Below are 72089 nucleotides of genomic sequence, written 5' to 3' on the forward strand. Positions count from 1 at the left end.
AACCTTGACACGATATCTAGCATTTTATGTATCCCAATTGAGACTTTTGAACATTTCATTTTTGACGTTATATTTATTGATTCCAAAATAGATTATAATATTTGACTTTTTGAACATTACATTGACTTGGAATATCGGGTTGTCACATCATCCCCCCGTTAGAGGGAATTTCGTCCCGAAATTAATTCTACATTAAGCATTTATGGACTAGGGAAGAGATGCGGGTATTTTTGGTTCATTTGATCTTCGCGCTCCCAGGTATATTCAGGTCCTCGCTTGGCATTCCAACGGACCTTCACAATGGGTATGTGACTTTGTTTTGTTCTTTTAATTTCCCGATCCATGATTTCTATAGGATCTTCTACGAAGCGGAGACTCTCATTGATTTCAATTTCGTCCAGAGGGATGACGAGAGTCTCATCGGACAGGCATTTCTTTAGGTTTGACACGTGAAAGGTAGGATGAACGTGATTGAGTTCCTGGGGTAATCGTAGCTTGTATGCCACCGGGCCAATCCTGGCGAGGATTTCGAATGGTCCGATATACCTTGGATTTAGCTTCCCACGTTTTCCAAAATGTATTAATCCCTTCCAAGGTGATACTTTCAGAAGTACTTGATCCCCAACTTGGAACTCCAAAGGTTTACGTCTCTTATCCGCGTAGCTCTTTTGTCGGTCTTGCGAAGCCTTCATTCTTTCTCGAATTTGGACGATCTTCTCGGTTGTTTCCCTTATGATCTCCGGGCCAGTGAGTGTGCTGTTAGGAACTTGTCCTGTTGCTAGTTGCGTATCGCCCACCTCAGCCCAGCACAGGGGTGACCTGCACTTACGGCCATAGAGGGCTTCGAACGGAGCGACTTTGATGCTAGTGTGATAACTATTATTGTATGAGAATTCGATAAGGGGTAAATGAGCATCCCAAGCTTTACCAAAGTCTATCACACAAGCTCTTAGCATGTCCTCTAATGTCTGAATGGTCCTTTCACTCTGCCCGTCGGTCTGTGGGTGGTAGGCTGTACTCATGTCTAGCCTAGTTCCCAAAGCTTTCTGTAGGGACTGCCAGAACCGTGACGTGAACCGACTATCTCTATCGGAGATAATGGATATCGGTACCCCGTGAAGTCGCACCACTTCTTTAATGTAGATCCTTGTTAGCTTCTCCATTTTGTCTGTCTCTTTTGTTGGTAGGAAGTGTGCAGATTTGGTTAATCTGTCGACGTTTACCTAAATGGTGTCAAGTCCACCAGTTGTCTTGGGTAACTTGGTAATAAAATCCATCTTAATCCGCTCCCACGTCCACTCGGGTATCTCTGGCTGCTGAAGTAGTCCCGAGGGCTTTTGATATTCCACCTTAACCTTGGCGCAAGTAAGGCACTTGTCCACAAAGGTAGCTATTTCGACTTTCATGTTCGGCCACCAATACAGCTTCTTGAGGTCTAAATACATCTTGTTTGAGCCGGGATGCACTGAGTAACGAGTGTTATGAGCTTCGTTCATGACAACGTCCCTGAATCCACCAAATTTTGGTGTCCAGATCCGTTTCATGAGACAACGAACTCCGTCATCCCTGACTTCAAGATTTTTGCCCATTCCTCTCAATGCTTCACCTGCCACGTTCTCTGGTTTTAAGGCTTCTTCCTGTGCTCCTTTGATTTGCGCGGATAGGTGTGAATGGATGGTCATGGTTAACGTCTTTACTCGACGGCTCGAGTATTCCTTTCTGCTCAGGGCGTCTGCAACCACGTTGGCTTTTCCGGGGTGATATCGAATCTCGCATTCGTAATCATTTAGTAATTCCACCCATCGTCTTTGCCGCATGTTGAGTTCTTTTTGATTGAGGATATGCTGAAGGCTTTTGTGGTCATTGAAGATAGTGCACTTAGTGCCGTAGTGTAACATCCGAAAAATACCAGCTAAAAATTTCATTTTTAAATTAGGTTAATACATAAAAACATCGTTACAAAACATTCATAATATTAATTTATGTCTGAAAACCGGTAACAACATAGTAAAATATTCAGAGTACATCCCAGAAAATCCATAGTGCGGAAACAAGAGTGTGTGTGATATGCCGCTACCGCGCCAGCTCCTTTCCCTTAGCTGAAGAGATACCTGAAAACAAATCTATAAAACGTAAGCACGAAGCTTAGTGAGTTCCCCCATAATGCCACATACCATGCAATCATATAATGAGTAACTAAGGGATACGGGCCTCGCCCACACCCATAGAGATACGGGCCTCGCCCACACTCTGCTATCCATGGAGATACGGGCCTCGCCCACACTCCGCTACTAAATCATAACATACAAGTATCACACAGACAACAAGTATAAGTAATTCTATCATACTGGCATATAACACAATCAAACTCAGCTATGAGATACGGGCTCCGCCCACACTCTGATACTAACATATCGTCTATACGGGCCGACCTTGGTGCCTTAGACCCGTCCCTACTGGAAGGAAACTCACCTCGAGAGTAGCTGCCGAAAACCTGCTCAGACTACGCCTGGCTGCCGCACCGGTAAAATCCCCCGGCTATAAATCCGTAAACATGGATTAGGTACTCATAAATACCCCTAAGGTCAAATGACTGGTCAAAGTCAACTCCTTGGTCAAAGTCAACCTTCTGATTGACTGGACTCGCCGAGTCCATATGGCGACTCGCCGAGTCCTTCTGTGTCTAGCCCGACTCTGACTCATCGGGTCCCTGTTCCCACTCACTGAGTCAGCCTGACTTGCTAGACGGGGACAACTAACAAACCCGCGACTGGACTCGCCGAGTCCAAGGGGGAGCTCGCCGAGTCCGACGAACAGATCTCACAAATCGCTCCAATCTTCCATCCGAACATCAACCTTGGAGGTTTGGAGATTCTGGGACTATAGCTACACGTTAAATTGCTAATTCCACGTGCGACTACGGAGGGTTGGACCTCCTACACTTAAACCCTTCTTATCCTAGTGACTGATCATATGACTCGCCGAGTTGGAAGAACAACTCGTCGAGTTCAAGGCTATAATCAAGGGACTCGCCGAGTTTGAAGAACGACTCGCCGAGTACCAGACAATCTTCATAGGACTCGCCGAGTTGTTTATCCAACTCACCGAGTCTAAGGCCATCTTCATGGAACTCACCGAGTGCACTTTGGCACTCGCCGAGTACCCTTCGACTCTTCACCCATTCTGGCCAAATCTGAGACATGCAATGGTTCCAAACCATAAATCTAAGCTCCTAGGGCATAAACACACGGAGTTTGGGAGGTTTAAGGTCTTGAAATCCACATATAAGGGACAAAAAGGGAATCTGTTATACTAAAGATTAAGAAGGAGCTTTCTTACCTGGTTAGGAGCTTCTCCCATGGTAGATTTCGGATCTACCACACTTCCTTGCACCCTCCAACTTCCTCCTTCTTCTCTTAAGCTTCAAACTTCCTTCACTAAGCCAAAATCACTCACAAGGATCAAAATGGGCTAGGGTTTCGCTCTCCAGTTCTTCTGGAAGAGAATGGGACGAAATGGGTGTTTTAGAATGGGTAAAATAGGGTGCAATGTTTGAAAATAGAGTTTCATCCAGAGAGGTGGACTCGCCGAGTCCATGCATCGACTCGTCGAGTTCACCACTCAAATCCCGTGTCCACCCTGCTGCTACTCGGCGAGTCGGGACGCAGACTCGCCAAGTTCGTGGCAAAAAAATAAGATAAAAAGTTAAATAAAATCATACCATGAACCCGGTGTTACAAATCTCCCCCACTTATTTTAGACTTCGTCCTCGAAGTCTGCCGCTCCCTTTCGGAACAGCTCCGGATAATGCTCCATCATCTCATCCACGGGCTCCCAAGTCCATTCCGAGCCCTTCCGATGCTGCCATTGCACCTTCACCAGCTCCACCCTTTTGTTCCTCAGTTCCTTCAACTTCTGGTCTAGGATAGCCACAGGCCGCTCGATATAATTCAGGCTGTCATCAATCTGGATGTCCTCCAAAGGTACCACTGCTGAATCGTCCACCAGGCACTTCCGCAGCTGGGAGACGTGGAAAGTGCTGTGGATCTGACTGAGTTCGGCTGGCAGGTCCAGCCGATATGCCACCTTGCCCACTCGGGCTGCAACCCTAAACGGTCCAATATACCTGGGACCCAACTTGCCCCGTTTCCTGAATCGGATGACGCCCTTCCACGGCGACACTTTCAGGAGAACCATATCCCCGACCTGGAACTCCAGGTCTGATCGGCGCTTATCGGCATAACTCTTCTGCCGACTCTGAGCAGTCTGAAGCCTGCTCCGGACCTGCTGAATCTTCTCTGTCGTCTTGAGCACTACTTCGGTGCTCCCCATGACTCTCTGTCCAACCTCGCCCCAACATATCGGGGTCCTGCACTTCCTCCCGTACAACATCTCGAAGGGAGAGCGGTCAATACTCGCGTGATAGCTGTTGTTATATGAAAACTCGGCTAAAGGAAGATAGGTATCCCAGCTACCACCGAAGTCTAAAACACACGCCCGCAGCATATCCTCTAGAGTCTGGATTGTCCGCTCGCTCTGGCCATCCGTCTGCGGGTGAAAGGCTGTACTAAAATGCAGACGAGTACCCAGCTCATCATGAAACTTCTTCCAGAACCTGGAAATGAATCGCACATCCCTATCCGAAATCACTGAAACTGGCACCCCGTGCCGTGCCACCACCTCTCTGACGTAGATATCGGCCAATTTCTCGGCCGAGATGCTCTCCTGAATCGGGATAAAGTGGGCGCTCTTGGTCAATCGATCGGCGATGACCCATATCGAATTCACTCCCCGCGCGGTCCTGGGAAGCTTGGTGATGAAATCCATCGTGATGTCTTCCCATTTCCACAGCGGGATATCCAACGGCTGCATCTTGCCATGCGGTCTCTGGTATTCGTCCTTGACCTTCCTGCAGGTCAGACACCGCTCAACGTACCATGCTACATCCCGCTTCATGCAGGGCCACCAATAGTCCAGACGAAGATCCCTATACATCTTCGTTGCCCCTGGATGAATGGAGAATCAGGATTTGTGCGCCTCCTCCATCAGAACCTGGCGCACGCCTCCGAGATATGGAACCCACACCCTGCGGTGTAATGTCAATAATCCTCTGCTGTCATAGTCGAAGGAGGAAACCTGTCCCACAATCCGCTCACTCTTCCGATGTTCCTCCTTCATAGCCTCCTGCTGAGCCTCCCGGATCTGCTCCAAAAGCGGAGTCACCACTGTCATCCGCATGCAAATATCCCTGATCGGCGCCGCCTTGCGGCTAAGCGCATCGGCCACCACGTTGGCCTTCCCCGGGTGATAAAGGATTTCACAATCGTAATCCTTTACCACATCAAGCCACCGACGCTGCCTCATATTCAGATTTGGCTGGTCCATGAGGTACCTCAAACTCTTGTGGTCCGTGTAAATCGTACAGCGAACCCCATAGAGGTAATGACGCTAAATCTTGAGGGCGAACACAACAGCCCCCAACTCCAAATCATGCGTCGGGTAGTTCGCCTCGTGAGGCTTCAGCTGCCTCGACGCGTAGGCGATGACATGCCCTCTCTGCATCAATACCGCGCCCAAACCTGAGATGGACGCATCGCAGTATACAAAAAATCCTCCATGCCCCCTGGAAAGGCTAAGATTGGCGCCTCGCACAATCTTTGTCTCAGTGTCTCGAATGCTGCCTGCTGCTCAGGCCCCCAACGAAAGACCACAGCCTTCCTCGTTAACCTGGTCAGGGGTAATGCTATCTTGGAGAAATCATGGATGAATCTCCGATAGTAGCCAGCTAATCCCAGGAAACTCCGAATCTCAGATGGAGATTTCGGAACCTCCCATCTCATCACGGCCTCCACCTTCGCCGGATCCACCGAAATCCCGTTCTGGTTGACAAGGTGCCTAAGAAACTGCACCTCGCGCAACCAGAACTCACACTTGGAGAACTTAGCATACAAGTTCTCCCTTCTGAAGGTCTCCAAAACCTCCCTCAAATGCTCCTCATGCTGCTCTCGCGTCTTAGAGTAAACCAATATATCATCAATAAATGCTATCACCGACCGGTCTAACATCGGTCTACACACGCGGTTCATGAGGTCCATGAACGCGGCAGGAGCATTGGTGAGCCTGAAAGGCATCACCACGAACTCATAGTGGCCATAACGTGTCCGAAATGCCGTCTTCTGCACATCCTCCTCTCTGACCCTCACCTGGTGATACCCTGAACGCAAATCTATCTTGGAGAACCAAGATGCTCCCTGAAGCTGGTCAAAGAGGTCGTCAATCCTCGGGAGTGGGTAGCGGTTCTTCACCGTTACCTTATTCAGCTCCCTATAGTCGATACACATCCGATGCGACCCGTCCTTCTTCTTCACAAACAGAATCGGGGCTCCCCAGGGTGAACTGCTCGGTCTAATGAAACCCTCGTCTAACAGCTCCTGAAGCTGTGTAGACAACTCCTGCATCTCAGGAGGAGCCAACCGATACGGTGCCTTGGCTATCGGAGCCGCACCAGGGACTAGGTCGATCCTGAACTCCACCTGTCGCTCTGGAGGTATCCCAGGCAGCTCCTCGGGGAATACATCCATGAACTCTCGTACTACGGGCACATCGCCCACCGTCGCCTTACCCGCCTCCCGGGTGTCATGACATATGCGACATATCCTGCGCAACCCTGCTGAAGGTAACGCCTTGCCCTCACTGCCGAACAGAAGGTTGGCCCTCGCTGTGATCTCTCACCCTGAATTACTAACTCTCCCCCACTTGGGGCTCTGACTCGTACTAACTGTTGCGCGCAATCTATCACTGCCCCATTGGGACTCAGCCAATCCATACCAAAAATGACCTTGTTTCCCTGCAATGGAATGGGAACTAGGTCAACCAAATACCGCTCTTCGAACAACCTTAACACACAATCTCGGAAGACCTCTGATGCTCGCACCGACCGGTCGTCCGCATTCTCGACCTCTAAAGGGCAATCCAACATGCCCGAGGACTCAGGAAACTTCTTGCTAAGTGCAAGAGAAACAAAGGATCGGGTAGCCCCCGAATCAAACAACACCTGGACTGGAATACCGTTCACATGGAACGATCCTAAACGTATATACACAGAGCACATATCAATATCATAAATCTCACATAAATAGGTCAGAGGGAAAGAATCATACCCGTCACCACATCGGGTGCAGCGCGTGCCTCCTCGGCTGTCAGCTGAAATGCCCGGCTCCTCACCACCGGAGCCTCTGCTTTGCCCTGCCGGCCATCTGTAATCCGCAGGGTCGCTGGAGCTGGCGCCTGTACTGGCGCTGCTGCTGTCAACTGGGGGCATTTGGCCCTCTTGTGACCCCTCTGGTTGCAGTGGAAACACAGCAACTCAGATTTCTGAATAACCGGAGCAGGGGCAGTACAATCCCTGCTGAAGTGTCCCATCTTGCCGCACCTGTAGCAGCCTGTCGATCCTAATCTACACGCTCCCTCGTGCGACCTGCCGCACTTCCTACAGCGGCCCGGTCCTGAATGGCCTTTCGGCCTACCATCTGATCCCTTGGGCTTCTTTCCCGAAGCCCCTATCGTCTGTCCCTCCTCTGCCTTCCTCTTCCGGATGTGCTCCAGGTCTATCTCCCTCTCCCTCGCCCTAGCAATCATAGAATCCAGGGTAGGGCAAGCTGAAAAACTGACATGCTCCCGAATGTCGGCTCGCAGCATGTCATGGTAGCGGGTCCTCCTCATATCCTCATCACCTGCATACTGGGGCACCATTAATGCCCTCTCCCGGAACTTGGTAGTGATCTCCGCCACTGTCTCTGTCGTTTGCCTCATATCCAAGAACTCCCGTGCCAACTGTTGGAGCTCCACTGCAGGCGCGAACTCCGCCCTGAATCGTGTCACAAAGTCCGGCCATGTCATAGCCTCAATGGCCGCGGCTCCCAAAGAGTCACAAACCGACTCCCACCAATCTCTAGCTCTGTCACGTAGACACCTTGCTGCAAATCGTACCTTCGACCCTTCGGGGCAGAAGCTGATCTGCTGTGCAGACTCCAGGTCTGCAATCCATCGTCTGGCAGCAATGGGGTCCTTCGCCCCATGGAAATCTGATGCACCACTGCCCCTGAAGTCCTTAAAGGACAGTGTGCATGGTCCTGACTGGCTAGCCGCCATATCACTCCTGAACGCCCTGAGACGATCCTCCATCAACTCTACAATACCCTCCTTGATCGACCCGAAGATGATGGGAGTCGACTCAAGGATGCCCCTGGTAATCTCTGACGCAATGAACTCGCGTAGACCCTCATCAACTGGTTCGGACCCTGAACCCGAACCCGATCCTGATCCTGAGCCTCCCGCTCCCTGTCGTGTGGTCACCATGCTGCAAAACATAGCATAACCACCATCATACTATATTCCACTAACGAGGCTCACATTCATATCACAAGTCCCCGGTCTCGTCTAGGCCCTTTTTGAATCGAGTACGGATCCTCCGCTTTCAGTAGTACAGGCCCATACTACCTTCCACGTCTATCCGTACTTTCCTCAAGAATTGCCTCAACTCAACCAAGTCCTTTATACTAATACTGCGGTTCTCGTGCTACTCTCGCCCTAGGCTTGCCCTAAGTAATCACCATCCCACTCTCTGCCATCAGCTGCACAAGAAGTCCCTGCTTTCTTTCCCTAACTAGCTCGCGAATACTATTACATATTACTCAGACTAGATAATTCTTCGAATGAAAGGTCCTACCCTACAACGGTTGGACTCAAACAAGAGCTGCGAAATAGGGCTAGACCCAACCTTCTGAAATTATTTAATCCTTGCAATATGTAACTTAGCATATTCGTTCACTAGTTAGTGAAAGACGACTAGAACTCCTAATAGCACAAAGCAAGCAGCATTCGGGCATTGAGTACACATAATTGAGTATATACTACTCTGGCTATCATACTGACTGATCTGTACTAGCATGCAATTCTCAAAAAGCCGAAACACATAAAGCAGGCACATAAGGCATCATTCCTAGATCCTTAGTCCTATTCTAGCATGTTGTTCTACTGAAACTGAAACTGATAATCATAACGTAAACTTGTATGGGTACTTTGGGGAAAACTTACTTGAGCTCGGCCGGTCGCGCACATCACACACCTTTTTCTTTTTAGAAACCCTTTTACTTAGTCTTTAGAAAATCATTTTTTTTATAAAAACCTTTTAATCCCTCGATTTGAGTCCAGACACCCCCCGAAGGTTTGTCCGAATCCCTCAAACCAGGGCTCTGATACCAACTTGTAACATCCGAAAAATACCAGCTAAAAATTTCATTTTTAAATTAGGTTAATACATAAAAACATCGTTACAAAACATTCATAATATTAATTTATATCTGAAAACCGGTAACATCATAGTAAAATATACAGAGTACATCCCAGAAAATCCATAGTGCGGAAACAAGAGTGTGTGTGATATGCCGCTACCGCGCCAGCTCCTTTCCCTTAGCTGAAGAGATACCTGAAAACAAATCTATAAAACGTAAGCACGAAGCTTAGTGAGTTCCCCCATAATGCCACATACCATGCAATCATATAATGAGTAACTAAGGGATACGGGCCTCGCCCACACCCATAGAGATACGGGCCTCGCCCACACTCTGCTATCCATGGAGATACGGGCCTCGCCCACACTCCGCTACTAAATCATAACATACAAGTATCACACAGACAACAAGTATAAGCAATTCTATCATACTGGCATATAACACAATCAAACTCAGCTATGAGATACGGGCTCCGCCCACACTCTGATACTAACATATCGTCTATACGGGCCGGCCTTGGTGCCTTAGACCCGTCCCTACTGGAAGGAAACTCACCTCGAGAGTAGCTGCCGAAAACCTGCTCAGACTACGCCTGGCTGCCGCACCGGTAATCCCCCCCGGCTATAAATCCGTAAACATGGATTAGGTACTCATAAATACCCCTAAGGTCAAATGACTGGTCAAAATCAACTCCTTGGTCAAAGTCAACCTTCTGATTGACTGGACTCGCCGAGTCCATATGGCGACTCGCCGAGTCCTTCTGTGTCTAGCCCGACTCTGACTCATCGGGTCCCTGTTCCCACTCACTGAGTCAGCCTGACTTGCTAGACGGGGACAACTAACAAACCCGCGACTGGACTCGCCGAGTCCAAGGGGGAGCTCGCCGAGTCCGACGAACAGATCTCACAAATCGCTCCAATCTTCCATCCGAACATCAACCTTGGAGGTTTGGAGATTCTGGGACTATAGCTACACGTTAAATTGCTAATTCCACGTGCGACTACGGAGGGTTGGACCTCCTACACTTAAACCCTTCTTATCCTAGTGACTGATCATATGACTCGTCGAGTTGGAAGAACAAATCGTCGAGTTCAAGGCTATATTCAAGGGACTCGCCGAGTTTGAAGAACGACTCGCCGAGTACCAGACAATCTTCATAGGACTCGCCGAGTTGTTTATCCAACTCGCCGAGTCTAAGGCCATCTTCATGGAACTCGCCGAGTGCACTTTGGCACTCGTCGAGTACCCTTCGACTCTTCACCCATTCTGGCCAAATCTGAGACATACAATGGTTCCAAACCATAAATCTAAGCTCCTAGGGCATAAACACACGGAGTTTGGGAGGTTTAAGGTCTTGAAATCCACATATAAGGGACACAAAGGGAATCTGTTATACTAAAGATTAAGAAGGAGCTTTCTTACCTGGTTAGGAGCTTCTCCTAGGGTAGATTTCGGATCTACCACACTTCCTTGCACCCTCCAACTTCCTCCTTCTTCTCTTAAGCTTCAAACTTCCTTCACCAAGCCAAAATCACTCACAAGGATCAAAATAGGCTAGGGTTTCGCTCTCCAGTTCTTCTGGAAGAGAATGGGACGAAATGGGTGTTTTAGAATGGGTAAAATAGGGTGCAATGTCTGAAAATAGAGTTTCATCCAGACAGGTGGACTCGCCGAGTCCATGCATCGACTCGCCGAGTTCACCGCTCAAATCCCGTGTCCACCTTGCTGCTACTCGGCGAATCGGGACGCAGACTCGCCGAGTTCGTGGCAAAAAAATAAGATAAAAACTTAAATAAAATCATACCATGAACCCGGTGTTACACGTAGAGGTAATGTCTCCAGATTTTTAGGGCAAAAACTACTGCTCCTAGTTCGAGATTGTGCCTCGTGTAGTTTACCTTGTGTGTCTTCAGCTGTCTTGAAGCATATGCAATGACCTTTCCCCGTTGCATTAACACACATCCTAGACCTTGGTTTGATGCATCGCAATAAACTACAAAGTCCTTTGTTCCATCTGGCAAGGACAAGATTGGAGCACTGCATAGGGTTCTTTTCATCGTTTGGAACGCAACCTCTTGCTTATCCCCCCAGACAAAGGTCACTCCTTTTTGAGTCAAGGTGGTCAGTGGTTTCGCGATTTTGGAGAAGTTTGGAATCAATCTTCGGTAGTAACCGGCGAGTCCTAAAAACTGTCGGATCTCTGTGGGTGTTCTTGGTGCTGCCCAGGTTTCGATTGCCTTGATCTTTGAAGGGTCCACATGAATTCCTTTCTTGCTGACCACATGTCCGAGGAAATTCACTTCTCGAATGCAGAATTCGCACTTTGAGAATTTTGCGTACAATTTCTCCGCTCTCAGCGTCTCCAGGACTTGACGTAAATGTTGGCTGTGTTCTTCCTCACTTCGTTAGTGTTCTCTGTTTGTCCGTTAGCCATTTATACGGTGAAGGTGTCTTTTAGTGTTTGTGGTTTTTGTTTAAGCAAGCATTTAAATTGATGGCTCACGAAGCTTTTCTCCACGCCACTATCGAAAAGAATGCATGCGTATGTATTGTTGAGGAGAAACGTACCGGTGACCACAGTTGGGTCTGCAACTGCTTCCTCTTGACCTATCGCTAGCACTCTGCCCAGTTCACCAGGGTTGGGGTTTCTTGCATTCGGGCAGTTACGCTTGAAGTGTCCTGCCTCTCCACATCCATAGCAGGTCCGGCTAGCTCCGATGTTGGCAGCTTGTGTGTTCTGTGGTACTGGAGCTCTACAAAACCGGGCTGTGTGCCCCTTTTTGTTACAGTTGGTGCAGTGCATTTCTCGGCATGCGCCGTTGTGGTGAAAGCTGCACTTGTTGCACTTGGGTAGGTTCCCGGCGTATTGCCTTATCGGAGTTGGGTTGGCAGTGGTTGTGGCAGCGTGCACCACAACCACTTGTTGCTTTTTGGCAGGGTCTTGAGCAGGTTGACCCTTCTTCTGGTTCCAGAACTTTCTTTTGTTGTTCCTCCCTTTTGCTTGTTCAGTGGTGGTTGCCACGGTGCCATGGCTGGCTTTATGGTCGATAAGTTGCTATGCCAACTCCTTGGCACTGTCAAAGGTAGTTGGCTTTGAGGCTAATACGTTTCCTTGAAGTTTGGGAGATAGTCCCCATATGTATCTTTCCACCTTTTTGCTTTCCGAAGGAACCATCCCGGGACACAGCACGACTAGATCGCTAAACCTCGAGGTATAAGACAGGATGTCAGAGCCTGTCATTTTGAGACCCCAAAGTTCCTCTTGCAATTTCTGTACCTCGCCCCTTCGGCAGTACTCCTTCATCAACATGGTTTTCAGGTCTTCCCATGTGATCGAGTTAGCCACCGGAAGTGTCAATGCTTTGACGTGGCGATTCCACCAGGTGAGGGCCCTTTCATAGAGCGTGCATGTTGCAAATTTGACCTTGCTTGCTTCAGGGCATGCACATATTTCGAAGATGGATTTGGTATTCTCGAACCATTGCAGTAATGCTATGACACCTTCGCTTCCATTAAAAGTTTTGGGTTTGGCATTTGTAAAGTCCTTGTAGGTACACTCTCTCGAGTGTCCCTGACTATCCCCTTGGTTAGAATTGGTGGCACCATTACCTGTACCACCCGCATTATTGGTGCTGATTTGGGACATTGTGGCTGCTACTGCGGCTGTCACGGCAGCCTGGAACATTACTGGGTCGAACTGAGGGGGTGGTGGAGGTGGTGGTGGCGGTGGTGCAGCTCCTGCGGTGCCGCCACGTCTAGGATTTCTACGAGGTGGCATTTTCTGCCATATTAAGAATGAAAAGGCAATAAGTCTTCGATAGCGTTCATAAGTCGAGAGTTAAGACTAAACATTATTAGTTCTTCATATGCATCATGATTCTGACTTGTAAAGATATCGTATGAATCCATTCATACTAGAGGTTTATAGATAATGAAACGATCATAAATTGGACATAAATTCGACATGGTCTTAGTTATACATAACTTTGATTTATACATCAAACGATCATAAATTGGACACCCGTAAATTTAGTCTGAAAACAATTCATGTCATGAACTTGATGTAATAAAGCAAATAGCGTGTCAATTTCATTGATATAACTTAGTATACAATATTGGGGAAAATTTGACCGTACAAGGGGTCTATGTTACATCAATGTATGGAAAAATTTTGACCGCCTAACAGATCCCGGAAGTGTAAACACTTAAGTCGCGAGATCGTACATAAAACACTAGAAAATAATAGTAGTATTTATCCGCAAATTTAGATTAGACTGAAGTGAGCAGTACAACACTAGTTATGGGGGTTGATGCTCTGAGGATCATGGAGTGAAGACACAAGGTTCCTCATTTCGGCTCTGCATTCAGCCGCCTGGCGTTCTGCGTCTGTCAGGCGTCCTTCTAGAGTGGCTCGGTGTTCTTGGAGTTCTTGCACTTCAGCTCGGGTTGCGGCCATTTCCCGTCGAAGCAGCTCGGTTCGGTCTCGAGTTCGATCGTTGTCATCATCCAACCGGCGAATGCGAACGGAGTTAACTTGGCTGGTTGCTCCAACTTCCATGAGGTGGCGGGTGTTAACTCTTGTTTGCTCCTTGTGGCGTGTGACACGGTGAACTATGACGGGAAGGGCTCGGTCGGCTGACCCTCCTCTGCTGAGATCGTAGAAACTTCGTTCCATACCATAGGGAGGTCGTTGACCTTGCTCTCGGCTCCATCGATGTATAGTTTCGGCCCATTAGGGAGTCGGGTCTTGGAAGCGTTGCGGATGGATAGGGGCAGGGTATGGGTTGTAAACCTCGGGTTCTGAGTCGGTTCTATCTGAGTCTTCTTCCTCTTCACCGTCTACGGATTCTTCCTCTTCCATGGGTTCCTCATCCTCCATAGGTTCCTCATCTTCCATGGGTTCCTCTTCAGAATCTTCCTCTAGGTCTTCCACAATCCAACCGACATTCCCTTGGTTGGGAAAGTAGGGATCACCCGACAAGTGAAATCCTGCCATCGCGCCTGTACGAGAACAGGGATAAGAAGGATATCGCGTGGAATTTTGGTATAAGAAATTAGTTATCGCAAATATATAATGTGATTATTTGTGCTAAAATACTCCTATAGTATTTTTATGTTTGATTCTCAATTTTGTTGGTAAGTTGAAGACTTGTTGTTCATCATGATTCTTCTTCGGCATATGTTGGTCATACCTTGGCTAAATATAGTTGATCAGGCTATATTCATCCAAGATGTGACTTCATACCCCGAAGCTGGATCATGGTGCCCAACTTGTCTCGATACTTTTATGTTATTGCCATTACGATATTGAATTTGTGAGTGTGATTGTGCGTGTACTTTTATAAAAATACAAATTTTTATTTTTAAAGTATTTTTGAAAAGATACGTCAGAGAAATATGGTCCCATTGTATTTATAGTTTGTATATCTTACGTGGTTCGATATACTTAGTTCACTATAAAGAAAGCTCTGATACCAATCTGTCACACCCCCAAACCTGAACGGCGGAAACGTTCGGGGGCGGAGGACGTCATGCTCAGTATCATAACTATAGTGAAGAAAGTAAAACACAACCATCATAGATATAATTTAAAAGGTTACATTGTTTCCAAAATACATGTTTCCAAATAAATTACATATGATGTTCAAAATATAGCAAAAGAATCTACGCCTTAGCGTCTTGACTTCAGAAATCTTGTGGTTACCTGTATTACTGATTACCTGAGAATACAAGTTGTTTTGAAAAGAGAGTATCCGCATAAAGCTGGTGAGTTCATAAGCAATTTATGAGTGAAGAATGAATGTAGTTCCTTTAAGTTTGTTATAAGTTTGTTACCAGAAAATCTAATATTTTCAAAAAGGTTTGTTGTAGTCTCAACTGAACCGAGACTTAGTATATGTAAGTAAATCGTCATACTTATGTGTGGTTTTATATTTAAATAAAACTCTTTTGTGCAAAATCTTAGAATTCCTGTGAACTTTATGTTTTGTTAATATCCCATGAGAGATGCTATAACCATACTAAAGACTAGAAGACCTCGTATGCGACGTTCTTCAGGCGTCAGAATGTTATGACACTTGTCACCCCAGACCTGCCGGTCTAGCTGTTGCAAGCAGCTTAGGTGCGGGTTTGTCAGACCCAGTATAGATCTATACACAACTATCACGTTCTCCCTCCAGGAGATTCTGATTACAACTAGAGGACTTTTCTGTGGTACTTAGGAGTACCCTGAAGGAGAATGTCTCGCAAGTTTATTTATTAACAATTTCACGTAGTGTGCAATGAAATATTTGTTTTGTAAGTCGATTGAGTTACTATTTCTTTGTCAAACGAAGTGTTCAAACTATACCTATTATAGTTCATCAAAAGTGTTGTGTGTGTTTGAATAAAACCTTGTTATGCAAGTCATTGTATTTCCATAAAATGACATTTGAAATAATCAGTGTAAACCGTACACACCTTGCTCAGCATGTTACAAGGTGTGGATAACTCTTATACATGTACTCGACAGTTTTGTAAAAATATCAAGTTTAGGTTGGGTAAAACAGTCTGTAAACAGGGCACAACTTTGATGTTGTACGCTGTCAAGTTAAGTTTCAAATGTATTTTGGTGTTTTAACTTGTATTCCCCCCTGAAACTAAAGAAAACGGGAAAAATGTAGGGGTATGAACTCACCTGGAAAGTGTGGTGATTTGACGAAAACGGGATTTTTCCTCGGGCAGCACTTCGACCGGGAAGTGGTGAGTTTTTCGGGAATCTCGGAGCTTCGGACCTTCGTCGGGGCTTGGATATGAAACCGGGACTTCGGGATATTACTTTCATGCAAAACGAGGTAAAAACGCGAGAGAAGGAGAGAAAATGAGCAATGGAACCCGGAACTCTCACGTACGCGGGGCGTACCAGCGGAGTTACGCGGCGCGTACCGGATGTCATGCGTGACCGCATCCTTGGTCGCCGTTCTTCGGATTGGACAGGGGCATAGAGGCGTAGAGGGGCGACGTGGACGATCTGAAGCCTAGCACCCGGGTACGCTGGGCGTACGAGGGTACGCTGGGCGTAAATCGTCTCGGTTTGTGCACCTCGAACTTGTAAAATCCGTAACTTTTGCCTACGAGCTCCGTTTTTGACGTTCTATATATGCACGCGTAGGTGAGAATGTACTCTACAACTTTCATTTAGACTCCGTCAGCTAGTTTTGACTTTATTTTAAATAATATATTTTTAACAGGCTGGGACAGGATAAATCCGTTAAAAATTCATAACTTCTTCATTCGATATCCGTTTTCGTCTTTCTTTTTACTGTTGTACTACTATTGTCGAGATCTTCAAATCTCGTTTAGGTTGTGTCGGCTAAAAATCGTTCGATCTTTATTTCGAGTTTTTAGCTGTCTACTGTTGTTCTGAAACTTATAAAAATCATAACTTCCTCATATAAAGTCAGATTTGGACGTTCTTTTTATGTATGTTCACGGTTTGTTATTTTCTACGACTTTCGTTTAGGTACTTAAGGCTAAAAAGTCTTTTATTGAAATTTCACTTTTTACGCTCAACAGTGTTTTACTGGTTTAGTCGCGAATCTTTGATCGGTCATAACTACTTCGTTATTACTCGGATTTGAGTGTTCTTTATATTTCTGAAAACCTTGACACGATATCTAGCATTTTATGTATCCCAATTGAGACTTTTGAACATTTCATTTTTGACATTATATTTATTGATTCCAAAATAGATTATAATATTTGACTTTTTGAACATTACATTGACTTGGAATATCGGGTTGTCACACAATGGGCTAAAGCCCAACGTATGGCCCAATTTTCCAAATTGGACCCAGACCCCTACATGGTCTTTCCTTAAGGCCCATCCAATTATTCTAGTCCAAACTCTTTGTATTTCCATGGCCCAATACCACATAATCATAAAGGCCCAATTATGGACCATCTATGGCCCAATTTTTCCGAATTGGGCCCAAGACTCTCACATGGGCCATACCCTAAAGCCCATCTAATTATTTTGGTTCATTAACTTTTTCTTGGATAGCCCATCAATAGTCTAATCACTAAAGCCCAAAAGAGAGGCCCGACCTAAGGCCTAAGTGAAATTAGGGTTTTCACATGAAATGACGATTAGGGTTAAGTGTTCCAACTTAACCCATTAAGGACTTAATCCTTTAAGTCCAGTATTATCTTAGGTTAATTTGCAATGATTATAAATTAATATTTTAAGTTTAATAATTAATTAATATCTTAGGGTTATTAAATAATTCCTGTGCGGTCCCGATCAATCCCAAAATTAGGGTTTCATGGCATTAGGGTTTTCCAAACCCTAATTAGGGTTTCCAACCCAATACTAGCCCAATAGTCACATGGTTGGGCTTTTAGGTCCATTAGGGCTCCATTGGGCCCATTAGGGTTTCTTTGGGCCCATTTTGTCCAAACATCCGGAACGAGTCAAAACACTAACAAGGCACACCGCCACCCGACACGGCGGCCGGTGGCGGCAGCCACCACCTCACGGTGGTGGTTATAAGCTTTTCTATTATTATCCGGCCGATTACAATATATTACATTTTACATCCAAAACTCAAATAAACACACACACCTAAAATAACACACACACAGCTACACTATGGCGGCAGGTGGTGGTCGGAGGTGCTAGCCACCACCTCACAGTGGTGGTGGTGGCCTTCTCGTGAAATCCGGCCAAAACCACAACCAAAATCCACATACACACGTTCTTATGTTGCGAGATAAACCCAACCACCCACTCAGTGGCGATGGTGACACAAGTAGTCCGGCAGCAGCGGCGGTCGACGACAGTAACTCCAATATCGGTGACAACCACCGTTCCACGGTGGCATGCGGTGGCCGAGAGCGTCAGCCTTCAAACGACAATGGTGAGGCAGCCATCGGGAGGAAAAAGGAAGAGAGAAGAAGGTGGTTCGAACCCACCGAGTACAGCAGCAGCGGGCGATGAAACGCCAACTCGAGTCCCTGTCGGCAGCTCCGTCATCAACAGCCATGGCAGTAAGCTCGTCGACATCCATGGAAGGAGGTGGTGGGGAAGACCGGAGGGCAGTCCACTAGCAACCGATGACATAAACGCATGTATTTCACTTTCCCAACAATAGGATGGAGGCGAAGGGGGGCTGCTCCGGTGGTTGGGATCTCAACCGAGGTGGTGGCGGTCGGGAGTTAGGAGAGGCGGCTGGAAGATGAAGAGGGAGTGGAGGCTACAACATTCAAGTAGGGTTAGGGTTTGTTAAATGTTTTTAAATGAATGGGAAGAAGGTGACGGGGAAAGAAGGGAGCCGGGTATAAGTCCCGCTCCAAAACAACCTATACACATTTTACATGTTTGGCCCCTCCTCATGAAATCTTTTTCAAACTAAAGCTAAAAGTTACATATCAGCCCCCATCATCCAAGATTTATAACAATACAAGTCCCAAAAGTTACCATATAGCCCCTCCATGACAATTTCTTTTCATCTTAGGTATAGAACTTACTCTTTAGTCCCTGCTTCCATAAATCCTTACAAATTAAGTCCGAATAATACCAAACACCCCTTGACTTATGAAAATCTTTACAAATCAAATCTCAAAATTACACTTTAACCCCCGAAGATTCACATCTTGTCATTTGGCTTCCCGAAACCAACTCCCAGCTAATTATTATTTGATTTTTGGGCTATAATAATAGAAAATGATAATAATTATTTCTCGGGGTTTCTGGGTTTATTATTTAATTATTCTATTTTAAACGGGATGTTACAACTCTCCCCCACTTAAATTTGATTTCGTCCTCGAAATCGTTTCTTATCATTCCTTACACGCCAGACAACTTAAACTATGCGGTCACAATCCTGTGCACAATCCCAGCCTTTCCAAGGCATCCGTAACCAACTCTCATAGGGTTCGAAAACATGAAGATAAACGAATTCCTTGCAATAGGATCACATTTACTCAATCTGAAATCCAAAGTCTCGAGATGGTCTGGCTCCGTTATAGACCGCCCATACCAAATCATTGTTGTTGGACCCGGTCCGCTTATCTCTCATCTACCGATTCAACTTCTAAAACTAGGGTCCAACATCTAGATACCTTTCATACACCTGAAGCCCAAGTCGTCAATATCGCCCTAAACACAGATACTGTCCAAAACAGTAGGCTGCCTTCTGGTTGCTTCCGAAATCCCTTGAGACCTCCCCGGTCCCAACTTATCTGGAATAATGAAGTCCTGCCCGGTTGCTAGGCCAAGAGTAATCTCACAGTCGCCCATGCGACCCCCGAAGGAAACTTCGACTTGCAATAACCGCTCTACTATATCGCCACACATGGCTCCATCAATCCTTCTGATCCAACCGACCATAATGACCTGCCAACCTGTTGCCATTGAATCAAATACGAAAAGTGAACGCTACTAGAATACTTGTAGTCTTACCTCATGTCCGGTCTCCAACGACCTGCTGTTTCCTGATCCCCCAATGATGTTGTGATATACCCACAATCTTGTGAACTGGCCCACCTTGGCCTAATCATCTAAAACAGCTCGTGAATGCTACGGGTTCTCCCATAGTCTTACAACACTTTCGCTCTAATACTACCGCAATCCGATACCTTACCCTCAATCTATCAATCCAATTACCCTCAGAGTTTAACACACACTTGACTGAACACCCGAACTGAACTCACTTCATGACTGAAACCCCAAAATAATTTCCCCAAATTCCGCTATCAAGCACCGAGAATACGTGATACACATGTAGGGGACTTTTACCGAACTCCCCACTCACACAACCCTCAAACCAAATAACCACTTGGGCCGCCTTTCTTCCTGACAAGGATGCGAAACTTATCCCAGTTTCAAAACCACTCCTGCTTCCGAATCCCGAGGCGATTCTCCTTCACTTAGATTCGACTAATTCTTCATAATACGTGAAAATTGGAGAATTCCCAATCTTTCTCGCTTTCCAACGATCGATCCGATGACAACTATCTATTTCCAACTAGTGCTCCGTTACTAGTCATTCCCAAATGATCACACACTTCTAAGAACTAGATGACACTTCCTGAATCCCAGGGAACCAACAATCCCTAATGCTCGAATGTTCCCACACCCAAATCTTGAAGTCCAAAGCTAGATGCTCCAACCAATGTCTCAACAACGAGCTACTTCCCTTGGTGCTTTCCTCTGCCAATCAATAACGATTACTGAACCACTGCATCCTGACAATGCTGAATAACCGTCCTGTGGGACCCTGTCCGTAGACCTCCCACATAATACCCTTTTTCCAAAGGTGTTCCAATAATTCTCACACACTCGGGCTCTAGAGATCATATCATTTAGGGTATCGCACCCTGACTCACTCACCAGTTCAATCATCCATAGCTGAACTGCAGTAGCTGAAACAACCTTTGCCCTCAACCGGGCTACCACTACTCCCAAGACATAGTCTCCAATCTCGAAAGTGCAATAGACCGTACAATCAATCCTTACTGACCACTGCAAGAGATCCAAGGCGAATCGGATCTTAGCTCCTATGGGTCGGAACGGCAATTGTGTACGCCTCATAAGATACTCATGCCACATCGACCCACCTGCACTCACCAGCGTTGAGATACTATCGCCAATCCCTGCGACTAACTGACCTCGAGCTGGAATACCACCTGATCCTGGGGTCACAAGCTTGCTTACTCCTTCGAGATCGAAAGATTGAAAGGGCACAATCCTTGCCCTATAAAACGACATCTTAATCCATCAGTTAACCATTTTACTTCCAGCTGCAAAACCCCAGCTGAACATAATCATCACTCCCTTCCGGAGTCCCCGCGACTCGAATCCCGACCTCGAACCAAACCCCCAAAGCCTCAAGTCCAACAATTCCTATGACAGTCTCTCCCGCTCAACCCGCGGAATGTAACGTGTACATAACATCCTCCTGATTCCAAGTAACTGCAGCCCTCTGCTCCTCAGAACATGACCCAACAACAAGTCATGGTACTGGAGAGCTCGACCTACTCCTTCCCCTACCGTCGTTACAACTGCTAGAGCTGCTGCGACAACCGTCTCGGCGATGACTGCATAGCGCTCGTCGAAGTACTCAACCACGACGGTCTTAATAGACCCAAACATCTCGGAGTCTGTCCCCGGACACCCTCGATCACCACCTCCCGAATGATCTCACTGACACGATCCTCTGACAATACTGGCCTGTCCTGGCTGCCAGCTCCCGATCCTGACCCGGATCCAGTCTCAAGACGTCTCGTAACCACCATTCAATAATACACCAGAAAGATCTCTGATAACCCATATGATGACAGGTGACCAACTCTCAACCAAACCCTAGGGATTGTGACTTCCTTGTGCTTTCAGTAGTATGGGCCCATACTACCTTCCACACCTACCCATATTTGTCTCAAGTATCATCACAACGCCCTAAAAATATACATAATCATAGCGAGCGCTCAATCCTCACTCCTAGAGGAATGCTAAAATATCTCGTAACTGGCCTCCCGACCTCACACAACCCACCCATCCATGAAACTTTCACCAACCCTGCAGCACTCGTGTATGCTAGCCATACATAACGCTGAACCCTATAGACTTCCGAATATCTGATCCTACCCTAAGCCCCCAATCAGACAAGGACAGAACATAAGGCCAAACCAAACATTCTCAGGCTATAAGATCTTAATTATGTATAACCGTGATGCATACACTAAGCAACTACAGTAATCATGCCAATTTCATATAAGGAACTCCCTAGGGTATCAGGCATCATATAATCTGGAAATTCTATCATATCACAATATCAAATAACTGTATGGTATTTTGGGGTCTACTTACTGGCTCCGGCTGATCGTACACTCTGCATCCTCCTTTAGTATTTTGAAAACCAATTTAAAAAAAAAATCATTTTGAAAATCCTTTCCTTGATTTGAGACTGGATTCACACGAGTGTTCCTCCAATTCAGTCAAACCAAGGCTCTGATACCAACTTGTAACATCCATAAAATTCAAGCCAAATTAAAATTTTTAAAACATTTCAAAACCATTAAGTATTACAATTGTATTTCCAAAATGGTTTTAATATCAGAGTTTCCCAGAGACCATAAGTCCAAAACCCAAGGATGTGTATGATCACGCCTTCGCCTTGCCAAGACATCTGAAGCACCTAAAACAATAAACTGAAACCGTAAGCACAAAGCTTAGTGAGTTCCCTCAAAATACCAACACCATACAAATATAACCATATCATATAACAAATACAGAACATCATGCATAATGAGCCTTTAGTCTTACTGGACCGCCTCGCAGGCCTTCAGTCTATCTGGACCGCTCTCCGAGCCTTCGGCACGTCTGGACCGCCTCGCAGGGCCTTCAGCCTATCCGAACCACTCATCGGGCCTTCGGTCTGACTGGACCCTGGCTGGGTCTGCAGTCTATCCGGTCCGCCCAGGGTATGTTGGCCTTCAACACAAAACATGATCGCCACAACCCAACCCCCAATCAAACAAACATGTGCTCATACATATCATATGCTAGCATATATAACAGTCAAACCGATCTAACAGATCAATAACATAGCAACAACCTATAACCAGGATACCGACCTAACCAGGCCACTAACATAGCATCATCCTATATACCAGGATACCGATCTAACTGATCATAATAGCATAACAACATCCTATCTACCATGATACCGATCTAACAGATCATAACATCATATAACATCCTATCTACCAGGATACTGATCTAACATATCATAACAGCATACAACATCCTATCTACCAGGATACCGATCTAACAGATCATAATAGCATACATCCTATCTACTAGGATACCGATCTAACAGATCATAACAGTATACAACGTCCTATCTACCAGGATACCGATCTAATAGTTCATAACAGCATACAACATCCTATCTACCAGGATACCGATCTAACAGATCATAACAACATATAACATCCTATCTACCAGGATACCGATCTAACAGATCATAATAGCATACATCCTATCTACCAGGATAACGATCTAACAGATCATAACAACATACAACGCCCTATCTACCAGGATACCTATCTAACAAATCATAACAACATACAAACATACTATAACCAGAATAACAATCTAAAGGGTCGACCTTGGTGCCTTAGACCCTGTTGATATAGTGAGGATAACTCACCTGGCACTGCTGAAGTCCCGCAGACAAAACTCCAGCTGCTGGTTGACAAATTCCCGAGCTGTCAACATCAAACAACACCCAATTAATAATTGGGTTCCAAGCCCAAGGTCCAACTCACACTCCAAAGGCCCAATAGTCAACCAATGGGCTAAAGCCCAATGTATGGTACAATTTTCCAAATTGGGCCCAGACCCCTACATGGTCTTTCCTTAAGGCCCATCCAATTATTCTAGTCCAAACTCTTTGTATTTCCATGGCCCAATACCACATAATCATAAAGGCCCAATAATGGACCATCTATGGCCTAATTTTTCCGAATTGGGCCCAAGACTCTCACATGGGCCTTACCCTAAAGCCCATCTAATTATTTTGGTCCATTAACTTGCTCTTGGATAGCCCATCAATAGTCCAATCATCAAGGCCCAAAAGAGAGGCCCGACCTAAAGCCCAAGTGAAATTAGCGTTTTCACATGAAATGACGATTAGGGTTAGTGTTCCAATTTAACCTATTAAGGACTTAATCCATTAAGTCCAATATTATCTTAGGTTAATTTGCAATGAATATAAATTAATATTTTAAGTTTAATAATTAATTAATATCTTAGGTTTATTAAATAATTCCTGTGCGGTCCCGATCAATCCCAAAATTAGGGTTTCATGGCATTAGGGTTTTCCAAACCCTAATTAGGGTTTCCAACCCAATACTAGCCCAATAGTCATATGGTTGGGCTTTTAGGTCCATTAGGGCTCCATTGGGCCCATTAGGGTTTCTTTGGGCCCATTTTGTCCAAACATATCGAACGAGGCAAAACACTAACAAGGCACACCGCCACCCGACACGGCGGCCGGTGGCGGTAGGAGGCGGCAACCACCACGTCACGATGGTGGTTATAAGCTTTTCTATTATTATCCGGCCGATTACAATATATTACATTTTACATCCAAAACTCAAATAAACACACACACCTAAAATAACACACACACACAGCCACACTATGTCGGCAGGTGGTGGTCGGGGGTACTAGCCACCACCTCACGATGGTGGTGGTGGCCTTCTCGTGAAATCCGGCCAAAACCACAGCCAAAAATCACATACAAACATTCTTCGGTTGTGAGATAAACCCAGCTACCCACCTGGTGGCGATGGTGACACAAGTAGTCCGAAAACAGCGGCGGTCGACGGCAGTAACTCCAATATCAGCGACAACCACCGTTCCATGGTGGCATGCGGTGGCCGAGAGCGTCAGCCTCCAAATGGAAATGGTGATGCAGCCATCGGGAGGAAAAAGGAAGAGAGAAAAAGGTGGTTCGAACCCACCAAGTACAACAGCAGCAGTGGCGAAGAAACGCCAACTCGAGTCCCTGTCGGCAACTCCGTCATCAACAACCATGGTAGTAAGCTCGTCGACATCCATGGAAGGAGGTGGTGGGGAAGACCAGAGGGCAGTCCACTAGCAACCGACGACAGCAACACATGTATTTCACTTTCCCGACATTAGGATGGACGCGAAAGGGGGCTGCTCCGGTGGTTGGGATCTCAACCGAGGTGGTGGCGGTCGGGAGTTAGGAGAGGCGGCTGGAGGTTGAAGAGGGAGTGGTGGCTACAACATTAAAGTAGGGTTAGGGTTTGTTAAGTGTTTCTAAATGAATGGGAAGAAGGTGACGGGGAAAGAAGGGAGCCGGGTATAAGTCCCGCTACAAAACAACCTATACACATTTTACATGTTTAGCCCCTCCTCATGAAATCTTTTTCAAACTAAGGCTAAAAGTTACAAATCAACCCCCATCATCCAAGATTTATAACAACACAAGTCCCAAAAGTTACCATATAGCCCCTCCATGACAACTTCTTTTCATCTTAGGTCCAAAATTTACTCTTTAGTCCCTGCTTCCATAAATCCTTACATATTAAGTCTGAATAATACCAAACACCCCTTGACTTATGAAAATCTTTACAAATCTAATCTCAAAATTACACTTTAACCCCCGAAGATTCACATCTTGTTATTTGGCTTCCCGAAACCAACTCCCAGCTAATTATTATTTGATTTTTGGGCTATAATAATAGAAAATGATAATAATTATTTCTCGGGGTTTCCGGGTTTATTATTTAATTATTCTATTTTAAACGGGATGTTACACCAACTATCCACAACTTGCTACATTGAGGACTACTGTCGTGGGTCAGGGTAGAGCAGAGCCTTCGAGGGCTCTGGTACGTGCCTTCCAGCTTACGGAAGAGGAGGGCAGGACAGCGCCAGATGCGGCTCCGGGTACGTTTCCATCTCTTATCTTACTGTTTATGATTATATTGTGAATTTTTCCACCTCTTTCTGCACGAGTCATTAGAATATAGGAGGGTCAGGGGAGTTTAGTATCAATGGGTTGTAGATGGTTAGTATCCAGGGGTGGTGGAGAATGGGGAGCTAGGATATAGGATCACCATTCCAGGACTAGTAGCTGTGAATCGAAGATGCAGAAGTGTTCAGCTGGGATTCAATTTCTTTGGAAATTCGGCTGATCCATGCTGAGAAGGTTGTTATGTGGAGGTTGTTCACTCCAGGGTTAAGTGTTCCATAGTTAAGGGTGATAATACCTAGTAGGGACGGTTGAGTTGTGTTTTGGTTTCACCGCCAGTAGGTAGTAGTTAATGTCCCAAGTGGGGGAGAATTGGAAATTCTCAGATGGAGCATCAGCCATTGAGGGTTCTGTTAGCTGCCAGGGTTCGACAGTGCATTCAACACGAGTGTGCGGGCTATTTAGCGCATGTGGTAGACACGCGGGTCAGGGAACAGACCACGGGTTTCCAAAAGGGTGAGAACAGTCTGCAAGAGAGAGATCAACAGGAGCGGTGGTCCAAGGTGATGCTCAACAGTTTAGAGCGGTCCGGATACTCTGAAGACCGGTGGGGAGTACCAGTTTGGCCGAAGGCACGAAGAACGGTCCACACAGGCTGAAGGCCTAGAGAGGCGGTCCAGACATGCTGAAGGTTCAGAGAACGGTGCAGACAGGCTGAAGGCCCCAGAGAGGCTGTCCAAACATGCTGAAGGTTCTGAGAGTGGTCCAGATAGACTGAAGGCCTGGTCAGGCGGTCCAGTCATGCTGAAGACTCTGTATGTGTTTGTAGATCTATGTGCGAGTATTGAGTATGTTGCTATGCTATAGCAATTAGTAGGTATATGCCTAAGTATTGAACATGCTGATGGAGTAGGCTGAAGATACCTGGTGCGGGCCGACTGAAATTCGTAGGCATGGAGGCTCAAGGGGAGCGGTAGGGTTGAGGCGGTAGGCCAACAAACCCTGAGAATTTCAACTTGATAGTTGAATTGATTCGACATGTTGGTATTCCAAACTAGGGTATTCCATCCCGAGGATGACCAAAACCTATGATAAATTGGACTTAGCATACTGGTATTCCAACCCGAAGGGTGATATGGGCTAGATATGAGTGCCGTACTGGTTGGCCGGTAGTGGTAGGTATGTTGTTGGTGGTAATCACTTGCGGGACAGTATTGTATGGATGTGGTGGACGACAAGGAGCGACATGGTAGATTATCGTCGGTATTATGTGGACATCTTATCCTGATGGTCTATTAGGTGTCATGTTGTGCTTGATCGGGCTGAGGCGGTCCTGCTCTATGCAGTAAGCCAAGATACTCGGTGCGGGCCGACGATAAGTCGTAGGCACAAGGGTTCAGCAGAATATGATCCATGGTTCTATTTTTCGGTAGGAACCTCAGGATCCCAGGGTTGAATAGTCTGTTAGTAGTGATGGGAGGAGAACTAGCGATGGTTAGTATGAGTGGTCTGTCAGGGCGTCTGACCGAATTCAGGTTTCCAGATTGCGGGTTTTAGGTAGAGTAGGGTTGTGCGTTACATGGGTTTATGGATTCATCTTCTCTGGAACGAAAAGATTCCTATTGGGTTTAGTCTCCTTCAAAAGTCGTCGGATGTCAAGGGTATGGAGGTGCCCCTTAGGATGTTGGGTTGCCGGGGATGGTAAGGAATGATTTCGACGATGAAATCGAATTTAAGTGGGCGAGAGTTGTAACATCCCATTTTTCCAGTAGCTTCAAATTCATCCCTCGGATTTTAATTAGGTCATTTTGGCCCTTGGTTTAGAAGGAAGTAGCAAAAGGAGGCCCTAGTGGCAAAATGGTAACTTTGGAAATTTAAGTAGTATGTTGGGCGTACATGTGGTACACTAAGCGTACTAGGGCGCGTCCTAGTACACTGGCCGTACACATGTGTACGCTAGGCGTACGTGTGCTAGGATGGAACCCTAACTTTTAGGGTTTGTGGAGTATTTAAGCACCTTATGGACCCTTCCCTCTCATCTCTTTCAACCTCCACGCCTCCCTTAGCCATCTTGAGAGAACCCTAGCCTCCTAGTGATCATTCTTGAAATTATAAGTGTGTTTTTGGTGCCTTCAAGAAGAAGCTTGTGCATCAAGGAGCCAAGGAAGGAAGATTGGCTTGTAGATCTTGGTTCATCATCTGTTTTGGGAGCTCCAGAAGGTATAAAGTTGTTACCTTTATGCCTATTTCTTCTAGATCTATCCTTGGTAGGTTATTTGCACTCTTTTTCCCATAAAGTCCCATTATAATGCATGGTTCGTTTTGGACGATTTGAGCTGTCCTTTCAGACCCTAGAATGGGTCCTAAGGCATAAAAATGAGGTCCCTTGAGCTAGTTGGGTCCCTAGTTCTTTGTAGAAGGTCTTAATGGATTAAGACCATGTATCGAGCCCTTTTCAGTCGACCAAAGTCTTAAAGTTTGAGACTTTATGGTCCTAGAGCACATTTGAGCAGTAGATCTGAAGTTTAAGCTTAATTGCTTATTCCATTAAGCACTTATGGAAGTTTTAAGATTTGCGAGGTTACGCCCCGCGTAAATCCAGTATGCCCAGCGTACTTGGTCAACCACCCCAATGGTGGTCAACATCAGGAGAGTACGCCCAACGTACCAGAGGAGTACGCCCCGCGTACTTTCTCTATTGGGCTTTTGTCATTTGGGCTTTGGGTTTTGGGCTGTTTTTGGACTAGCTGGGCTTGGGCCTTGCTTCACTTCTGAATAATTGGACTTGGGCCAAGTTGTATGGGCGCTTAATCATATTTGTTAGCTTAGGGATTGGTTGTACTGTCTGGTACAACTTTATACCTGGAGTACCAGAAGTAGCACCTCCAGGAATCTTAGTACCGAGAGAGCTTCCGTATGATTCTTTCAAGGATCACACCAAGTCAAGCCGCTAGCTTTAGTAAAAAATCGAGATTCCTATGGCTTGAAACTAGAATTAGATAAGTATAGTACGCAGGGAAGTACCTATCTGAAAGGAAGGTAACGGCTGGCACATAGGGACATCGGTTTAAGCTCCCTCAATGGGTAGCTTTATCATATGGAATAGGTCTCTGGCTTGCTCCTGGTTATAGCCCTGCTGTGACTGTCTTACTTGCCATCTATCCGCTCTGGTTCTTATCAAACTATTCCTTACTACTTATGCAATTGTATCAGTCTCAAGCTAGCAAACCAGCTCCTGTCATGTGCGATAGTCCCGGAAGTAGTAAGCCAGCTAAGAAGTCATGCTTCTAGTCCGGTACGAGGATGACTTGTGCCTAGGGGTGCAATGAATTCTTTCCCGTGAAGAGAACCAATAAGAGCCAAAGGAGGTGATGAAAAGACCTTCTCTCTGGCCCCCTTTTCTTGGACCGATCGATATACCAATAATCAAGTCTTCAGTCAACTGGTGGAATACATCGCATCGATTAGCATTATTCCCCTTACCTTAGATACGGAAAGCATGTCAGACTGTGAATATGAGCCAGGAGCAAGGATTCCTGAAAGTGAATTCCCAGTCTGGTATTCCTTGGATTTAGGCCCAATTAGGGAGTTGGGCCCAATTTGGTAAATTGGGCCAATAATGGGTTTTACATATGTGGACTTTTGGATCATAGATTTGGTATTGGGCCTTGGCCCAAATTAGAGAAAACAAAAAAATGGACTATATGGACCCTTAGTCAGGATTGATAGCCATATGTTGACACAACATTCATTATTTTGGATAGTTTGGGATTTTCGGTGAGACAACACTTCAGGAGTTGATACTTCAGTTCAGACCGGCATTCCAAGGTGAGTTATCCTCACTATATCAACAGGGTCTTAGGCACCAAGGCCGGCCCTTTATCGGATTTGTATCCGGGTATTTGCTTGATATGTTTATTGATCTGCTAGATATGCATCCTGGTAGTTAGGATGGTATTATGTTAGTGACTTGGTTTAGGTCGGTATCCTGGTTATAGGATGGTTGCTGTGTTAATGAGTTGTTAGATAGATATGATTATCTTTTATATACATGCTAGCGTATGATATTTATGTGCACATGATTGTTTGATTGGTAGGGGGTTAGGTTGAGGTGGGTCCTGCTTCGTGCTGTAGGCCAACATACCCAGGGCGGACCGGATAGACTGCAGGCCCAGGAGGGCACATAGTTAGGCCGAAGGCTCGGCGAGCGGTCTGGATAGGCTGAAGGCCCCGAGAGCGCGGTCCAGACGTGCCGAAGCTTGGAGAGTGGGCCAGATAGACTGAAGGCCCGGTGAGGGCGGTCCTGTCATACTGCAGACTCAGAGAGTGGATGAGGTGGACTGAAGACCCGGTGCGGGCGGACCAGTCACACTGTAGACTCGAGATGCATGGCTATTCTGTGTTTGTTATATGATATGTTTATGGTTGTATGAGGTTGGTATTTTGGGGGTAACTCACTAAGCCTTCGAGCTTACATAGATCGATTTATTGTTTCAGGTACAACAGATGACCGCAGGAAGGCGAAGGCGTGACCGTACACTTCCTCATATCTTGATTTGGATTACTGGGATACTCTGATATAAAACTATTTTGCAAACCTTTTTGTAATAACTTTTAGTATTTGAAATGTTTTTAAAAGTTTAAAATTGGCTTGATTTTTATGGGTATTACAAGTTGGTATCAGAGCCTTGGTTTGAGTAAATTGGAGGAACACTTGTGTAAATCCAGTCTCAAATCAAGGAAAAGAGTTTCAAAATGATTTTCAAGATAATAATGGAGGATGCAAGTGTACGATCAGCCGGAGCCAGTAAGTAGACCCCAAAATACCATGCAGTTATTTGATTATGTGATATGTTAGAACAACATGCTGATGATAAGATAGGGATCCTCAGGAACCATATGATAGAATTGACTGATCTTTGATGCATTATCTTATGTAGAGTACCTCATTGATTGTTGTATGACTCTTTCATGTGTGACTTAACTATTGGATGAATACTCCAAGTCACATGCTACATGGGTTAAATAGTCTTAGGGTAAGGGATTTGGTACTGCTGCGCAGCTCTTGTATGAGTCCAACCGTTGTGGGATTAAATATTTTAGTCTAAGATTGTTTATGCAGTGCAATATGTGATTGTATTCATGCAATAGTTAACTGGTACCAATGTACGGTCGTGTGGCAGTTGGTGGATGTGTGGGTTGTGCGAGGCCGGGAGGCCAGTCAGGAGATATTTAGTATTCCTCTATGAGTGAGGATTGAGCGCTCGCTATGTTTATATATATTGTTAGGGTGTTGTGATGATACTTGAGACAAATATAGGTAGGTGTGGAAGGTAGTATGGGTCCGTACTACTTAAAGCACAAGACCCATACCCGTAGCAAGGAAGTCACAACCCCTAGGGTGTGGTTGGGGTTAGGTTCCCCGTCGTTTGTGCGAATTGTATGATATCTTCCTGTTATATTTTCAGTATGGTGGTTACGAGGCGTTTCGCGTCAGGATCCGCATCAGGATTAGGACAGGACGATTAGGGTGCCCCGGCAACACTCAAGGTCATCAGTCAGGATGGACCAGCATTGACATAGGATCGAGTCAGGGAGATCATCCGTGAGGAGGTGGTCGAGATTGTCCGGAGTCAAATTCCGGAGCTATTTGGGTCTATCAAGACCGCTATGATGGAGTATTTTGATGATAGATATACGGCCCTAGTTGAGACGGCTGCCGCAGCAGCTACAACGACTGTAACAGAGGCAGCAGGAGGAGGAGCCAGTCAGGGCTTCCAGTACCGAGACTTCGATAACACGAAACCCCCGACTTTCAATGGGATTCAGGACCCTATCATATCCATGAGGTGGCTATCAGACATCGAGGGGTGTTTTTTTACATGTTCCTGCCCGACTGACCAGAAGGTCAGGTGTGCCCTGAACATGTTGAGGTCCGGAGCGAAGGACTGGTGGAGGCTGATTACAGGGTCTTATTCGGATGAGCGAAAAGCTGAAGTATCTTGGGATCAGTTTACGGAGATGTTTCTGCTGGATTAGTGTCTAAGTCCATAACTATAATTGGTATATACTTGACCCGACCTGGCATGGTCCATTTGGGTTGCATGGCATCATGCATTTGGATAGACTAAAATGAGAGAAATAACACTTAAGGTTTATTAATATATTATAAGTTCTAATATATTAATAAGATTATTTAATTAGTATTGATCAAGAATTAATCTAGAATGAATTAAGTGATCAAAAGAAGACTAATTAAATATATGGGTTGATTGTGTAAATCATCCATACTTATATAGTGGGCTAATGTTCCATGGATCATCAAGTTGGGCTAAAACCCATAGGATGCTCCATGGTGTATTTGAACCCATGGATCCAAGGAAATGGAAAGCCATGACAATTAGGGTTTACCCTAATTGTGTCACACTATATAAACATATCATTCTTGTCAAAATCGGCCACTAAGTCTATGTGTGGAGGGCAACCGATTTTTAGAAATGTTCTACTTTCTCTCAAGTTATTCCAAGTGTTCATGATGTTGTGTGAACCATTTGAGGTGTCACACTTGGGGCACTAGGCTCTTAAGCTTCATGGAATCAAGCACCAAACAAGAGGTATGTAATTCTACTAGATTTTATATTATGTGTACTTTATATTATGCTAGTTAGAACAATACCTTGGAAAATTGATATTTGCATGTATAATAGAGAAAGCATATATCCAAGGTATTTAGGATTGCATGTACACCATAGGAGTGTTAGAATGCTCAAAACCCAATAGTGGTATCAGTGCCAAGGCTTGTTTTCAATTATACTTGATGCTATTTGCAAGAAAAATCGTTTAGTTTTTGGCCTGTTTTGGATTAGAATCATTATCACAAAGTGTTTTTGTTCATAAAACTTGATTTTGATGTTATGGTAATGTTTATTCTCATCCAAATAAATGGTTATTATCAAAATTTCAAGCTTTGTATAGTTTATTTATGATTCTTGAAAAATGTTGATTATGAATGTTCATGCTTATGACTTTTGTTAGATCATAGGAATTATGTGCAAATTGTTTTGTTTGTATAATTCTTGATCTTAATGAAATTGTATGGACTCCATAACTTGTCCTCAAGTTATGGATTACCAAAAGTTTTTTGTGTTTCCTTGGATTATGAGTTAGTTTAGATTAATAAAAAAAATTGTGTTTTAGTTGTTTTCAATCCATATTAATCTAAAAGAAGTTCATAAAAGGTGTATTTGTAACTTGTCTTCAAGTCACATAAAAGGTCACATTTATGAATCTTAAAAATCATAAAAGTGCCATAGGTTACATAAAAATGAAGAGTCTTTTTCATTTAATTATTGTATGACTCCATAACTTGTCTTCAAGTTATGGATGTTTAAGATTCACTTCTTTAAAAGTGTTATTAAAAAAATAAGAGGTTACATAAAAATGAAGAGTCTTCATTTTAATGAACCATTAAACTCATAAGTTATGAAATGAAAGGTTTTGAATAGTTTCAAAACCTGCCCTCAAGTTTTGGAATTTGTAAAGTCTCACACACATTGATGCTTTAATTCCAATCTCTACAATTTTAAAAGTTAAAATTCAAACTTTATGGACTTCATTAAATTAATTAAAGTGTTTAATTAAAAGAGTTAATAATTCCATAAAGACATGGTTTAAGTTTAATTAAATTAAGAGTATAGTTTAATTAATAGATTAAACCACCAAGTATTTTAAATGTTTAAAATACACCCTTATACTATTATTATAATTTTAATTATATATATATGTATAAGATGAAGTCAATCTTACCATTAGTAGGCCTCATTCACGAAGCCGGTCTATAAGGGGGGTATAAGGTTACTGTCTATAAAATGACAGTTTAATGGGTGTCCACTCTCACCCACCGCTTCCTTGACTGGTGGAGGGTCGTTAGCCTAACGAGTAGGAAAGGACTATAATTCTCCCTTCATTAAAAGTATAATGAAAAATACTAAGTAACTAAACACTTATAAATTCCCAATCTTAGTTACTTAGGAAAATGTGAAATAGGTGTTAACCCATGAAATTACACTTTGTACCTTACCAAGTCGATTAGTGGAGCGCGTGTGGTTAACCGGCATGCTAATAAGGACTAGTAAGAGTGGCAAAGGGTAACTTGACCTTATTATAGATCGGTGGAGCCGTGTGGCTAACCGGCACATCGATTAGGTGATAAAGTTAAGGGTACCAAGTCAATTTGCATGGTTATTCACACCTTGTTTGTGATCCTCGGCATCCCAGTCACAAACTTGAGAGGGCACAATCGAGATTAAAACATGCCATTGAAAGTTCAATGTTTCTCAAAAGATCTAGGAGTTTCAAATCCAATTAAAATTTAATTATATTTTGTTTTTCATGGTGGAAATTGGTAAATCGTCATTTACCTACCTTCAACTATTTTATAACTCGGATTACGGCATCCCTCTTCCAGTTATAAATAGGTTGTTGGATCCTAGCCTTAATATTTCATATTGGGTGTTATATTAAGGACTTTAAATCAACTAACATGAATTTCTCCCTTATAGATGTCTCCTTCAGACAACTATGGTCTTCCCAAATCTTTAGGAACAAGCTATCCTAATGAAGATGATATCCCAAATGGCAATCAAGGTGAAAGATCAATCCCTTTGTTGTGCATTAGTGGGACTAGAAATCATACTTCACTTCCTCCACCTCCTCCAATAAATCTCCCTATCCCACAAGTTTCAAGACTTGATAAGTTCTAAGTCACTCAATCCCTATTGGCAAACAAAGTCTATATGTGCTTAAGTCTTGGAGATTAAGTCACATATTGACAAGCCGGGAGAGTCGGGTGTCGAAGTCTCGAGGTAGCTGGCTGTTAACTTGGTTCTTCAGTCACTCCCTGATGACAGATCACGACATGACCCTTTAATGATCTTATCTATTTGCTTGGTGCTGCTGAATCAGCAATGATTTGGAACACTGGCAAAGCAAATTTGATTAGAAGATCGACTTCCCAAAACTTCATGGACATTAACAATGGTAACAATGGAAATCCAGAAAAAACTTTCTCTTCCCAATTGAAAGGGATCGGCCATAGTCAACTCGGTTGACCAAATGGTAAAGAGAAAGGCTAAGTCTGAGATAATCCCATGTACCATTCCCAAAGAGTCCATATGTGCCTATTGCCAAAGGAAAGGGGCATTGGTTGCTAAGCTGCCGAATTTACCTGAAACCTCATAAGGATGGTAAAGTCAAAAGTTTGACTCTACTTCAGGTAAAGTCCATTATATAACTCTATTAAGTCTCTTTTGGAGATTCTTAATGCATGATGTAACGTAATTACATTTTGATGTTTTTGAAGAATCAAAGGAAGCTTAAAGAAAAGGCGTGCTGATTCTGATCGCATGGTTCGATGACCAGAATTTTGAGCCACTGCATAAGAGTTATGAGATATTGCTTAGGAATAGATAACAACAAAGTCTTCATATGAATTTGCATTGTAAGGATAAGTTTTTCCGCAAGTTTTAAAATAAAAGAAAAGTTTTGATTTTATTTATTTTAAGTATCCTTACAATGGCATTTATGGAAAAATTGTTGTTTATATGTTTCCATTGATAATAAATATTGGTAAATGGGTTTGATTCTTTCGTTTGTGGTAGTGTCATAATTTATCAAATAAGGAAGGATTCTCATCACCCAAGTTTCAGTTGGATAGAAACTTGGAATCATGCAAGTTGTATTGTGTGATGAATGAGTTTTTTCATCTTTGGTAAATTAAGACTAATTCCTTGTTCACATTCGCATGTGAGTCAAGCGAAGGACTAAAGGATCGGGTACATTAGGTTTTGCACTAGTCAGTTCCACCACAAATGTTGGTAAGATTATTCGTTATGATTTACTAAAGTTTAGTAAATATGATTATGCTTACAAGTTTAAGTGTAATTCTGAAACATTGGAAAAGTTTCAATATATGGCAGAATGAATAAGAAGAATCAAATAAGGCATAAAGATAAAAGTTTCTCCAATCTGAATAGATGGGAGAGTACTTGTGTATCTTGTTTTATGATTATCTTAGTGATTATGGAACCATATCAAAATTGATCCTCTAAGGACACCTTAGTGCATTTGTTTGTGGAAATGGTTAAATCAAAAGATAAATCATACTTCATTCCAAAATAAAATCTTAGAGTCATACTCCAAGATTGAGCCTTGAGTGACATAATCTTAAGAAAGGTTTAAAACACTTGTCAAATGTAGAGTAAAATGTTTTCTTACTCTTGTACATTTGAAATTGATAAGTTGTGATGTTTTGGATAAAACAAAGACCAACTAAGGCCAATTGTGTGAAGTGTTTGTAAAAGAATCCGCACTATCTCTTGAATATTGGGCAAGAGAGTCTTATATGTCAAGAGGACAGTAGGAGTTTAAAAGATCCTGAAATAGTTTCAAGAACTAATCAAGAGTTTTGTTAATCACTAGTCACAACTTGAGGTTTGTAACCTATCGTGTTGACATATTCTTATTTCTGTGTCTATTCCAGTTAAAAGTTGACTATGCTTATGAGTTCTATAAGTTCTCAATTGTTTGCATAACAACCTGGAAGCAATGGTAGGCCCTTGTGCTGTCGGGTGGCAAGAAATTAAGATTGAACAAGTTCAGTCCATATGTGTTTGGATTTGTCACTAACCTTGTCTTGTGATTATGGTTATGACAAATTCACATGGATAGGAACACATACACCATAAAGTCTAAGTGTCATAAGGTTTCTCTCCGATTCATGAAAATGATGGTGAGGAAACTCTTTCACTAAGTAGATTTTAAGTAGATAGCAATTGTGAGAATGACAAAAGGTCTAAACATTATGATTCCGGCATACCTCTTCATAATTGTTTAGACACACAAGTGAGCTATCTAAGGAAAGGTGTATGACTTTGATAAAGTCTTATCAAAGCAATTGCTTATCAGAAATCTGAACTTTGGTAAGAAAGTCAATAAAGTGTTGATTTCTAAAAGTCCAGCTGATCTCTGGATACATGTCAAAGCTAGTGGGAGCATAAGTGTTATGCTAGTAAGATAATAATCATTATGCTAGTGGGAGCATGATTATTATGTTAAGTGTTGCAAGTTAGCGATGTTAATTATAGAAAACAAAAAGTTTCAATTCGCTTTGAAAAGTTGTTTTGCTATAATTAAGGGAGAGGATTTTATACTTCATTCCAATTCTACAAGCTTAGATTGAGATTTTAATCTACTTTAGTCAAGGATATATAAGAATGTTATGTTGGAATGGTTCAACATAAGGAAATTCTATATATGTTGCGTTCTCAAAATTCAATTATGATTACGACATACCTCTTCATAGTTCGAATTGTGAGAATATGGAAAATAAAAAAATTATAGCATGAATCGTGTCCTATATGCTTCGGGTATAGGATCGATTACATGAGCTATAATAGTTATCCTTTCTAAATTTTCCTAATGCTTAGGGCATTAAGAGGGGAAAAGGGATTAGAACTGGATATGACTAAAATGATTAAGCAATTGTCGAGGACAATTTGAGGTTTACCAAATATTGGTTACTCATGGACAATTGGAAGTATAGAGTAAGAACCATATTGACATATTTTGAAAAGAGGCAACTCTTGTTCAAAAGTGATGGTCAAAATGGGAATGTGGAATTGTTTCCATAGGTGGAAGTTATTCTTTGAATCTGTGTAAGATTAAAGAACTTAATGCAAAGAAGGATGTTCAAAGGAATGTACTTTGAATTTGAGATCATTTCCATGGGATTTCTTTCCATTGGAATACTCTGTAATGTCTGTTGCCAAGTCTTTGTGACTTTGTGCATAGTCATTACAAGGGGATCATTGCATATCAGTTTAGAATCTAACAGATTATAGTAAATGGCAAGAGTTTGGTATTCTTACATTTACAATAAGGATTGGAATTATGAAATAAGCATCATTGAAATGTTGTCGATCAATCTGTTTCACAAAGAGAGGACCATACGTAAACATAGTGTGCATACTTGGAGTATGGCATAGCTATTGTTTAGAAAAACATAGTGTGCATGCTTGGAGCACGACATCACTACTGTTTTAATTCAAGTATTAAGTTGATTAATCGAAACATGAATAATGAGTAATCCATATGGTGCTTAGATAACAGATGTTTTTTATTTACACTCAAAGTGTTGGGACCATATAGGATTAGTATTATTCTTGTGTTTCACTTTGCATGTTTTGACTTCCAGAATAACTAGGTCATTCTTCCCGACTGACTAAGTTATTCAAACCATCCACAGTCGGTCATATGTTGGAAGTAGATATGAATCAAGACTGTCATGAATTTGTCTTGTATGATTTGTCTAATGTGCATTAGACATAGCAGTGGTTGCTACAACATTCATTAGTGCTCATAAGTTCTGAGTATTGGATTCAACCCACGCTCATTTGAATCACTTCATGGATTTTATCACGAGTGAATCATGAGACGATAATATCTTATATTCTTCAAACCTAGAGATATGAGTTGTTGACTATGAGTTGGTTATACATTGATTGCACAAAAACGCATTGGTAACTCGATGTTATAAAATGTGCCTTTGTGTATGATTCAACAAGTAGTCAGTACAAGCATATGAGTCGAAGTTTATCCATTCCTTTTACTCTCAAAGGGATAAAGGCGATATCTGTGGGCCCCTCGATGATTTAGTGATGACAAAATTTAAGTGCTCGGGCGGGCCTGGACTGATTTGATTTGTTCAATTAGTCAGTCGTAATAAATCAGAAATCGGGAAACAACAAATGGACAGAGAGAATGATTATAATCCATGTCCCAGTCCATATGATATCTAGAATGGAGGAATGTATGCTCACTTATCTTATGGACGCGTCATTGATTTGTTCAGAGTTCGACAGCAACTTTTAAGAGCTACGATTGCTGGTCAGGTTGTGAAGGCGTACTTCCAATAATAGTTATTAGACTTATCCAAGTGGGAGACTGTTGGATTAGTGTCTAAGTCCATAACTATAATTGGTATATACTTGACCCGACCCGACATGGTCCATTTGGGTTGCATGACATCATGCATTTGGATAGACTAAAATGAGAGAAATAACACTTAAGGTTTATTAATATATTATAAGTTCTAATATATTAATAAGATTATTTAATTAGTATTGATCAAGAATTAATCTAGAATTAATTAAGTTATCAAAAGAAGACTAATTAAATATATGGGTTGATTGTGTAAATCATCCATACTTATATAGTGGGCTAATGTTCCATGGATCATCAAGTTGGGCTAAAACCCATAGGATGCTCCATGGATGCTCCATGGTGTATTTGAACCCATGGATCCAAGGAAATGGAAAGCCATGACAATTAGGGTTTACCCTAATTGTGTCACACTATATAAACATATCATTCTTGTCAAAATCGGCCACTAAGTCTATGTGTGGAGGGCAAATCGATTTTTAGAAGTGTTCTACTTTCTCTCAAGTTATTCCAAGTGTTCATGATGTTGTATGAACCATTTGAGGTGTCACACTTAGGGCACTAGGCTCTTAAGCTTCATGGAATCAAGCACCAAACAAGAGGTATGTAATTCTACTAGATTTTATATTATGTGTACTTTATATTATGCTAGTTAGAACAATACCTTGGAAAATTGATATTTGCATGTATAATAGAGAAAACATAGATCCAAGGTATTTAGGGTTGCATGTACACCATAGGAGTGTTAGAATGCTCAAAACCCAACAGTTTCGCTCCCGCTACATTCCACGGGTCGAGCGTGAGCGGATAGCTTAGGAGTTATTGGAGTTGTAGCAGGATATAGAGTCGGTGACGGAGATCACCCGTATGTATACTGAGAGGGCGATGTTTTGCCTGCAGTTTGCTTCCGAGCAGGCTCAGATGACACGATATCTGAGCATGCTCAAGACTGACATTAGACAGTTCGTTACTGGATTTACAGGAGGCCGCTAGACGGCGGGAGCTGGAGATTGAGTTACAGTTGCGAGAGCAGAGGCAGGCCCTGGTGCAATCACAGCCAACGCCAAAGCGGTCCAAGACCGTTGATTCTAGGGTTGGAGGTTAAAGCGGCCGCACTTGTGAGAAGTGCGGGAAGGGTCATACCGGAGTTTGTAAGTCCGGTGGTGCGTGCCGCAAGTGCGGAAAAGAGGGGCACTATGCGAGGGATTGTCGCCAGTTGGCCCCGGTTCAGTACATGAGGATTTGTTATCATTGCCATCAGGTTGGTCATGTGAAGGCCAACTGTCCACAGCGTGCAACATTGAGGACTACTGTCGCGGGTCAGGGTAGAGCAGAGCCTCCGAGGGCTCAGGGACGTGTCTTCCAGCTTACGGTAGAGGAGGTCAAGATAGCGTCAGATGCAGCTGCGGGTACGTTTCCATCTCTTATCTAACTGTTTATGATTATATTGTGCATTTCCCACCTCTTTCTGCATGAGTCATTAGAACATAGGAGGGCCAGGGGAGTTTAGTATTGAGGGGTTGTAGACGGTTAGTATCCAGGGGTGGTGGAGAATGGGGAGCTAGGATATAGGATCGCCATTCCATGACTAGTAGTTGTGAATCGAAGATGAAAAAGTGTTCAGTTGGGATTCGGTTTCTTTTGAAGTTCGGTTGATCCATGCCGGGAAGGTTGTTCTGCGGAGGTTGTTCACTCCAGGGTTAATTGTTCTATAGTTAAGGGTGATAATACCTAGTAGGGACGGTTGAGTTGTGTTTTGGTTTCACTGCTAGTAGGTAGTAGTTAGTGTCCCAAGTGGGGGGAGAATTGGAAATTCTCAGATGGAGCATCAGCCATTGAGGGTTCTGTTAGCTGCCAAGGTTCGACAGTGCATTCAGCACGAGTGTGCGAGCTATTTAGCGCATGTGGTAGACATGCGGGTCAGGGAACATACCACGGTTTTCCAAGAGGGTGAGAACAGTCTGCATGAGAGAGATCACTAGGAGGGGTGGTCCAGGGAGATGCTCAATATTTTAGATCGGTCCGGATAGACTGAAGGCTGGTGGGGGGTATCAGTCTGGCCGAAGGCTCGAAGAACGGTCCAAACAGGATGAAGGCCCAAAGAGGTGGTCTAGACATGCTGAAGGTTCGGAGAACGGTCCTGACAAGCTAAAAGCCCAGAGAGGCGGTCGAGACATGCTGAAGGTTCTGAGAATGGTCCAGATAGACTGAAGGCCTGGTGTGGCGGTCCAGTCATGCTGAAGACTCTGTATGTGTTTGTAGATCTATGTGCGATTATTAACTATGTTGCTATGCTATAGCAACCAGTAGTTCTGTCCCCAAGTATTGAACATGGTGATGGAGTAGGCTGAAGATAACCGGTGTGGGCTGACTGAAAGTCGTAGGCACGGAGGCTCACGGGGAGCGGTAGGGTTGAGGTGGTAGGCCAACAAACCTTGAGAATTTCAACTCGATAGTTGAATTGATTCGACATGTTGGTATTCCAATCTAGGGTATTCCATCCCGAGGATGACCAGACCCTATGATCAATTGGACTTAGCATACTGGTATTCCAACCCGAAGGGTGATATGGGCTAGATATGAGTGTCATATTGGTTGGCTGGTAGTGGTAGGTATGTTGTTGGTGGTAATCGCTTGCGGGACTGTATTCTATGGATGTGGTGGACGACAAAGAGAGACATGGTAGATTATCGTCGGTATTATGTGGAAATCTTATCCTGATCGTCTATTAGGTGGCATGTTGTGCTTGATCGGGCTGAGGCGGTCCTGCTCTATGCAGTAGGCCAAGATACCCGGTGCGAGCCGACGGTAAGTCGTAGGCACAGGGGTTCAACATAATATGATCCATGGTTCTATTTTCGGGTAGGAACCTCAGGATCCCAGGGTTGAATAGTCCGTTAGTAGTGATGTGAAGAGAACTAACGATGGTTAGTATGAGTGGTTTGTCAGGGAGTCAAACCGAATTCATGTTTCCAGATTTCAGGTTTTAGGTAGAGTAGGGTTGTGCGTTGCATGGGTTTATGGATTCGTCTTCTCTGGAACGAAAAGATTCCCATTGGGTTTAGTCTCCTTCGAAATTCATCGGATGTCATGGGTATGGAGGTGCCCCTCAAGATGTCGGGTTGTCGGGGATGGTAAGGAATGATTTTGAGGACGAAATCGAATTTAAGTGGGGGAGAGTTGTAACATCCCAATTTTCCAGTAGCTTCAAATTCATCCCTCGGATTTTAGTTAGGTCATTTTGGCCCTTGGTTTAGAAGGAAGTGGCAAAATGAGGCTCTAGTAGCAAAATGGTAAGTTTGAAAATTTAAGTAGTACGCTGGGCGGACATGTGGTACGTTAAGCATACTAGGGCGCGCCCTAGTACGCTAGGCGTACGTGTGCCAGGATGGAACCCTAAATTTTAGGGTTTGTGGAGTATTTAAGCACCTTATGGACCATTCCCTCTCATCTCTTTCAGCCTCCACACCTCCCTTAGCTGTCTTAAGAGAACCCTAGCCTCTTAGTGATTATTCTTGAGCTTATAAGTGTGTTTTTGGTGCCTTCAAGAAGAAGCTTGTGCATCAAGGAGCCAAGGAAGGAAGATTGGCTTGTAGATCTTGGTTCATCATCTGTTTTGGGAGCTCCAGAAGGTATAAAGTTGTTACCTTTATGCCTATTTCTTCTAGATCTATCCTTGGTAGCTTATTTGCACTCTTTTGTCCCATAAAGTCCCATTATAATGCATGGTTCGTTTTGGACGATTTGAGTTGTCCTTTCAGACCCTAGAATGGGTCCTAAGGCATAAAAATAAGGTCCCTTGAGCTAGTTGGGTCCCTAGTTCTTTGTAGGAGGTCTTAATGGATTAAGACCATGTATCGAGCCCTTTTCAGTCGACCAAAGTCTTAAAGTTTGAGACTTTATGGTCCTAGAGCACATTTGAGCAGTAGATCTGAAGTTTAAGCTTAAGTGCTTAATCCATTAAGCACTTATGGAAGTTTTAAGATCTGCGAGGTTACGCCCCGCGTAAATCTGGTACGCCCAATGTTTTGGTCAACCACCCCGATGGTGGTCAACATCAGGAGAGTACGCCCAACGTACCAGAGGAGTACGCCCCGCGTACTTCCTCTGTTGGGCTTTTGTCATTTGGGCTTCGCGTTTTGGGCTATTTTTGAACTAGCTGGTCTTGGGCCTTGCTGGACTCTCTGAATAATTTGACTTGGGCCAAGTTTTGATAATGGACCGTGGATTTAGGACCAATTAGGGAGTTGGGCCCAATTTGGTAAATTGGGCCAATAATAGGCTTTGCATATGTGGACTTTTGGATCATTGATTTGATATTGGGCCTTGGCCCAAATTAGAGAAAAGACAAAATGGACTATATGGACCCTTAGTCAGGATTGATAGCCATATGTTGACTCAAAATACGTTATTTTGGATAGTTCGGGATTTTCGGTGAGACAGCACTTCGGGAGTCGATACTTTATTTCAGACCGGCGTTGCGAGGTGAGTTATCCTCACTATATCAACAGGGTCTAAGGCACAAAGGCCGGCCCTTTATCGAATTTGTATCCGGGTATTTGCTTGATATGTTTATTGATCTGCTAGATCTGCATCCTGGTAGTTAGGATGGTATTATGTTAGTGACCTGGTTTAGGTCGGTATCCTGGTTATAGGATGGTTGCTGTGTTAGTGATCTGTTAGATTGGTATGATTATCTGTTATATACATGCTAGCGTATGACATTTATGTGCATATGATTGTTTGATTGGTATGGGGGTTGGGTTGAGGCGGGTCCTGCTTTGTGCTGTAGGCTAACATACCCAGGGCGGACCAGATAGACTGCAGGCCCAGGAGGGCACATAGTCAGGCCAAAGGCTCGGCGAGCGGTCCGGATAGGCTGAAGGCCCCGAGAGGTCGGTCCAGACGTGCCGAGGCTCGGAGAGTGGGCCAGATAGACTGAAGGCCCGGTGCAGGAGGTCCAGTCATATTGTAGACTCAGAGAGTGGATCAGGTGGACTGAAGGCCCGATGCGGGCGGACTAGTCACACTGTAGACTCGAGATGCATGGCCGTTCTGTGTTTGTTATATGATATGCTTATGGTTATATGAGGTTGGTATTTTGGGGGTAACTCACTAAGCCTTCGAGCTTACATCTATCGATTTATTGTTTCAGGTACAACGGATGACCGTGGGAAGGCGAAGGCGTGACCGTACACTTTCTCATATTTTGATTTGGATTACTGGGATACTCTGATATGAAACTATTTTGGAAACCTTTTTGTAATAACTTTTAGTATTTGATATGTTTTTAAAAGTTTAAAATTGGCATGATTTTTATGGGTGTTACACCTTGCTACCGGAAGTACCTGAAACCAAAACTGAAAACTATAAGCACGAAGCTTAGCGAGTCTCCCCAAACTACCACATACCATAAACATAATCACATAATCACATAATCACATAATAACATACCATGGGCCTTGCCTGCTTCATCGGGCCCCGCCCGACATCGGACAATGTCCGACATCGAGCCCCGCCCGACATCGGATAGAAATCCGGCATCGGGCCCCTCCCGGTATCGAGCAAAGCTCAGTATAAATATAAACATATCGACAAATTTACATAAATAATAACATAACATATACATATACATATAAACATTCCTCGGGCCCCGCCTGACATCAGATCGAAATCTGGAAACATATAAACATTCCTCGGGCATTCCCGACATTGGACTGTGGTCCAGTAACATACAAAACAGACACATGCAAGAATCACAAAGACATCAAGCATACAAACATTCCTCGGGCACTGCCCAATATTGGATCGGAATCCGGAGGCATATAAATCTACATCAGGCATTACCCGACATCGGGCCTTAACTTGGAACATACTAGCATACATATACATGCCGACATTGGTGCCTTAGACCCGTTCATACAGGAGGAAACTCACCTCCAATGTCGAATGATAGCTGAAACGTCTCTGACCCTGAATCAACTGTATACGCTACCTGAATCAAAACAATCCCCTTAGATACCATCTCATGCCTTTATAATCCCTTAGGGTTAACTGTGGTCAAAGTCCCAGTTAGTCAATTTCAAAGTCAACTCTCCGGGTTGACTCAACTCCTCGAGTTATCCTCCAACTCGGCGAGTTGCTATACATCACAAAATAGTGATTTCACGTTCCAACTCGTCGAGTTCTTCCATGAACTCGTCGAGTTCTTCCATGAACTCGTCGAGTCCTTCCCTATTACAAAATCGTGATACTCCATTTCAACTCGTCGGGTCCATCCCTGAACTCGTCGAGTTCCCAAGTCTGCTAACCTTTTCTTAACTCATTGAACCATTGTCCAATAGGTCTGGACTCTAAACTTCAGATCTCAACTGAAAAAGCCTCTAGAAGGGTAAAGTTTCCAACTTTACCCCTTGATACCCCTTCTAAAAGGATTAAGCTCAAACCCTAATCTAAAATGGTCAACGTCTTAATCCAAACACCATCAAAACTAAGAGCTAGATTATGAGATCATAGATCTGGACTCTAATGTCTAAATAATCACGTAAAGCCTTGAACTTTATCCACATGCATGGCCCTAAAGGCTTCAAAGGACCAAAATGATAGTCTAGAGATTGAATGAGTCTTCCATGGCCATAAAGTTGGCACCTTTATGCCACAAAAATCCTTCTAGACCTTAGATCTGAAGTATAAACTCATTTGGGACGTCCAACTCCCAAGGACCATTGAACTTGGATCAAAACCACTCAAAATAGCCCCAAAAGAAGATCTAAATAACCACAAGGAAAGGTTCAGACTTGATACCAGAAAAATGTCGAGAATGAATCTAAGATTTTGGATCTATAACTCCTTCTTGTGTCCTCAAGCTTTTCCTTCTTCCAATGGCTTCAAAACACCAACTAAAACACTTAGAAGGGCTCACAAATACTCACAATAGCATTAGGGTTTCTGGATTTAGGGTTTGGGACTTGGAGGCTGAAAATGAGGCCAACATGGAGGGTTTAAGATGCTTATATAGGGTGCAAACCTCGGAAATTAGGGTTTCACCTATACTAGCCTACTCGTCGAGTTAAGGCCTCTCAACTCGTCAAGTAGGTTACTTAAATCACGCAGCCCATAGGGTCTCTACTCGACGAGTTTGTGGCTTCCAACTCATCGGGTTGTTCTTATAAATTGAATAATTGCTAAATTAAATACGTACCAGGAACTAGGCATTACATTTGGGTTGATTCTAACACTAAATTAGCTCATCTACAACACTGTTTGGAACATGTTCTTCGTGTTTCGGACCTGGTCTTTGTGTTCTGGACCTATTCTTCGTGTTCTAGATTTACTCTCTTACACCAATAATCTTAGAATTAAACAACTAAAAGTGTAGGAGTGAAAAACTTACCCGTAAAACTTCCAAATCATTGGAATTGTGTTTCATATATTCCTTGATTGTTTAGTCCAAAATGCGTAGAAGGGTTCGAAATGGGTAGGAATAGGTTAGTAGTTTGTGCTTCGCAATGTGTTAAAATATAATCCCGTATAAAGCTATGTAGTTTGTGCTCTGGAACATGTCGGAATAGGCATTCCAGAATATGTTGAATGAGCCTTGCCAGATCCATATAAGTTGACATGTCTTCCGGAATAACCCATTCCAGAGAATATGATTATTTTGCAAAAACTATTTCAAATTTGTTATTTTTTATAGAAACTAATAATTATCATTTGAGCGATCAACTTCTCACATAATGATACCTATACTATCTAGTATCGTCATAATATCACCCAGTTTTATTCTTTTAACTAACTGATGAAGAATTTGCAAATTAATAAATCCTGGTGGACGACTTTTATGACACCAAGGAAAAACACCCTTATTTCCTATAAGAAAAGTACCAGTTAAATGACTTAAATAACAAAAGGTTGTGCTGTAGAGATAACTTTCAAGGTTATTGAAGATATGAAAAAAGTCTATATTTTGACGTTTGCAGATGCACATAACCGATATATGAATGTGTGTATGTCTAAACGTAAGAGAAAAAATAGATTTTTTGATCAAAGTGTCATGCATTGGTAGAACATTAATAATATCGGACCCGTTAAAGCTCATGTTGTGATTGGACGATTAAAAGGAGGGAATGAATGCGTTGATCCGAATGCCAAATACTAAAAAAAACTTTGCAAGATACTTAATTTCCCATTTTAAAACTCGTTTCTGTTAATGACGTTTGATGTATAGGAAACAATCGAAGGTTTACATGTTCTTTGCAACTCCTTTTCTAATTGGTTTAACATCTATGATAGCAATTGAAGTCACATGAAACTTGTTTCTCAAAGTCTCATAACATAATGAATCAACAAAAAACAAACATAATGAAACAAGAAAAAACTAAACGGAATGTTACTACTTTCGGTTTGATGCTTTATGCAAAGCCTAATGACTACACGTTTTTCATATAATGGAAATACCTTTTTCCGCTTTTGTGGAAGCTATGGCATCGTATTCGTTTTCTTGAGGACATATTTACTCCATTTTTTTCGGACACGGCAGACAAATATAGTCCCACACGCTAGACCGCAAAAATTATATATATTTTCTTCAAAAAAATTGTAATATATCAAATTATGACTATTGTTATTATTATTGTTTTTATTAAATTGTTATCGTTATTTAATAACTTGTAATATTTTTGGGATATTTATTCAAATAGTCCCTACCAAATTTATTTTTCTAACTTATAAAATAGCCCCTGTTTTAATAGAAAATTATCGAAATGGTCCCTACATAGACAACAACAAGTTATATAAACGGTATTAGTTAAGGATAAGTATTTGGACCGGGGAACCGGCCGGAACCGATACCGAAACCGAAACCGGATAGAACTGATCGGGCCGGAATCGGGACTATATTCTTGTGGATTTTTGGAACCGGGAACCGGTATGAACCGGAACCGGTAGAACCGGCAAAAACCGGTAGAACTGACAAAAACCAGAACAGTATGTTGTTATTTCTCGAAGACCGGTTCCAACATTTAAGACACGATAAGAACCGGTAGGAACCGGTAGAACCAACGGTCCGATTCGGTTCCTATTTTCTACGAAGTTCGATTCCCGTCCGGTTCCGGTTCAGGCAGGTTCCGGTGCTCATCCTTAGTATTCGTAGTTTATAGAATAAGTTTCTATGCAAAATTATTTTTATAGGAATGGTCACTATGTTTCAAAATTTTACACACATAGTCCCTTTCTAATAATAATTTTACAAGTAGTTGTTCATATGTTTCATAAAATCGTATATATGGTCTCTTTCTATTAGCAAATTTAGATGATGGTCATTATGTTTCACAATATTTTAGAAATGTTTCATGCTTTTCACAAAAGTACATAAATAATACCGGCCAAAAGTAAAATTACAAATATTGTCCCTACGTTTCGCAAAACTAGAGAACTAGTCACTATATATTAACAAATTTATAGAAATGTTCCCTATTTAAGATAACATTAGAAAAATTGAATGGACAATATAAGATTAGTAAACGCGGCGCAATCCATGGGCCACCCACTACTTAGTAGGATTATTGAAAAAGGTTTGACAACAAGAAAAGGTTAGGATGACAAACAAGTTAATGGTTAAATTGTAAAATTCACTAGACATTAGTTGTCGACCGGGGCCTAAGGCCTAAGGCCTAAGGACTAAGGACTAAGGACCAGTCAGTCTCATTGTAAATGAATTTTCTTTTAAATAAATTTACATAACATTATAAATTTATAATTATCATGACAAAATCGGTAACAATCATAAACAACTAGGGAGTAGTCAACATCATTGTAAATGAATCTTCTTTTAAATAAAATTACTTAAACATTACAATTATCATGAAAAAAATAGGTAAATAATCATAATGTAACATCCCGTTTTGGAGTAGACCCTCAGCCACAACGTGGGGCTTAGATGCCCACAACGTGGCATGATACTTATCGAACACGTGTTTTTGAGGGCCACCACGACGTGACGCCTGCTCAGGACCAAGTCTACGTATTTTTAGGGTTTCATCCATATTAAAGCATCATAACCCCCATTTTAGTTCATCTTCTTCAGCTTCCATCCCTTCATTTCGAAACCATAGCCTTTCTTCCATGAAAATGAGCTTGGGCTATATCATGAGGCTATTTTGCTTCATTTGGTGAAACTTGAAGAAGATTGTGTTTCATTTTGGTGCAAGGAAGCAAGGAGAAAGCTTAAATCCAAGATATTCTTCACATTTCTGAGTCATTGAAGGTAAACAGTTCATATCTTAACCTTTTTGTTTCTTGTTTGATGTTTGAGCCCATTTTTGGATGATTTGGTCCCATTCTTGAGTGCTCTTGGAGTATATTGAACTCCATAGTTTGATGTGGTGCTCATTTGGTTTTGTTAACAATTATGACATAATGGACTTATGGTTGTGCTTTGGTCACAATTAGGACTTAATGGACATATGGTTAAAGATCGTGTCCTATGGTGATGTCCTAATGGATAAAGTTGGAAACTTTATCCATTAAATCAGTGTGGAGAAGTAGATCTGGAAGTATGAGCTTAGACCTGAAAGGATTAAGCTCTTATTGAGAAATTGGTGATTTTCCAATGGCAACGACGTGCAAGGATAACCACAACGTGGAAAAGTCAAAAATCGTGACTGCCTTGTTTTGGCATTACCACAATATGGCCAAGGAGGACCACGACGTGGCGTTGACCGTTGACTTTTTGACCAAGTTCGACTTTGGGTCGAACTTAAAGGTTTTAGGATGTTGATTAAGATTTTACTTGGTGTTGGTGATTTGCGGATTTGTGGGTGCAAGTAGTGCTGAAAAGGGATAATATCATAGTGTTTCATAGTACTTCGATTCAGGTGAGTTTTACCTCGTTGTACCCGTCGGTCGAAAGCATCAGTACTTGCCTTCTAGTTTTGGTTATCTTTTAGTAGAAGGATGCGATAAGGATCGTCTATTGTCATGTAGGATAGACTGAGGACTCTTGATCTAGGCTTTCTTTCCCGTTCCTTGTTTGGTTGTGGCTCTAGAGTAAGATCACCAGCCCGGGTGTCTATCTCACCTCTAACTATATACAATCCTGTATTCCTTGGATTATTGGTACTTAGAATGTTGCTATGATGTAGTGATCTGTTAGATGTGTATCTTGGTATATAAGATGTCGCCATGCTGTAGTGATATGTTAGATATGTATCATGGTATATAGGATGTTGCAATGTTGTAGTGATCTATTAGATCTGTGCTTCTATCTGTACTTATTGGTTATCATCTAGTGGAGTGCCCTTGGAACTGTATGTAGTCATGTAGGATATCCTTAGATCTCTTGATCTAGGCTTTCTTTTATGTTCCTTGTTTGGTTGTGGCTCTAGAGTAGGATCATTTGTTCGGGTGGCTATCTCACCTCTGGTTACTTATGGTCACACATTTCATGGAGGTTAGCTAGTAGCAGGACAGTGTGCGGTATGAGGACTAGTAGGCGGTAGTGAGCTGAATGATTGTCGTTTGATTGTATTATGTTCCTACTTGATCCTTGATTCTTTATATCTCGACATATGGTAGTAGTGGGTTGAGGAGGTCCTACATTGTACTGTAGACCAAGATACTTAGTGCGGGCACGTTTTATGTTGGCACGAAGGCTTAGGAAGATTGGTTGGGTTGAGGCGGTAGGCCAACATACCTTGGGTATTCCAGCCCGATGGCTGATCGGACCCGTTGTATGTTGGCATTCCAGTTCGAGGACTAATTACGCCTGGGCATTCCAACCGGGAGGTTGTGGGCCATTATGCATGCTTATATGTTTATCATTGTTGGGTTTTGAGCATTCTAACACTCCTATGGTGTACATGCAACCCTATAAACCTTGGATCTATGTTTTCTCTATTATACATGCAAATATTAACTATTCCAAGGTTTCATCCTAACTAGCATATTATGAAGCACCTATACTACAAAGTTCTAGTTAGATGACATACCTTTTGATGTAGCTTGATGTCTTCAAGCTTTAATAGCTTAGCCCCAATAGTGTGGAAGCCTCAAATGGAATCACAAATCACCAAAACACCTTGGAAGAACATGAGAGAATATGTATGCACACTAAAATCGGCCCACTCTTATTTTCACACACTTGTTCCAATTTTGTGAGCCAAGGACCCCTTTATATATTATGGAGGATTAGGGTTACATCCATGTAAACCCTAATACCCATGACCTTTCATTTACATAGGATCCATGGGTTAAAAGCTCCATGGACCATCCATGAAAGCTTAGCCCAACCTAAATGAACTTGGCCCATTCCATATATATAAGAGTCCATATTTAATTAGTTCTTTTTGATCACTTAATTAATTCTAAATTAATTCTTGATCAATACTAATTAAATAATATGATTCCATATTAATATATTAGAACTTATAATATATTAATATAAATCATAAATATACTATTCTCAAAAGACTATCCATATAAATTGTGCCGGTGAAGTGCAACCCAAATGGACCATGCCGGGTCGGGTCAAGTACATACCAAATATAGTTATGGACTTAGACATTAATCCAACAGTCTCCCACTTGGATAAGTCTAAAACTATTATTGAGTATAACTTCAAAACCTAACTGGCAATCGTAGCTCTTAATGTCACTGTCGAACTCTGACCTTGTCAATGACTTGTCCATTAGATAAGGGATCATATAATCCTCCATTCTAGATATCATATGGACTGAGACATGGATTATAATCATTCTCTCTGTCCATTTGTTGTTTCCCGATTTTTGATTTATGATGACTGACTGATTGAACAAATCAAATCAGTCCTGGCTTGGCCAAGCACTCACATGTGTCATCGCTAAATCATCGAGGGGCCCACAGATATCGCTTTTATCCCGAAGGTAAAAGGAATGGATAAACTTCGACTCATATGGCTTGTTCTACTACTTGTTGAATCATACACAAAGGCACGTTTTATAACATCGAGTTACCAAATGCGTTTTCGTGCAATCAATGTATAACCAACTCATAGTAACAACTCATATCTCTAGGTTTGAAGAATATAAGATATTATCGTCTCATGATCACCCGTGATAAAATCCATGAAGTGATTCAAATGAGCGCGGGTTGAATCCAATACTCAGAACTTATGAGCACTCATGAGTGTTGTAGCACCACTTTGTCCACCAACTTGGACCTCTACAAACCAACCCATGACAGTCTTGATTCATATCTACTTCCAACATATGACCGACTGTGGATGGTTTGAATAACTTAATCATCAGGAAGAGCGACTTACTTATTCTGGAAGTCAAAACATGCAAAGTGAAACATAAGAATAAATGAATCAAATATGGTATCAAACCCTATGAAGATAAATAAACACTTTTATTTATCACCATACTGATTACTCATTATTCATTGTTTCGGTTTTATCAACTTTATACTTGAATTAAAAACACTAGTTGTCCCATGCTCCAAGCATGTACACTATGTTTTTCTTAAACAATAGCTTTGCCATACACTAAGTATGCACTCTATGTTTGTCTATGATCCTTACTTTGTGGAATAAACCAATTGAACATAATTTTAATGATTCTAATTTCACACTCCCAAATCCTTATCGAAAAATGTGAGAATTTCAAATTCCTATCATTTATTGAAATCTGTTTAGATTTTAAACTTATATGCACTGACCCTCCTGTAATGAATATGTACAAAGTCACAAAGACTTGTCAACAGTCATTATAAGGTATTCCAATGGAGATCAACTCCATGGAAACTAAGTCTCATATTCAAAGTACATTGCTTTGGACATGCTTCTTGCATTAAGTTTTCTAATCTTACACATATAACTTCCACCTATGGAGACAACTCCATATTCTCATTTTGACTATCACTTCTGAATAAGAGATGCCTCTTTTCAAAATATGTCAATATGGTCCTTCCAAAATTAGCACTATACTTCCAACTGTCCCTGAGCAACCAATCTTTGGTAAACCTCAGATTGTCCTCGACAATTGCTTAATCATTTTAGTCATATCCAATTCTAGACCTTTTCCCTTCTTAATGCCTCTGGGCATTTGGAAAAATTTAGAAATGACAAATATTATAGCACATGCAATCGATCCTGTACCCAAAGCAAATGGTACACGATTCATGATGTCTCACATAAAGACATGATTCTAGACCAGTCTTTTGCTACAATATTTTTATTTGCCATGTTTTCAAAATTTGACTATGAAGAGGGATGCCGTAATCATAATCGAATTTTGAGAACGCAATATATAGAATTTCCTTAAGTTGAACCAATCCAACATGAAATTCATATATATATTCTTGACTAAAGATGATTAAGGTCTCAATCTAAGCCTTTAGAACTGAAATGAAGTATATCCTCTCCCTTAATTATAGCAAAACAACTTTTTCAATCCCTGCAGCCTCACGAATTGAAACTTTTGTTTTCTATAATTAACATTGCTAACTTGCAACACTAACAATAATTATCATGCTCCCACTTACATGATGATTATTAGCATAAAACTTATGCTCCCACTAGCTTTGACATGTACTCAGAAATCAGCTGGACTTCTAGAAATCAATACTTTATTGACTTTCTTACCAAAGTTCAGATTTCTGATACGAGATGCTTTGATAAAACTTTATCAAAATCATACACCTTTCCTTAGATAGCATGCATGTGTGTCTAAACAATTTCATAACTATGAAAAGGGATGTCGTAATCATAGTCTCAATTGTTTAGACCTTTTGCCATCTGCTTCAAATCTACTTGGTGGAAGTGTTTCCTCACCATCATTTTCATGAATCGGAGAGAAACCTTACGACCCTTAGATTTTATGGTGTATGTGTTCTTATCCATGTGAATCGTCAAAACCATAGTCACAAGACAAGGATAATGACAAATCCAAACTCATATGGACTGAACTTATGCAATCTTAACTTCTTGCCACCTGGCAGTACATGGCCTGCCATTGCTTCCAAGTTGTTATGCAACCAATTGAGAACTTTCAGAACTCCTATGCAAAGCCAACTTTAACTGGAATGGGCACAGAATATGTCAACACGATAGGTTATAAACCTCAAGTCGTGTGCTAGTGAAGAACCTCAGGTTTTATTCTTGATTAGTTCTTGAAATTCTTTTTAGGATCTTTAAGACTCCCACTATCCTCTTGACATATAAGACTATCTTGCCAAATATTCAAGAGATAGTGCGGATTCTTTATCAAGACAAACACTTCACACAATTGGCTTTAGTTGGTCTTTGTTTTATCCAAAACATCACAACTTACCAATTTCAAATGTACAAGAGTAGGACACTTTTACTCTTACATTTGACAAGTGTTTTAAACCTTTCTTTAAGATATGTCACTCAAGTTACAATCTTGGAGTATGACTCTAAGAATTGTTTTGGAACGAAGCATGACTCATCTTCCTGATCTAACCATTTCAACAATTCATGACTCCTCTTCTTAGTCATAAGAATGCACTAAGAAGACCTTCAAAGGACTAATTGTGATATGATTTCTAAATCATTAAGATGATCACAAACATGATACTAAAGTACTCTCCCATCTTTTCAGATTTGAGAAACTTTTATCTTTCTGCCTAATTTGATTCTTCCCATTCGTTCTGCCATACATTGAGACTTTTCCAATGTTTCAGAATTAACTTAAACTTGTAAGTATAACCATATTTACTAAACTTTAGTAAATCAAATAGTCTTAACGAGCTTTGTGGTGGACATGACCAGTGCACAAGAATGTGTACTCGATCCCTTTAGTCCTTCACTTGACTCACACATCCATGTGAACAAGTAATTAGTCTTGATTTTCCAATGCTTGAAAGTTCTCATTCATCATACTATTCAACTTGCATGATTCCAAGTTTCGGTCCAATTGAAACTTGGGTGATGAGGAACTTTCCTGATTTGGTAAATTTAGACACTACCACAAATGAAAGAATCAAATCCATTTTCCAATATTGTTGTCAGTGGAATCATATAAGCAACAATTTTCCACAAATGCCATTGTAAGGATACTTCAAATAAACAAAATTAAACAATTTTCTTTTATTTTAAAACTTTGCGGAAAAACTTATCCTTACATTCCACATGGAAAATTGTTGTTATCTATTCCTTAGCAATATATCATAACTTCTTAAGTAACTGCTCAAAATTCTAATGCGATCGAAATCCACCTTCGCGATCAGAATCAGCATATACTTCCTTTAAGATTTCTCTCTATTCTTTGATTCTTAAAACATCAACATGTGACCCAGTCACATCATGTAATGAGGATCTCAGAATAGAACTTAACAGAGTTAGATAATGGGCTCTACCTGATGTAGAGTCAAACTTATTGACTTTAACATCCTTAGGTAAATTTGGCAGCTTTGCAATCAACGCCCATTCCTTTGGCAAAATAAACATATGGACCCTTTGGTAATGGGACTATCTCAGACTTAGCCTTTCTCTTTACCATTTGGTCAACCGGGTTGACTATGGCCAATCCCTTTCCATTGGGAAGAGAATGCTTTTTCTAGATTTCCAGTGTCACCATTGTCACTGTCCATAAAGTTTTTGGGAAGTTGATCTTCTAATCAAATTTGCTTTACTATCGTTCCAAATCATTGCTGATTCAGCAGCACCAAGCAAATAGATATGATCATTAAGGTTCATGTCATAGTCTGTTTCATAGTAGTCCCAAAGGAACTCACTATGTGACTTAGAAAGTGATTGAACATCCAACTTTCTCAAGACTTTGACACCCAACTCTCCCGGCTTGTCAATATGTGACTTCATCTCTAAGATGTGATCACACATAGACCTTGCTTGCCATTAGGGCTTGAGTGACCTTGAACTTGTGCGTTAAGGAGAATAATTGGAGGAGGTGGAGGAAGAGAAGTATGACTTCCATGAGCCAAACTCGGGAAGTCATATTCATTAGGAAAGCTTGGTTTGGGAAGATCATTGTTGTCTAAACCAGACATCAACAATGGGAGAAATTCACGTAAAGTTGATTTAAGTCCTTAATATAACACCCAATATGATATATTAAGGCTAGGACCCAACAAACTATTTTATAACTTGGAAGAGGGATGCCGTAATCCAAGCTATAAAATATTTGAAGGTAGGTGAATGACGATTCACCAATTTCCACCAAGATAAACGAAATGTATTATTAGGTTTTAATTGGTTTTGAAACTCCTAGATTCTTTTGAGATTCATTGAACTTTTCAATGGCATGTTTCAATGTCGAGTGTGCCCTTCAGGTTTTGTGACTGGGATGTCGAGGATCACAAAACAAGGTGTGAAGTAACCATGCAAATATACTTGGTACCCTTAATATTTACCCCTCAATCGATGTGCCGGTTAACCACACACGCTCCAACGATACTATGATAAACATTAAGTTACCCTTTGCCTACCTTGTTAAGTCCAGGTTAGTGTGCCGGTTAACCACACACGCTCCACTAACAGCTTAAACAAAGTGCAAAGTGTAATTTCATGGATTAGCACCTTATTCATATTTTCCTAAGTAACTAAGATTGGGAATTTATAAGTGTTTAGTTACTTAGTATTTATCATTATACTTATAATGAAGGGAGAATTATAGTCCTTGTCCTACCTGTTCGGCTAACGACCCTCCACCGGTCAAGGAAGCGGTAAGTGAGAGTGGACACCCATTAAACTGCCATTTTATAGGCAGTAACCTTATACCCCCTTATAGACCGGCTTCGTGAATGAGGCCTACTAATGGTAAGACGACTTGCTCTTATACATATAATATATTAAACTTTTAATATTATAATAGTATAAGGGTGTATTTTAGACATTTAAAATACTTGGTGGTTTAATCTATTAATTAAACTAGACTTTTAATTTAATTAAACTCAAACCATATATTTATGGATTTAATAATACTCTTTTAATTAAACGCTTTAATTAACTTTTAATAAAGTCCATAAGAGTTAATTTGAACTATTCAACAAAACATCATAATTCCAATTATTAAACTCAAAATTAAAACCATTTAATTAATTGTTTAAGTTATGAACCCAAGAGTTTTAGAATTCAATTCTTTTTTTCATAAAAAACTTTTCTCAAATTCCAAAACCTGAGGGCAAGTTTTGTAATTCTTGAAAACCTTTGGATTCCATAACTTATGGAATTAATGGTGTTTTATGATGAAACTTTCCATGTTCCATAACTTAAGAACAAGTTATGGAATTCTTTAAAACATTAACACCAAATTTTGTAACTCCATAAAAACTTTGAATCAATTTTTTTTCTTTAAAAAACTTTCATATCCATAACTTATGGAAGTTTTAAAAACCCTTAAGATCACAACTTTAAAAAAAACTTTTGAGCTCCAAAATTTTATGACAAAATTTGCAACTCCTTAAAACATTTAGATCAAACTTTTAAAACTAATAAAATAATCATATCATTTTATCTTTTACTAAATTTGACCTAATTCAACTCATATAACAAATGATTCAAATTTTACAAATAATTCGTTTTTCACAAAACAAGTAATTATCTTAAAATTTGACAAACGTCATGTTTTTTTTTTCCTTTTTTTTCAACTTGAAAATAAAACATTTGCATCAATATAACAGAAAACAACCCATGGCTCTGATACCACTGTTGGGTTTTGAGCATTCTAACACTCCTATGGTGTACATGCAACCCTATAAACCTTGGATCTATGTTTTCTCTATTATACATGCAAATATTAACTATTCCAAGGTTTCATCCTAACTAGCATATTATGAAGCACCTATACTACAAAGTTCTAGTTAGATGACATACCTTTTGATGTAGCTTGATGTCTTCAAGTTTTAAGAGCTTAGCCCCAATAGCGTGGAAGCCTCAAATGGAATCACAAATCACCAAAACACCTTGGAAGAACTTGAGAGAATATGTATGCACACTAAAATCGGCTCACTCTTATTTTCGCATACTTGTTCCAATTTTGTAAGCCAAGGACCCCTTTATATATTATGGAGGATTAGGGTTACATCCATGTAAACCCTAATACCCATGACCTTTCATTTACATAGGATCCATGGGTTAAAAGCTCCATGGACCATCCATGAAAGCTTAGCCCAACCTAAATGAACTTGGCCCAGTCCATATATATATGAGTCCATATTTAATTAGTTCTTTTTGATTACTTAATTAATTCTAAATTAATTCTTGATCAATACTAATTAAATAATATGATTCCATATTAATATATTAGAACTTATAATATATTAATATAAATCATAAATATACTATTCTCAAAAGACTATCCATATAAATTGTGCCAGTGAAGTGCAACCCAAATGGACCATGCCGGGTCGGGTCAAGTACATACCAAATATAGTTATGGACTTAGACATTAATCCAACAATCATATGGGGTATTTTGGGCGAAAATCGCTAAGCTTTATGCTTACCCAGTTTTTTATTGTTTCAGGTATCATCAATGGCTATGGGAAGGCGAAGGCGAGACTGTACACACTCATCAACAACTTTGAGGATTTGATGTTCATTATAATACTCTGATTTTCCATAGTTACAATTGGGAATAGATGGTTTTCTTAAAATGTTTTTATAATTGGGAAGTTATACTTTAAATAAAAATGAAATTTTTTATCGTGAAAATGGGACGTTACAAGTTGGTATTAGAGCCCTAGTTTGAGCGAATTAGAGGAGCACTTGTGTGAATCCAGTTTTAAACTAGGATCCGGGAGTTGTCACAAAACGTTTTGAAAAGGAATTTATAATAAAAGGGTTGGGTTAGGGACACGGGCTCAGTCTCTTGTCATGTTCTTGTTTGATTCTTGGATCAGGATCGGTAACATGGGCCTTGACTTAACTTTGGTTTTATAGGAAGATGTGGTGTGTACCGTCAGCCAGAGCTCGAATAGTAGAGTGGTTCCCAAAATACGCATAGTGTTATACTTGTTATATATATATATATATATATATATATATATATATATGTTGTGTTTTTGGTTTTGCTGATATGTGAACTCTTAAAGAAGCATGCCACTAGATAAGCTAAGGTTCTTCTAGGAACTGTTGGATAGTGGTGCCTGATTTGACTGATGTCTTATGATACAATGAATTGCTTGCTATATGTTACTTGATTGGGTGATTGTTGCGTGTATGTTGATTAGTTATATATGGTCAGGATTAAATAGCCTTAGAATGATCGACTTAGCCTTACTTCATGTTTTTGTTTGGTTTTGGATGTAGGGTAGAGTTGATTATTTGGTAGTCTATCTGACCCCGTATTGTGTACAACAAGCATGCACAAAAGAAACCTGTGGTGTAGGAGTGAGGATAATCCTGGGAAGAGTGCCTAGGAAGTTAGTTGTGGTTCGTAGGATAAGTAGGTATTAGCACACCTAGTAATGGTCTATTGCAGTGACTTCGGACCCTGGGATGAAATCTGAATCAACTACGAATAGGTGTTAAAGGTAATATGGTCCCGTACTACTAAACGCACAAGATCCGTATGAGATGTAGGTAGAATCTTATGGCTACTTTAGAACTAATATGAGGGCGTCCTGGTGTGTTGAGCACTATGTTGATTTGTAATCTTTCTATGGTATATTTTCAATATGACGACTTTTGGAGGTTCAGGATTAGGTGTTGGTGGCACTAGGAGAATAGGTCTAATTGAGGAAGAGATCCACGGGATCATTGTTGCCGATGTAGTAAAGGCGATCAAGCAGGCGATTCTGAAGCTATTTGGGTTGGTAAAGACCGCGTTGATCGAGGAATTTGACCGACACTATGTCACCATCCCATAGGTAGCTACTACCACAACCATAGTAGGCGTTTACTTTGCTGGATCTCAGGGAATCAGGGAGATGTTGTACCGAGAGTTCAGTTAGACGAAGCCTCCAGAGTTTAGACACGACAGGGACCCGATCATCACTTCGAGATGGATTTTTGACGTGGAGGGCTGTTTCTTCACATGTTTATGTCCCGAGTTTAGGTGTTAGATTTCCCCTCGGGTCGTATTAACTTTAGTTGTAATATTATATGTAGGGCATGCTTGTCTTCCAGACTCTAGGATGTTAGGGGCCCAGGTTGAGGGATGTGATAAGGACTTCGTTATATGTTCGTGTTTGACTAGGGATTGGAGGTCTGAGTCACGATCCAAAGACTTGGTAGGATATGTTAAGTCTTGTTGAGCCTGAGTGTTTTGTTGGTTAGTGGATCGGGGGTAGGCCCGAGTGCTATTGTTGATTAGTGGATCGGGGGTAGGCCTGAGTGCTGTTGTTGGTTAGTGGCCCGTAGGTAAGCTAGAATGTTGTTGTCGATTAGCAGATCATGGGTGAGCTTGAGTGTTGTCAGCAGATAGCTAAGCAGAGCTGTCGGAGCCAAGCAGGAGCATGGCCTAGTTTTATATGTGATTGTTGGGTTTCCTTGTGTTGGTGCATTTTCATGCAGGCTAGTACAACGAAAGATGTCCGAGTAGATCTAGGACAAATCAAATCTGCGGATTTTCAGATAAGTCACTTTCTTCGGGGTTGTGCATGTTTTTGGGATCTGCATGTCATGGGTTAGGAAGGGAATTCTTCATTCGTGAAATGGTTTCTCGTTAAGCCGTTTGTTCCTCATTAAATCTGTAGAGGTATCCGAAGAACAAGGAATGTCGTGGGAGTTGTGATTTTGACTACCGGGGTCTCTGTTCAAATTGGCCCATTAGCCTGGGCATGGAACTTGTCTTGTCAATGTTTGTAGTTGCCAGTAAGCGAATGATATCAGTTCGTGGAAAGGGAATCGGGTCTGAAGAACCCACAAGGGGTTTAGAGGATGTTTGAGAGGAGACTCCAAGAATTAATTTCGATGACGAAATCTAATTTAAGTGGGGGAGAACTGTAACATCCCGCTTTCCAAAGATGGTGGGCCAAGACATAAGGAATAAAATAATGATTTTTGGAGTAGACCCTCAACGACGAGGTAGGGCTTGGATGCCCAAGACGTTGGCATGATACTTATCGAACGCGTGCTTTCAAGGGTCACCATGTCATGGCAATGGATAGCCACGACATGGCCCCTGTTCAGGCTCACGCCTACATATCTTTAGGGTTTCATCCATATTTAAGCATCTTAACCCCTATTTTAGGTCATTTTCTGCATACTCCATCCTATTATTTCGAAACCTTAGACTATCTTCCATGGAAATGATCTTTGTGGCTATATCTTGAGGTTGTTTGCTTCATTTGGTGAAACCCAAAGAAGAATGTGGTTCATTTTGGTGCAAGGAAGCAACGAGCAAGCTTGGATCCAAGATCTTTTTCACATTTATGATTTATTGGAGGTATAAAGTTCATATCTTCACCTTTGTGTTTCTTGTTTGATGTTTGAGCCCATTTCTGGATGATTTGGTCCCATTCTTGAGTGCTCTTGGAGTTTCAAGAACTCCAGATTTTGATGTGGTGCTCATTTGGTTATGAACTTATGATTTAGTGAGAAAAAGGTCTTAGCTTGAGTGTTCCTAGCCTCATGTTTGAGTTTTGGTCACAATTAGGACTTAATGGACCCAGGGTTAAAGATATTGTCCTATGGTGAGGTCCTAATGGATAAAGTTGGACACTTTATCCATTAAGACAATATAGAGAAGTAGATTTGGAAGTATGAGATTAGACATGAAATGATTAAGCTCTTATTCAGAAATTAGTGATTTTCTAGTGCCCATAGCGTAGCAAAGGTAGCCACGACATGGAGAAGTCAAAAATCATGGCTCCTTTGTTATGGCATTGCCATCGCATGGCCAAGGAGAACCACGACGTGGCGTTGGTCATTAACTTTTTGGCTAAGTTTGAATTTGGGTCTAACTTGAGAGTTTTATGCCGTTCATTAAGATTTTACTTGGTTTTGGTGATTAGCAGACCCTTGGGTGTAAGCAGTGCTGAAAATGGATCGTATCGCAGTGTTTCAATGTTCTTCAATGCAGATGAGTTTTGCCTCATTGTACCCATGGATTGAAGGCACTAATGCAGGCCCACTAGTTTTGGTTATCTTTTAGTGGAAGGATGCTTGCTATAGGGAATGTATATAGTCATGTACGATACACTTAGGACTCTTGATCTAGGCTTTCCTGCTTGTTCCTTGTTTGGTTGTGTCTCTAGAGCAGGATCACCAGTCTGAGTGTCTATATCACCTCTTTGTATATACGATCATATATTCCTTGTATTGTTCGTACTTAATATGTTGATATGTTGTAGTGACCTGTTAGATCTATATCTTGGTATATAGGATGTTGCTATGCTATAGTGATCTGTTAGATCTATATCCTGGTATATAGGATGTTGCTATGATGTAGTGATATGTTAGATCTGTATCCTAGTATATAGGATGTTGCTAGGTTGTATTGACCAGTTAGATCTGTATCCTGGTATATAGAATCTTGCTATGCTATAGTGATATGTTAGATATATATATATATATATATATATATATATATATATATATATATATATATATATATATATACGTCTATTTGTACTTGCTGGTTATCATTTAGTGGAGTGCCCTAGGGACTGTATTTTGTCATGTAGGATATCCTGGGAACTCTTGATGTAGGCTTTCTTGCATGTTCCTTGATTGGTTGTGGCTCTAGAGTAGGATCATTTGTTCGGGTAGCTATCTCATAATTGGTTACTTATGGTTACACATTTTGTGCAGGTTAGCTCGTAGAGGGACAATGTATGGTATGAGGACTAGTAATTGGTAGTGAGTTGTATGATTGTTGTTTGTTTGTATTATGTTCCTATTTGATCCTTGATTTTTATATGTCGATATATGGTAGAAGTGGGCTGAGGTGGTCATGCTTTGTGTTGGAGGGCAAGATACTCGGTGTGGGCCAACTATAACTCGTAGGCACGGAGGCTGGGGAAGAGCGTTTAGGTTTAGGTGATAAGCCAACAAAGCCTTGTATTCCAGCTCGATGGTTGATTGGATGTGACATCCCCATTTTCACGGCCAGAAAAGACCGGTTTGTTTATGCTTTGTTTTTAAAATAAGAGTAATCTTTTAAAGAAAACAGTTGCGGAATTTGTCCCAAAAACAAAATATGATAACCATTTATCAAAACATTTCTCAAAGAGAATATATTTTCATTAAATAATAAAATCTTGGGATGTCATGTTCCGATACAGACCAAAAGCATAAACAGTATAAAATAGACCTTACAATAGTTATTCATAACTATTGGCCTATAATCCAAAATCTCTCGTTATGTCAGCCAACTTATGCTCTCGTGCCATAACCTGTAATGCAAAGAAAACTGAATGGGTCAGGCTTGGGAGCCTGGTGAGCATATAGGGTTTTCAACCCACAATAATATAATTATTATTTTCAATCATCAAACAATCAACCCAATTACCCATCCCCATTATCTTCGTTTAATCTTCCCTAAAGATATTATCCTAAGGGTCATCTCCTATATCATGTTTACCTCTCATCTCCTTACATCTTATTTCCTTATATGTTTGTTCCTAAGAACTTTTCCTAAGGATCATCGCCTACATCGCATAGACAATACTAATTCGGGGATCACTCCCTCAATATGTGTCTAGTAAGGGTTAGGGTATCATCGCATGATTACGCAGCCACAACATCGCCTGGACTCGTAAATCATAATAAGAGTTAGACTATCATCGCATGAATACACAGCCACAACATCGCTTGGACTCGTAATTCATAATAAGGGTTAGACTTTCATCGCCTGAATACGCAGCCACAACATCGCCTGGACTCGTAATTCATAATAAGGGTTAGACTATCATCGCCTGAATACGCAGCCACAACATCGCCTGGACTCGTATTCATCACCTATCTATCATCACCTTATTTCATCACACACCAACTATTTCATCTACCCATGTTCTACCCAACATATTTGTAGATATACATTACATATACAGTTTAAAACTATTTAAAAACTCGTATAAAACATTCATTCAGCATCCATCTCAAGTAAACAAACAATGTATAAACACGTAGCACGTATTTCATAGCAAATACTTCATATCTATGTGTTAGAAGAAAGTAACTACACACTCACCTGATCAGAAGATGATCGGGCAGCACTACGGCTCTAAGAGTAGTATTTCTTCGGTGAAACTAGAAGATCTTCACACACCGGGCTTCTCGCAGGCAGAGCTTTGGCTCGGAAACTCTTTTCTTCTCGGGATCTTCGGCTTCGGGACTTGCTTTGGGTCTCGGGATGATACCGGGGCTTCGGGGGGTTAAAATAGGGCTTAGAGAGGGTATCGGGAGTGAGAGAGAAGAGATAGAGCAACCAAAATCGGCTGACCCTCGATTTCTATTTATAGGGTCATTTTTCAGCTCTCACGTCGTGAATTTTAGGTTCTCACGTCGTGAATTCAATAGTCATCAGGTGTGTCATCGCCACTTGCGTCTGTCAGGCTCCAGAAGTCATAAATATTGAGTTCACGTCGTGAACACTGTATTCACGTCGTGAACTCTGACAGTTTTGGGGTTTCGTGCCCCGAACTTCAGAAATTCATAACTTTCGCATACGAACTCCGTTTTCGACGTTCTTTATATCCACGCGTAGGTAAGATTATGCTCTACAACTCTCGTTTAGACTCTGTTGGCTAATTTTGACTTTAATTTTAATATATTATTAATATATTATTTTTAGTAGGCCGGGACAGGAAAACTCCGTTCGAAATTCATAACTCCTTCATCTGAACTCCGTTTTCGTCTGTCTTTTTATCGTTGGACTACTATTGATGAGATCTTCAATTATCATTTAGAAAGTTTTGGCTAAATATCACTCGACCTCAATCTCGAGTTTCGGGCTGCATACTGTTAATGCTGAAACTTCGAAAAATCATAACTTCCTCATCCGAAGTCAGATTTAGACGTTCTTTTTATACACGCTCTCGGTTTAACGTATTCTACGACTTTCATTTAGATCGCTAAGGCCAAATATCGCTCTAACGTAAATTCAATATTTACGTCGCGCTGTGTCGTGCCGGTTCTGTCGCGAAACTTCGACAGGTCATAACTTCTTCGTTATAACTCGGATTTCGGCGTTCTTTATATGTACGGAATCCTTGTAACATATACTACAACTTAGTTAAGATTACTCATTCTAAATAATATTCCATAAAAAAGTTATTTTTGATGCTTATCGCTCTAAATTGACTAGCCCTGATCTACGGGCGTTACATTGGATCTGTTGAATGTTGACATTCTGGTTCGAGGACTGATTGGGCATGGGCATTCCAACCGGGAGGTTATGGGCCGTTTTGCATGCTTGTATGTTTATCGTATGGGGTATTTTTTGAGGAGAATCACTAAGCTTTATGATTACCCATTTTTTATTGTTTCAGGTATCATCAGTGGATATGGGAAGGCGAAGGTGAGCCTGTACATACTCATTAGTAGCATTGAGGATTTTGTGTTCATTATAATACTCTTATTTTCAATAATTTTAATTAGGAATAGATGGTTTTCTTAATATCGTTTTAAAAATAGGATGTTTTACTTTATAAAAAAAATGATATTTTTGGTCGTGAAATGAGACATTAAACATAAATAAAAAGTCATGGTTAAGTTGACATAATCTAGTACCAGGTGGTTGTGATGGTATATTCTTCTGATTTATTTTATATATCGATATCCCTAAAATGGATACTGTGCTTTATATTAATTTCATAGATTTCTCCCAAGTGTTATAAGTACTTCGAGTGGAAAGTTCTACCTCGAAAAAAAACATTAAAAAGATATGATTTGAAAGTTGAAAGAACAAATTGAGTTGATGAGAAATTTAGTTTAGGTGTACACTTACCAACAAGTCCGTTCATGTAAAACCTAAATATTTTCCGCTCTTCTTTAATGTGATAGTCTCAAGATATCAAATATTATGGGTGAAGTTAGAGGCCTTAACGGAGGTAACTAATTCAATGTTTTTTCAAACGTGGAATTATGCTTGTGGAGAAGAATATGTTGACTTTTTAAATTCTAAGTCCACATCAACTATATTACCGGATGATCGCTTCACATTTACCAAAGGTGTGTAATTAACATGGATTTTTTGAATAAGGGTAACAAAAAATACAAAATTTTTTGGGACCTTTTAAAATCAAAAGGAAATGGTTGTTGTATTTTAATGACAATAAAATTATGTTAGTTATATAATTACTAAGTACATTTGTTTATTATATAGTATATGCTATATGGCTATTATGGTTTAATATGCTGATGTTTGTATTTATGCGTTCTACTTTATATAATTACGTTGTAGTTTGTTGTTTTTGTTGTTTGATGCTTTAAATGTTGGATCATGATGCTAATTTCGATATTAAACATTGGATCTAGTGTTCATTAATTAATAGCAACTTACTTAACTATGAGAGTGATTATAACTTTTCTGGACATCAACAAGAATCCAAAAGACCCACAAAAGAGTATCCATATCAGTGGCACGCCTATAGTTGTAATCAATTAATATGATTTTTCCTAGGTCACCAAGTTAAAATTGCAAAACATAAAACTGTTCTTCCTTTGTGCTTTGTGACATCAAATGAAAGGAGGTGATAAGAATGTGGTGAAAAAAATTTTGGTATGTTTTTAAGGTTTCCATGCCTTATAAGTGCACAAACCATTGATAATTTCTTCCTCTCCAAGTTTGCATAATTATGGTATTAATCAAGGTTGTAAAAAAATGCTCGACGTTTACTAGTTGGTAGACTGGGGTTAAGGGATTAATCAGCCAGGCCGAGATTAATCGGGGGGTATTAATTGCTAATTTGTTGAATTTTAAGCAAATTAAATGCGACTAATATCATATCATAGTTCGTGAATACCACTAAATCATAAGAAAATAGGTTAATATAATCAACACAACACTAATTATACCTCAAATACTTCCTATTGAAATAAAACTTCTTCATAGTGTTAAAATTTTATCGTTTTATAATTTTTCACTTATTATGTATGCAGGGATTAATCGATAGACACCCTCTAGTCGGTCGAGTAGCGCATAGGGATTAATCAGAGATTAATCGGGGCATAGTCAAGATTTTTATAACAGTGGTATCAATACCATTCAAACTATGGACATTTATTGCATAAATGGTTATTCTTGTTTAACTTCAATGTTGATATATATATATATATATATATATATATATATATATATATATATATATATATATATATATATATATATATATATATATATATGTATGTATGTATGTGTGTGTATGACCATTCATGTATTAACTGTGTCCCTAGCTTGTTATGTGCATGACATATCATGAGCAGAATCCCACTGGCTGATGTTACAACAACTAGATAGTTAAACTCAGAAAATAGATGGGGTATGCCTTTCATGAAGAATGATGAGATCTGAAACCCAAGGCATGATCAAATCCAAGGAAAGTGATCAGTTATCCTTTGTTTATAGATTTCACATGACATGTGACTTAGAAATCTTATAGGCTATTCATTCGAGTTATCATTTCTCAGTAGAGATTTACATTGACCCAAATGAGAAACCACGTAATTGAATAACTAATAATTCAGTCTACATATATCTACACATTTATTGTTACCACCGAATCATTAAGGACTCCATGAATATCATTTATACTAAAGGTTAGACGGAACAAATCAACTTTGTTTGGATAGAATTGTACCAATTCATCATGGCATACTTAAGTTTAGCCTATATGGATGCTAGTTACAAACAACGTTGGAGGACATCAAGGCAAAACAAAATTATGGTAAATCCTATGAATCTTTGTTTCGAGGATATAATATTTGACCATATTAGAATTGCTTGTGAAAATATTACATGAATTAATCTCTAAGTACGGTCACTCTAGTACTTGATATCTATGACGTACGTGTCAACGTCGATCATATCACTATACAATATTCACCACTATGGATACTCTACTGATATCATATATAGTATTAATTTAGTACATCCTTCCTTTGAAGAATGATCGATTTGTGGGGTTTCTTAGTTAATATTCAAAGAAGTCAATAAAACATAAAAAAATGGAACACAAAATGAATTATGAAAGTAATTTTTATTGAACACATATTAGGATCACAACATAATAATATTTACATCGGTTATAATTCCATACTAGGTAAGTGCATGACATCATTAATAAATTAGTTAAATATCTAATGCCAATAGTCCTAATATAAGAGTTATGCTTTGTCTGCATCAGTAGCTTATTGAATTGATTCAACCAAGTTGAATTCCAAAGCAACTCTAATAGTGTCTTACAACTCTATGTAAATTGTGTGTGTTTTGTATGTATACATAATGTAACAGCCGATTATTACATGTATTATTCTTTTGTTTAAAGTTAAATTGCATAATTTTCCCCTACACTGAGCGTAGGATAGTCCCCTACTCTGATTCTTGGTGGCAAATAGGATGCTGGGATTTAATGACCTACACTAAGCGTAGGAAAAACTACACCAAGCATAGCTGTGTTGGATAAAAACCTTAACCCTAAGGGTTGTGAACCATATTTAAAGGCTCTAACTCCTTGAAACCATCTCCATTCTCAGCCTCCACCCCCTTGAGCAGCTACCACAAAACCATTGCTATCTTGTGAGAGTTTTGAGATCTTAGAGTAGTTTGTGTGCATCTTTGACGGAAGAGTTTCATTAGGGATGCACTTGAGTGCTCCAAGCTTGGTAGATCTAGAATTTGCATCCTATCATCCTACTCCAAAAGGAATAAAGTTTCTATCTTGATGATTTTTCATGTTGGATCTATTTACTCTTGATATTTATATGCTTTTGTCCCCATAACCTTGGCCTATGTGATTATGAGCTACTCCATACCATTTACGCTACTCCAAGTATCCTATAGGCCTCGGAGGTGGTCTAGGAAGACTGTAGGCTCATGTATGCATGCATTGTATGTGTATTATCGTGTGTGGTATTTTAGGGATAATCACTCATATATGGCCTACACTTATGGATTTAAATGTTTTCAGGTACTCCATATGATCAGGGCAAGGCAAGGCATGATCGTACACATCCTCCTATTGTTTTACGATTTGAAAGATGATCTAGATACTCTGATTTTTGTGGTGTTGTTTTGAAACAATGATTGACTACTTAATGGTTTTATGAAAATGTCTTTCAAAAATGAAAAATTTTATCATGGTTTTTGAGGGATTTAGATGAAAACATGTGTGATTCTAGACTCAAACTATAGATCTTCAAAAAGATTTTTCAAAAGTAATTTCTAAACAACTAAAGGAGAGGATGTGATGTGTAAAATCAGCTAGAGCTCAAGTAAAAGTTATTCCCCGGGATACTCACACTTGTTAAATGTATATCGGTGATATGTTAGAAGTTCATGCTAGTTTATAGGCTAGGGATCTTCACGAATTGCATGATAGAATTTCCTGATTTATGATGCCTGATAGCCTAGGGAATTCTTGATATGTTATATGAAATAGACATTATTACTATTGTGGTATGGTGTATGCATCATGATTGTACATAATAAAGATTTTATAGCCTGAGAATGCTTGAGTTAGCCTTATTTCTTGTTCCTTGTTTGATTGTGGGCTTAGGGTATAATAAATTATCCAACTGTCGATCAAGTCCAATGTTATGTATGATTAGCATACACAAGGTGGTTTCATAGTTAGTGAAGCTTTAATGAGTTAGGTGTGGACTGTTAGAAGGCGATCAAAAGTAAGGAATTGATATCTACTCTTAATAGAATCGATGTAGAATGTATGCGTTTTCTAGTTGCTTAGGCCTAGTGGCCATGAAATTCATGACGATCCTCTGAGACAAATACTTGTCAGTGTGGAAGGTAGTATGGGTCCGTACTAATGGAAGCACTAGACTCACGAGCTCCAAGGGATGAGTGATTAAGTAATTGATGTATTAGAGTATAATGTCATTTTCAAACATGTTTCAGTTTAGTATATTCAGTATGATGACTACGAGAGGTTCAAGATTTGGTGATGATGAGAGCCGTGAGTTGATCACTACTCTGATGACTTTGGTCATCATGGAGTCGATCCCGAAGGTGTTTGGGTTTATTAAGACAACTCAGTTGAGATTTTCGATGAGCGTTATGATGCCATCACCTAGGCTGCTGCCACCATAGCCACTGCAACCATCGTGGTCATAGGACTTCAGGGAGGAGGGTGTATAGAGTACCAAGAGTTTAACAACATGAAGCCCCCATAATTCGATGGGGTCAAGGACCTGATTGTTGCTATGATATGTATATCCAATGTTGAGGGGTGTTTTCACACATGTTTATCCCCGAAGAATGAGAAGGTGAAGTTTGCATTGAACTTCTTTGACTAGGGAGAAGGATTGGTGGAAGTGTTCCACTCAGGGTATTTCTATTGCGAAGCGGACTGTGATGACATGAGACCAGTTTACTGAGATGTTTCGTGCTGAGTATGTTTTGTTGGTTGAGAGGGAGAGGTTAGCCCCAGAGTATCTGTCTAACTTATGGAAAGTGTAGAAAGGTTAATGTTGGAGTTTTTCGTTCAACGAATGGAGGCCACAAATATGGCAAGGAGGGCCATTTTACTAGAGATTGTCGACAACAACATTAGCAGTAGCCCCATCAACAGGGCATCCAAGTTTGTTATCATTGTAATCAGGGTGGCCATGTGAATGCCAACTCTCTATTGCTTGATGCTAGGCCCATGTAGGCACCAACTCCTACTACTCTTCGAATCATTGATGCTTACCTTGGGATCACCGAGCTCATGAAGGCCAGGGGTCATGCATTCGAGCTGACTGTAGAGGAGGCGAGGGCGACACTTGATACCGTTATAGGTATGTATTCATTTATAATTTTGTCAAGTTAAATTTTTTTATGGTTATATTTATGTTCATGATAGGTACCTTCCTAGTGAATTTGTTACTTGCTCTTATGCTTTTCGTGAAAGGTCCCATAAATACAGTCCTAAAATTTCATTTTAAATCCTTCAGAAAACCATAGCTATTAAACATCATATAAAAATCATCAGTCGTGTATCTTAAAGTATCACAACATTTGTCATAAATATATCAGAGTATAAACATCCCAGGCTAAACAAATTGTGTGTGCACTACAATCCTCCCAAGCATTTCCCCTTGCTACCGGAAGTACCTGAAACCAAAACTGAAAACTGTAAGCACAAAGCTTAGTGAGTCTCCCCAAACTACCACATACCATACACATAATCATGCTACTAGGAGATACGGGGCCCACCCACACTTAAGGAGATACGGGCCCCGCCCACACTCACTACTAGGAGATACGAGCCTCACCCACACTCTGCTGACTATGAGATACGAGCCCCGCCCACCCTCGGCTAACTACAAGATACGCCCCCACACTCGGCTAACTATGAGATACGGGCCCCGCCCACACTCAACTACTAAGTATACATACAAGTATCACAAAGACAACAAGTATAATCAAATCTATCAATCAATCCTATATCCATACTCAAATAATGCTAGGGGATACGGGCCTTGCCCACACTCGGCTATCTATGATATACGGGCCCCACCCACACTCGGCTACTAATCAAAACATATACGGGTCGGCCTTGGTGCTTTCGACCCGTTCAAACCAAGAGGAAACTCACATCGCAAAGCTGACTGCGGAAATCTCTCGGTAAGGAATCTCTATTGACATCTCCAACGACTCCCTGACTATCATAGTCACAACAACACTTAGTCAAAATCCCATAATCCTTCTTAGGGTAAAATGACCATTTTACCCCTTGGTCTAATTTAGACCATAACCTAGTGTAACATCCCAACTCCCAGGTATAAACTTAAATTGTTTTATATTCATATTGATAAGGCAACTCGACGAGTTGGAGGCCCCAACTCTTCGAGTAGGGACTGGGATGGCCGTGTAAACTTTAGAACCAAATCGACGAGTTGGAGGACTCAACTCGACGAGTTGGAACTGATTGTGAAAACCCTAATTTTTAGGGTTTGCACCCTATTTAAAGGATATTAAGTCCTCTACAAAGCCTCCCTTATCACCTAATCACCCAGAGAAAAACACTAATCGAGCTACCTTCCATTTTGAGAGTGTGTAAGGCTAAGAGTGTGTGTTTTGGTGCATTCCTTGGAGAAACTCAAAGATGTAAGAGCATGGAAAGAGAAGGAGTCCATAGACCCGGCATCCATTCAGTTGTAGCGACCATTTGAAGGTAAAAAGTCACTACCTTGATCACTTGTTTGTTAGATCTCTCCATTAAAGAGTTTACGACCATTTCTT

This window comes from Lactuca virosa, chromosome 9 (genome assembly GCF_052849685.1).
Source record: "Lactuca virosa cultivar CGN04683 chromosome 9, Lactuca_virosa_CGN04683_v6, whole genome shotgun sequence".
Lineage (NCBI taxonomy): Eukaryota > Viridiplantae > Streptophyta > Magnoliopsida > Asterales > Asteraceae > Lactuca > Lactuca virosa.